Source organism: Jaculus jaculus, chromosome 15, assembly GCF_020740685.1.
Source record: "Jaculus jaculus isolate mJacJac1 chromosome 15, mJacJac1.mat.Y.cur, whole genome shotgun sequence".
NCBI lineage: Eukaryota > Metazoa > Chordata > Mammalia > Rodentia > Dipodidae > Jaculus > Jaculus jaculus.
The window spans coordinates 39,597,147-39,669,235 of NC_059116.1; the positions used below are offsets into that span (position 1 = coordinate 39,597,147).

Sequence of the window (72,089 nt, forward strand, 5' to 3'; positions counted from 1 at the left end):
GGCCAGGGGGTGATGTCCACCCTCTGCTCATGCCATCGATTTCCCCTGCCATCGTGAAGCTTCCCCTCGAGCCTGTAAGCCAAATAAACCTCTTTTTCCCAGAAGCTGCTCTTGGTTAGGTGATTTCTAACAGCAATGCGACCCAGACTGCAACAATATCCATGGGGATTGAGCAGCAGAGAGGGAGTGATGGTGTGGGAATCCATGTGAAGCTTAGTGTCTGTGTTGACATTGAGGGACTGACCAGACAGAGTTCAATTCACCATGAAGTTGGGAATTTCATGATTGGTAATGGAAACATGGGAAAATATGTGCAGTTGTTGAAATTCTCCACATGTGACTGGTAATTTTCAGGGCATGGTTGACATACTGATGGTGAGTTCTCTGGGTGACTGTACACTGGGCATATGCAAGCCACTGCCTGTGTTTGGCAGTTAACTATGTAGGACCCATGGTTCTGCCTGAGCTGTGACTCCCATAGACCCTTTTGATCCTTTCAATTCACATGTTTCTTGGACCCTCCTATGTAATCCTCTTACATCATTTCAACTGATCTTCAAACAAATCACTATTGGCACAGACCTGGGAAAATATTTTGTCAGATTAACTCCTCCCCGAGCAGGCGTCCGTGGACATGAGTGAGGTCATGGCACCTGAGGCAGAAGAGGATCTTCACAACATGTTTTTCAGCCTCTGTTTGTCACTCGAATGGGGACCTCAGATGCAGATGCCCAGGGCACAGCATCTCATATTCCTCCAGAGAGGAGAGAAAAGGCTGTGTGGAAAATCACATGGGACGTTGAGTGTCCCTTCCATTCAGACACAGAGATAAAACAGACACCCATGGACATGCACAAACACATGTCATGTATGATGAATATCTGCATGACAGCACAGACCCTACCTCTGCTCATGCTTATGTCTTGACAGACATGGAGAGGAGGTTCTCCCTCGTTTTTGTCTTCTTGCTGTCAAACATTCCACACATACGTGGCAATTTCTTTGGGAACAAGTGCTTTTGGAGAACAAATCCCAAGAAGCATATTTTTCAAGATACGACAAATGACTGTGTTTTTGATATTTATGCACAGAATGAACATGTACCAAAAGGATTTTTCATGAATCTTCTTAATGAAAGGTAAGTATTTTTGTAGTTGTTTCATTTTCTGTGTATTTTCATCATCTGTTGATGCATAAGTTGTATGTGGCTGATTGCCTAACACTGTAGGTCTTCTGTCATGTGTGCTCTGTGACCTATGGATCTGACATTGAGCACAGGTACAAGACCGCCACCACTGAGGGAGTTCATGCTCTGTAAGGTTATTGTCCATCACTGTGACACATGCACGACCACCAATTTGAATTTTATGAATTTCAGGTATTTGCTAAACATTCTACTTAATGAAAGAAGCTGGCAATTAGTCAATAGTGAATCTGTATCTGCCCTTCTGGTATAAATGGGATGTCAGTGAAGGCACTGAATGCTGTCGTCCTGGTCAAATCGTAAAGCAGCAGTGGCTTCCAGTGCTGGCCACTAACATTTGAAAGCACGGGTGTGTTTTTCACTACAGGTTACCTTTGCAATTATTGAATATGTCCAAATGTTACTTACATTTTTTGGTACAGAATTTTGTCTACTCCCCTATATTTTTAGGTATTCTTACCATATATTCCCCTCTTTTCCAGTAATTTTATAAAATTTATTTTCAAACTGTGACCAATGTGCACAGAATGATGCTGATGGTGCTGCAAAGTGTTTTGTGATGTCAGGGGTGCAGAATCTGACCTTTCAGTAGTGGACGTTCTTGCCTCCATTCTCTTGTCATTGGCATAAATATTCTCATTGCTGATAATTAATAGCATTGCTAATAACATTATGTGTAAGCTGGATATATCTGCTATAGACAATTCTGCTATTTCAAAAAAAGATTGTGCTCAGTACTGGATATATGATTGGCAATTGCAAATTGAGAGAAAAGGAGCAGGATTCAGATTCCCATGTCTGAAAATAATTAGTTAGATTTAACAGAGGCATAAGGAGAGGTTCTGGTGTAATGTGAATTTCTAGGGAAAGATGGTATGGGTGATCAAACAATCCTTTCTTGATTTAGTAGAATTTAGAACACAGGGATATCAAGTGATCAGATATCTACATTAGGTAGATTGTCAGAGAAATTCATAGCTAAATTTAATAATGGGAAATGAAAACAAAATTCTAAGTGAGGGTCCTAGAGGTAAAAGAAATCAGGGAAAGCTCTAGAATTTTTTTTTAATTTTTTTTTTGTTCATTTGTTATTTATTTATTTATTTGAGAGCAAGAGACATAGAGAGAAAGACAGATAGAGGGAGAGAGAGAGAATGGGCGCGCCAGGGCTTCCAGCCTCTGCAAACGAACTCCAGATGCGTGCGCCTCCTTGTGCATCTGGCTAACGTGGGACCTGGGGAACCGAGCCTCGAACTGGGCTCCTTAGGCTTCACAGGCAAGCGCTTAACCGCTAAGCCATCTCTCCAGCCCAGCTCTAGAATTTGAACAGAGTGCATATCTTGATTTTGAATACAGCAGAATAATTTCAGTTTGACCCAGCTGCCTTATAATGCTGGATGTTGGGTAGAGACATTTTCTGTGTTCATTAGCTGTGAGACTGGGGTACCTCCAAATCCTCTCCTGCTCGCACTTTCATTTGAGAGACCAACGTGCCTCAGTGACTGCTTCTCTCTAGTCATGTGCCCTGGGCATGTTGACTATGACTGAAAGAATATAATTACAATTATACTGGCTTTTCACATTCAGGTGACACAGCCACTCAGTACTGGACTCTAGGGGTCCCATGACTTGCTTCAATCACCCTAAATTCATAAGGAATAAGAGGAACACTAGGCCAAGGAAAGCATTTTCATGCATTAATTACATCTTTTGAGAATTCCTTGGAAAGTGCATTGCCAGTTATGCCTGTTTGCCTCTTGCCCATTTCTGTGGGTCACACAGCATCTCACATGCTCCATGTTCTTAGGAAGTGAACAAAACCCCTTTCCTGTTCTCCCTCCTGCTATTTCACTGCACTTCTAATTGTCAAGAATTCCAGAAGTATGTAGATATAATGATGGTGGAAGTATTATCCTGTTTTGATTTTATGGGATTTCAAACACGGTCCTGTAGGCATGTTCACTGATGACAGGAGGAGATCTCACAGGACCGTCTATGGATCTCCCTGTTCATAGCTTCTGATCTTGTGAAGTTATAGGGCTCTGCAGTGGTTGGATTCAGGTGCCCCCAACAAACATAGGTGTTCTGAATGTGACGTTACCAGATGATGGAGATTTGGGAATCAGCACCTCTTGGAGGCCGTGTGATGTTGGGGGCAGGCTGATGGGCATTGTAACCAGTTTCCCTTTGCCAGTGTTTGGCATACTCTCCTGTTCCTGTTGTCCACTTTATGTTAGCCAGGGTGTGATGTGTACCCTCTTCTCATCCCATTCTTTTCCCTGCCCTCATGGGACATCCCCTCAAATCTGAAAGCCAAAATAAGCCCTTTACTCCCAAAAGCTGCTCTTGGTCTGGTGATTTCTGCCTGCGATGCTATGTGACAGCAACAGGCCCTACTGTGCAGGTAGCTTCGTAGTGTACTAGGATGTAGCTACCCACACCCCCACCATGTGTGAGACAAAAGTGTTTGCTTTTACATAGGTGTCTAGACCATTTTTGCTTTCATTTTAATCAATGTATTGTTGCGGGACTTATTCATATGATTTAGGTCATAATGTAATGTTTCCTTTTAAAAAATGTTTTTCTTCATTTATTTGAGAGGGAAATAGAAAGAGGGGGAGGGAGAGAGACAGTGGGTGCACCAGTGATTGCAATCACTGTAAATGAATTCCAGATTCATGTGTCACCTTGTGCATCTGTCATACATGGCTCCTAAGAATCAAATCTGGATCATTTGGTTTTGTTCACAAGCACTTTACCTGCTAAGCCATCTCTCCAACCCCTCTCCTTTTTTTGTGAATGAGATTTTTATCAAATCAAAAGAAAAATAGCACATAAGTTGCTCAGGGGATAACATACTCTAGGCTCCATCTAGTCTAGATTTCAACAATCACTCAGGGCTAAGATGCATGATTATTTTTCCAGAATGTAATTCTAGACCTGTTATTAATGATTATGGTAATTCACACAGGATAGGTTACAACTGTGATGATAATTTGGGGCCCAATTTGCAATGTATTCATATATTAAAGTGCTCAATGAAAAATGAAAATTCAAACGGGTATGGATGCTTTAAATGTAAGATATTTAAGAAAAGCTTTCTCTCTGTTTCTTCATCTCTTAAGTAAGAACAGTGGTACTTATGGTTGTTACAAGGTTTAAATATGCTAACACACATAAAGGTCCTGGCTTCGAATATGCTCAGTACACTGTGGTTTACATTGTTCATCTCAAAGACATTAGGCCTCCTCCTGCTTAGACTATGTCATTTCAAATGCAGTAGAGCTCTGTTAGGTGACATCTGCCTTCATCATGTTCTATTGGATCAGTCAATTTGTAGTTCTTATTTGTACAGAGAACTCACTTATGTAATATGGTATATATGACTCTGTTCCTTGTGCTGTAGTAAATTTTCTCAATAATTTTTATCTCCTGATCTTATTTTGTAAAACAAAGAAGAAAACTTTTACCCAATGAGCAAATTCAGCAAAACTTGTCCATTCTCAAAGCATACTAATTTTAACATTTTCTTTTTTACCATTAATTTTAATTTTTTATTAGCTACATTCTTATTCAGTGTGTAAATAGCACATGTTGGTACCATCCTTACTCTCATGCCTATGCCCCCTCCAAAGGGACCCTCCTTTTTGGGCTGCCAGTTATCCCCATAGGGATTGTGGGTCATGCATTGTGGGGGTAGCCATCAATTATGGGGAAGAAGCAATGTCTCTGTGTACAATGTCCCAACTTGTGGATCTAACAATCTTTCTGCCCCCTCTTCCATGAATTTCCCTGGACCATGTTGGGTTTATTTTAGGTCTACTTCAGTGATGAGATCTTTGGAGCCTCTGTGTCTCTGGATCTCTGGTTTGGTAGGAGTTGATTGTTCTCTGTGTTTATCTCCTTCACCTTGTGCTGATACCAGGTTCACCAAGAAAGCAGCATTCTTGCTTATCTCTCCAAGTACTCTATGGTTTAAGTTGGGGCCCTGTTGAGGTGCTTTGGCTTGACTCTATCCTCAGGTTCTGCATCCATCATAGAAAGAGAAGCAGATTTTCCATGGACAGTTAAGTCAGCACTGGATAAATGGGATACACATTATTAGTTTAGGGAGCATTTAATAGGTGTAGACCCTCTTGTAGCCCAATATTGGTTGGAGCTTGATATTGGAGAACAAAGTTGTTATTTAGATATGATTCTGACTTGTTTTCCAGTTACAGTTAGGGTTTCAGTTGCACTTAGCAGATCTGTTAGCCAATCCAAGACGAGTTGGTTAACCACTATGGCTGTGTGCCACTATTGCACTGGGTGAGCATCACGTCAGGTAGTTTCTGCTGAGTAGACCTCGAGTCCTTGTTGTCAATTTTCCCCCAGTAGCTCAAGTAGCACCTTCTGGCACTAGATGAGCTAACTGTTTGGGGACTTCCAGCCCCTATCTTCTATCAATTTAATTTATTTTTTATTGACACCATCCATAACTGTAGAAAATAACCCATGGTAATTCCCTCCCTCTGCACACTTTCCCTTTTGAAACTCCACCCTCCATCATACACTTTTCCCTCTCAATCAGTCTCTCTTTTATTTTAATATCATAATGTTGTCCACCTGTTGTGATGGACTTCTGTAGGGAGTGTCAGGCACTGTGAGGTGATGGAGATCCAAACCATTTTGTATCTGGAGGAGTGCATTGTAAGGAGTCTTGCCCTTACTTTGGCTTTTACATTCTTTTGTCACCTCTTCTGAAATGGACCCTGAGCTTTGGAAGGTATGGTAGACACATTTCAGCCCTGAGCACTCCTCCATTACTTCTCAGCACCATGCTGCCTTCTGAGTCATTCCAAGGTCATTGCCATCTGTAAAGAGAATATTCTCTAAGTGAAAGTAGAATTAATATATGGGTAAGAAAATTAAGAGAAGTGATTACAAGGCAGTTTAGTGAACATATTTTGGATATATTTTGCCAGACACCACACCCCTAGGGCTCCTGACTACACCTGTTGTAGGTTTTCAGTGTCAGGGATGGACTTCCTCCCATGGAGCTGGCCTCCAGACCAATTAGAGAGTCGCTATTTTCTCCCATAACAGATGTGCCACTATTGAACTCGTTAGCTCCTTTGGCCTGGATCACCAAGTTTAAGGCTTTCAGTGTCCACTGTTGAGTATCTCCACTGATGATTTCTCTTTCTCACATTAAAATGCATGCAGTGGACTGGAGAGATGGCTTAGTGGTTAAGTGCTTGCCTGTGAAGCCTAAGGACCCTGGTTCGAGGCTTGGTTCCCCAGGTCCCATGTTAGCCAGATGCACAAGGGGGCGCACGTGTCTGGAGTTCGTTTGCAGAGGCTGGAAGCCCTGGCGCGCCCATTCTCTCTCTCTCCCTTTATCTGTCTTTCTCTTTGTGTCGGTCGTTCTCAAATAAATAAATAAATAAAAATTAAAAAAATATTTAAAATGCATGCAGCATAGGTTTTCTCCAGCTTTCTGTCAGCTTGTCTACATGAAGGAGGTTATCAGCTCAGTTCCAGCAGGGTTTCTTAGTGACCTTGCAGCCCAAGTATGTGGAGTCTTCAGCAATAGGGTCTTACCATCTATTCTTGGTGGTAAACCAAGAGACTAGGCAATGGCCTGTAATGTTTTGGGAGCATCAGAGACCTCCATGGCCAACAACTCACTGGAAGGTATCCTATCACTGGCACTGAAAATTTTCTAGTAACAATCTATGGCTTCTGAGTGTCCCATTATACAAAAATATAGGTTTCCATATGACTTATTTATAGCCTCTTAGATTTTGATCAGCCCTCCCTCCTCCCTTCCTTGACTCAATCTCTTTCCCTGACCTACCTTAGGCATTTTCACCCTCATTAGTCTGTTCTTCTGCTTGCATATATACTATAACATCCTATAAAGTCTCTCCTCCCCGTCTATTCCTTTTATATCCCCTCTTCAGCTTACTAACCTCTGTTACTGAGTTTTATTCCTGCTTACATAGGCTTTCATTCATTTGTAGCTAGGATTCACATATGAGACAGAACATGTAACAATTTGGCTTTCTGGGCCTGGGTTACCTCAAATAAGTTGACTTCACAAATATTTCATAAGTCTAACTAGCATGTCTACCATGTAACATAACTACCACTGCACTCCAACAAGCTTACATATACATGTTATTATTCTTGGTTCATACATGTACATGATTTTGGATAACTATGCTCCTCCCACTGCTCTGACCCATCTCACTTCTGACTTCTTTTACTTAGCTATTGCCCAGTCTTCAATCTTAGACTTTGATGACCCTGAAGGTCACCTACCTTTCATATCTATGATCCCTTAGCTACTGAATTTTAACTGTTTTTGTTTTAGATAAAATCTTGACAAAATGTCATCCCATAATACTAATATCCCATGACAAATGGATGTTCAATTTTATTAACATATGTATGTATTTTGATAAACTATTATCTCATATAAATATTAAGATATAGATAAATAGATAGAATATAGATAATAGGTTGATGGCTGGATAGATAGATAAATGTAACTTGTGTAAATTTAAAATATTGTCTAATATTCTAATAGTGTATTTATTTTCCCATGAAGATAATAAGCTGTAAGATACATCATGAATGTAAAGCCACTTCTCTCCTATGTTATCTTTTTGGAAAGGGAGAGAGATATTGAGACAAGAACACATCATGAACTCAAGCCACTGCAAATGAACTCCAGATTCATGTGCCACCTTCTGCATCTGGCTAATGTTGGTCCTGTGTAATTGATCCTGGGTCCTTTTGTTTTTCAGGCAAACTCTTTAACTGTTAAGCCATCCCTCCAGCTCTCAATCTTGTCTTTCATAGGATTTTGTCATTAAAACCCTCGTGGACTTTTTTACTGCTCCAAGTGCCTTCCTTGATTATATGTGTCACCTATTAAATACTATATTGTTTTATTTGCATTCATATACATTGTATGATCTTGGGGGCTCATTTGTAGGAAGAATTTGGAAGCATTTGAAACCTTAGTCTAAGAGATACCTTGCAGTGTTAAATGCAGTTTCATGAACAATTCTTGTCAAAGATGAAAGAACTGAATGCAGAGTGAGAACTATGGTGTATGAGGTTTGGCTTATAAGGGGAAGAAGGAAGTTTTAGATACTGGGTTAGAAGTAGTATGTATGTTGGGAGGCAGAGGAAGGAGGATTGTTGTGAGTTCGAGGCCACCCTGAGACTACATAACGAAATCCAGGTCAGCGTGGGTTAGAGTGAAACCCTACTTTGAAAAACCAAAACCAACCAAACAAAAAAAGCAGTATATATGAAATGCTTGCTGTGTTCTGATTGACTATGCCCTGAGAAGTTATGCAAGGTTGTGCTGCATAGAAATGGACTGGCATGAGTAGATGGATATGGCACTGAAAGAGACAAAAGCTTATGGCTAAAGAGAGAAGCTTAGTTCAGCTGAAAATGTTTGAGACATCATAACAATTGGCACTAGTCCAGCTGTTCTCCATTGGGACAGCAAGAAAAATGCTGGCTCTTTAAAAGCAAAAGGCCTGAATGCTGAAAGAGTGTCTTGCCCCTAAGTCTGGCTTTATTCTCTCTTGGATTAACAAAATTGGCAGCCGGCCTAGTACTTTGTTATGCAGTATTAACATTTGACAGAAATGATCTTTGGATTTGCAACCTGGTTTTGGGTGGGTTTTCTTGAGGGGTGGGGAATGGCCATGAGTAATGTGAGGAAGAACTACTGGAAGTGCCTGCATGGATGTCCAATTGATTAATGAGGATGAACCTTGGGCTGCACTAGAGACCCAATGGAGTTACCAGATCTATGAAATGGCTGCTAAAGAGAACTGCTGGTTTGGGATAAAGTTTTTCCCAGTGTGTGACCAGACCATTTGGAGGGGCAAAAGTGGAAACTCCAGGCAATTTTCACTGGTTAGTGTTGTTGGACATGGAGGTAGAGAATTTGTTTGCCTATTTCTTGTAGTTTTTTTTTCTTTTTTCTTTTATTTTATTGTGATTTTTAATTTTTTTTATTAGTTTTCTATTCAGCAAATACAGGCAGTTTGATAGCATTATTAGGCTCATCTGTGACCTACCCCCTCCCCAATGGCCCCTCCATGTTGATGAATATGGGTTGTGCATTGTGGAGATAGCCCACAGTTACTGGTATATAGTAATGTCTCTGCATATCATGACCCAGCATGAGGCTCTGACATTCTTTCTGCCCCCTCTTCTACAAAATTTCCCTGAACCATGTTGGGTTCATTTTTGGTCTGTTTCAGTGATGAGGTTTGGGGGGCCTCTGAGGCTTTGGCTCTCTGATTTGGTAGGAGGTGATTTTTGTCTGTGTTGGTCTCCTTCTTCCTTGGGCTGGTATCTGGTTCATCAGGAAAACAGCACCCTTGCTTGTTTTGGCAATTTTCCTTAGTTTCAGTTGGGGCCTTTTTGAGATATGATGGGGTGGCTCTCTCCTTAGGATCTGCATGTATCTGAAAAAGAGAAGCAGAATCTCCAATGGAGAGTAAGTTAGCACCAGGACAAATGAGATAACCCTTAATTTTTTAATAGAGAGTTTAATGGGTATAGACCCTCTTGTAGCCCATGATTGATGTTAGCTTGATATTGGAGGGTGGGTTTATGTTTGGATATGGTTCTGACTTGTTTCCCAGCTCCAGCTATGGGTCCCATTGTTGGACATGGAGGTACAGAATTTGTTTGCCTATTTCTTTTAAATCCTGTATTTGTTCAATCTTTCTTTACTTCCCTTTGCATAATGACATCATTTGCAATTTTAATGTTTACTCTGTGCCATTACTTTATTTTTATTTTACAGTTAACCATTAAAAGACCTTGCACTATTGGGATGTTTGTACAAAGTTAGGATTGATAAAACTATGGGGACTTTTAAAGTTCAACTGAATGCAATTCATTTTACATACATGGCTAACAATTTATGGGGGCCAGGCTGGAATGTGGTGATTTGAATTAGGTGTCCCCCATAAACCCATGTGTTCTGCAAGCTTGATCCCTGGCTGATGGAAATTTGGGGTGGAGTCTAACTGAAAGAGGAATATTACTGGGGGTGGGCCTTGATGGTTTGCTAGCACTGGCTTACCTGTGTAATTCTGGCATACTTTCTTGTTGCTGTTATCCTCCTGATGCTGGCCAGGAAGTGATGTATGGCCTTTGAACAGACCACAATATTTCCTGTAATGACAGAGTTTCCCCTCTAGTTGGAATGCCAAAATAAACCTTTTCCTGCCACAAGCTCATTTTGGTTGTGTGTTTTGTGTCAGCAATGTGAAGTTAGCTGCAGCATTTTGCATAGCATAATAATTTCTAAATCCACACATTTTAGTGTGAATTTTGTTATTGTGTTCTTCATGCTGGATGAGCTGACCTTCTTTCTGTGCATCTGCCCCTCACTCCACATCTGCTTGCCTGTGCGTGAGCATTTACTACTATTCTGTAATGCGGCTGTTAGGCAAAATTTTGACAGGAATTGGATATCAAGTGACTCTATACTGGGTTGACTTAGATGCCTTCGGGCATGTGCTCAGGAAGGTAGATATGGATACTGTAGGAGTTTATAGTACATTGTGCATAACCATTTTATACAACATTTATCACCATCAGAAAAATTTTGGTGGATCATTAATGATACTGATATTGATAAAGGCTTACATTCCCTGCAAAATGTCACGGTTTCCTCCTGGGTCCTCACCCGAGTATCATGTATTTTGCTTGTATGTGTAATAGTTACTTTATTGGTTTAGATGGAGTTCAGTGGTCATTTGTTAAATATGGTCCTGATGATTAAGTGTTACAGACATTTGCTTTATTACATTTACTTTATTATGTACCTCTTCTCCTATTCAGACTGACTGGTCAATGTATCCATTTATTGTTTGGTTCACTCATACACTTGTGTTTTATTGATGCATTTTAATACATTCTATGTATGAATTCTACTCCTTCAATTGCTGTAAATTGTTCTTAGTAAGACCATTTGTGTGCTTTGTTTCCTGTGCTGTGTGAAAGGTTGTATTTTTCATGCAATCTCATTTATGAAACCTTGCTAGTTTCCTGGAATTCTTAAAATAGTTTCCCATATGTTCCAAGCCTACACCTATATGTTGAAGTAATTCCCATGATTTTACCCTAGTAAGAATCACTTGCCTCATGTCAAGGTGCTTTATTCTTTTTGAGTTAATATTTGTAAGAAATGTGGTCTGGAGGTATTACTCCATTCCTCACCATGTGAATATTCCTTTTCCCTAGATTCATTAGAACTAAAACTTTTCTCCAATATATACTGTGGTGACCTATGTCCAATTTGAGTGGATGTAAGAGCCTGGTTCATATTGTGACATTTCCATTAAATCACATTGTGTCCTTGTCTAATTTTGTGAGACTGCAACATTTTTCTTAGCATGGTTCTGTAGTATATTGTAAAATCTGATACCATGAAACCTCCTGTATTGTGCTTCCTTCTCCTGACATCTAAGTATTTGTGGACATTCTATGAAAACAGATGAATTTTACCATTTTTATTTCTAGTTCCATTATAAATATCATGACCCACTTTGACCATTTTGAAAATTTTATGGGAGAATTTAAGATAATCATTGATCTCTTTAAGAACCAGATTTGCTAGTTTGTTCCTAAAATATTTTACATGCTGTTTTTCAATATTTTTTTAGTTTTGGGTCTGTGAAAAAAACTATCTCAGACTCAGTCACATGTTACTTGCTCCTGTCTTCAATGGTTACAAGGTCACACTCTTCCTTTTGTTTATACTTCAGCACATCCACTCCACAGGTATTTTCTTCCAGATCAGATATAGAAATGGTTTGCATATATTTCTGCCATTGCATCTCTAGGCTTCGTTTGTTACATCTTTAACCAATACAGTGATGTGATTTTTAAAGGAAATCAGTTATATGAACAATTATTAGTTACACCTAGCTATTTCATTTGTATATTTAATGGGACTTCTATATGCAATTAAAGAAATTATGTTTTACGTTCTTGCTCATCCGATGAATTTTCAGATAAGAATTACAGTACCTAAGCAATATGAATCTCTCTCGTGGTAGCTTCAATAATACTTTATTATATTTTTTATAATACTTGTTTGGTGAATGAACATTGTAGCTTCTTTGATATAATTTGTGAACATTAAATTAGGGCTGTAGTTTAACTGTGTCATATTCTAAGAGCCTGTGGTGAGCGATTGGATAGTATGTTTGTCACATGCTAGAATCTTGTGAGGTATGCAAGTGATGCATTGGGGGAAATTTCACATACATTGTGGAATCTCAATGTTTCCATCATTTTCTTCTTTCCATCCCTATAGTGCCATGAGTGTTTTGTTACACTACTTCCCTTTCTTCTACATTCACAAAAGCACTAGATATCAAAACCTCAAATGGTGGATTGAAATCTCCCAGTCTCTGAGGCCAACAAAACCTTTCCTCTTTTTAAGCTGAAGTATTTTTAAGCTCAAGTATTGTGTTTTAGTAGACAAATTCATAAATTCATGAAATTTTAGGTGTTCACATTGACATATATCATATTCATATGTTTGCTTCAGAAAAACAACAAATGAATTTTAACAATTTCTATGTCTAAATTTAATCTTTCCTGAATAGCAGAGAAATGCTGATTATTGATGGCTTTGCTTTCCACTTATTTTTGCTTTATATTTCTAACATTAAAAAAATATTTTTTGTTTATTTTTTACTTATTTGAGAGTGACACAGAGAGAGAGAAAGAGGCAGATAGAGAGAGAGAATGGGCGCGCCAGGACCTCCAGCCACTGCAAACCAAACTTCAAACTTGTGCACCCCCTGGTGCATCTGGCTAATGTGGGTCCTGGAGAATCGAGCCTCGAACCGGGGTCCTCAGGCTTCACATGCAAGCACTTAACCTCTAAGCCATCTCTCCAGCCCTATTTCTAACTTTTTTGTGGAATGACACTTTAGAGTTTTGATTAAATTTTCATTATTATTTGTGTATGTGTGATTGTATATTTGCTCATGCTAATGCTTTATGTGCTCTAGTTGCCTTCCTTCAGCTTCCAGAATATTCTCTGGTCTCTGTCTCATATTTTGCATCAGCCTCAGGGTGGTCAAACTGCCACAGCTTCTGACTTACTACATAGGATCTGTGGATCAGAGCAATGTACCCGAGCTTCAGCAGTGAGTGCTTTATTCACTGAGCTATCTCTGTGGACCCTCAAATAACTTTTTATATTTGGAACTTTTTTTAGTTTAACAAATGTTACTTGAGATATGTGTGTATTGAGTACACAAAGGTGATACTTCTTCACCGATATACCCACTGGTAACTTGCCCATGCTCCTATATTAACCCACATGTGTGCTCATGCAAGCAACTCTAGTAAAACTCGAGTGTCACATACACAAATACACACAAAGACATGGAAATAGAAGAGTGGTTAGTTTTAATGTAAAAAAGGGTCAGTTGAAGGGAGAAAGAGAATGTAAAGAGAGGTGATTATGTCCAAGTATCTGTGACTGGGGAGTTGGCTCAGTGAGTGATGGTGCTTTCTTGCAAAGTCTGCCAGCCCGAGTTGAATTCCCCTGTACCCATTTAAAGTCATGTGCACAAAGAAGCACATGCACGTGGAATTTGTAGTAGCCAGAGGACCTGGCACCATCATTGTCTCTCTGTCTCTCTCTGTGTGTGTGTGTGTGTGTGTGTTGCTGTCACTCTTTCACTCCATTTGGGACTTCTGTCATTGCAACAAAATAAATAATATTTATAAAAATTATATGTACTCTACATATTACTAATGAAAAACTACAAGTAAGCAGTGGTCTACGGTTGTTCTTAACAAACTATCACTATGACATGATTGGTGATGTATTTTTATATAAAATAAGGTGGACTATCAATCATAATTCAAACTTTTCTGATGTGTATAGTCAACTTCCTATACCTTCAATAGAAATACAGGACATTTTTACTATAAATATTCCATACATAAATGTGCCATCAGTCATGGAAATAATTGTATTCATTCATATGCTTCTTTTTGCCTAATATCTACATTAGGTGACACGTTTATTTTTATAGTATTGTGAAGCATTGAGACCCTGTGTATATACGTGTGTTGAATATGATGGTACATATCCACGACTTCTCCTTCTTACCCTGCATCTCTTCTCTGTTTCTGTTGTACTGTGACCCTGGCTTTATGGAACTTCTACTGCTATCTGATAATATAGCATTAATATCCCACTTTCAGTATTCAGGAAGAAACTTGAAAACCTGTGCTTTTGTGTCTGGCTCATTGATTTAGCCTTTGAAGTCCTGACTCAATCTTCCTGCATATGACAGGAATTTATTACCATTCATTTCTAAAGAGAAAATGTTAAGTATATGCATTATATTTTAGTTAAAATTTCATGTGAACATAGGTGCAAATGCATACTGCTTTACCTAGCTATGATCATTCCAGTGCTTTTGATGTGTGCTGACTTTATTTACTGTATGTTTATACCCAGTAGTGACACAGTTGCCTCAAATAATTTTCTTTTTACTTTAGTTGTAGTCACAATGTAGGTACTGACAGTGACATATACCAATTGCACAAAAAAGTATAATATTTTAGTTTTTCCTCATGTTCTCACTAGTGTTTATTGATTTCATTTGGACATTGCACTCATATTCCCTTCAGAGAAATAGATTCTTAATTCTGCTTTGCTTTGCATTTTCATGACTACCCAACACTTTACTCTTTTTTTATTTTTATTTACATATTTGAGAGACAGAGAAAGACAATGAGAAAGAGGCAGAGAAAAAGAGAGATGGTGGATAGAGAATGGGTGTGCCAGGACCTCCACCACTGCAAGAAAACTCCAGACACATAGGTACTGGGAAATAGAGACAGAATCTTTGGCTTTGCAGGCAGATGCCTTTACCACTAAGTCATATGTACAGCTCCTTGATTATTTTTATTAGCATATTATTGTATTTCTCTTGAAATGTGTCTGCTCCTTTGATTATCCATTTATTGATTTCATTGTCTCCTTCATGGCAAATAGTTGATACTTGTTTTATCTCCAGCTTTCTCCATTGCAAGATAGTTAAGAAGAAGAAGAAGAAAAAAAAAAAGCTTTCCCCATCCTCTGTCTCTTTACTATATTCAATGTTTATATTGCTATGCAGGAGTTTCTACTTCAAGTATTCACATGTCAATTTTGCTTTAAATTCATATCCAGCAATATTGGACAGGCCAGTATGTAATATGTTCTCAATGATTTTCCCTGGTAGCTACATAAATTCAAGGATTTCTTTAGCCTTTCAAATACACATGATTGATTTCTGTTTGGTTCAGGAGATATATATCTCTTTTCAGTCTTGTTCAAGTGGTCATCCAGTCTTCAAAGATCTATTTCTGGAAGAGACTGTCTCTACTTGAAAGAATGCTTTGACAAGTGCTTGAATATTTCAACATTTGTATACAACTTCTATGTTATATTTGTTGTTATATAAGAAATAATAACTTTGGGCTGGAGAGATGGCATAGCGGTTAAGCGCTTGCCTGTGAAGCCTATGGACCCCGGTTCGAGGCTCGGTTCCCCAGGTCCCACATTAGCCAGATGCACAAGGGGGCGCTCGCGTCTGGATTTCATTTGCAGTGGCTGGAAGCCCTGGTGCACCCATTCTCTTTCTCACTCTCTATCTGCCTCTTTCTCTTTCTGTCATTCTCAAATAATCAAATAAATAAATAAAAATCAAAAAAAAAGAAATAATAACTTGTCCTTTAATTATCTTCATATAAGTGAAAGTATATACATTTATTTTAGTGGAAGATTTAGAATGTAAAAATAATCACACCTCATATTTTGCCTAGTAAATAGACTCAAGAATATATCTAGTTGTATATTAACCTACTTGCTATGTAATAAACTTAAAATATTTATACTGATGTATTTTAATTCTAGTTCCCATTCAAAATAAATGTTATGTGGATATAGGAGATTGAATTCTTTTTTTCATGAATGCAAGGCCAGCACCTTACAAACTGGGCTATTTACATGTCCCAAAATCTATTTCATATTTTATAAAATTATAATAGTATGAACTGTCCAGGAAATTTTATTACATATCTTTTGACTGAATTAATTTTCTTTACTTTTTCCTACACAAATGCATCAATGCTATACTACTGCATAAGAATAATATGCAAAGGTGGTTAAGGAAGAGAATTATGGGCATGCTTTCCTAGACATTCCAATCCCAAACAGAATTTTAGAGCCTTCTAGTTCACTAATGTGCCTATCAGAGTAAAGTGTTGTCCACCTCATTCTGTTCCCTCCACTTACATACTTTATACATATATGAATGGAGTTTCAGAGCCTGATGACTGCCCTTTTCCTTTTTAATGCAAGTGCAATATAGTGTATTTTAAATGAAAGTTCTTCCATGAACTATAATTTTAATCATACATTGAGTATGAACAAAGGAAGAATTGCCATGAAAAATGTAATTGGATGCCATCAGTTAGAAAACTGGACTATCCAGTTGCTGATGGCTAAGAGTAAAGCTAACCAATAAGTATTTGCTATTGTCATATGCAAGTAACCACAAGTAAATTTGTGTTTCACTGATTGACCAAGAGGAATAGGAAATCATATTTAATTTTATGTCAACTGCAATGCTTTCAGGAAAAAAATAATGTCCCATAAGCAAGAAAAATATCCATACCCAAAGCCCCAGATGTTCCGTAGATTAATACATCGAAAGTACAAACCTCTATATAAAGCATAGTAAAACATAAGACACCATGCCATTGTTTGATGACAAACATAATGACTTTTGTTTTATTTAGCCTGTGCAGACAGAAGAAGACAGCTCAGGGGTTTTCTGGCTTCTCATTCTATCTTAATTGGTGAGATCCAGACCAATTTGAGTCTCTGTTTCCATAAAGGTGGATGGCATATGAGTTTGAGTTTGACCTTTGTCCTCCATTTGCCTGGAAATCTATGTGCATCCACACAGATACAAACACACATGAACACATCACACATACACACACACACACACACACACACACACACACACACACACACACCTGCACAACAAAAAAGGCTGACAGATATAGGGACTCTAAGAAACTGATATTTAATCTGAAAGAATCAAAAATCCATAGTACACATGTACACTATTGGAAATCTAGATGATAACAATCATATACTTTTGAGTGCATGACAGACTTAACAAATGAAAGAATAGAATAATTGATAAGAGTAAAAGTGGTTCAGGTTTGAAATCCTGACAATGGAACAATAAATTCTCACTTTTTGAGATAATGTATAAAACCCAGATAAATGTGCTCTGGTATACTGGAAGTAGAGTACAGTATTAATGGAAATGTGTAGAAAAATGCAAAGATCCATGCCTCAATTAACACATTAATGATGAAAACACATCAGATTACAAAACTCCAAGTTACCAGAAGAGATGTGGGTCATAAATTACTTATGAACAACTTAAAGACACATTATTAAAACCCATTCAAACAAATGTAAGCTCAATATGTTGATGTAATGTTAACTAACAAGGGATAAGTATTAGCAAGGATTCATTAATGAAATATCACATGCATGTAAATTGTAATGCCAAATACTTGCAGTCCATTATTTCATGCCTAAGATAGCAGGAATAAAATGAAGGAAAAGGAGGATGAAGAGGGAAAATAACTGTTACTTCAATTGCCATTCACTTCAACAACCTTACAAGAGACAAGTGTTGGCAATATTGACACATATGCTGACAAGAGGAAAACAGAATGCAATATATAAAGAAACAGAGAAAAAACTTTCATGTCAAATAATACTTAAGACACTAAAAATAAAAAAAAAACAAAGAAAGAATACTAAGAGCTACAAGAGAAAACCAGATCATCACTAACAAAGGTAACCCATCTCAGTACATCAGATTCTGCAAATGGAAACTAAAAGCCAGAAGAGTTTGGCATTGACTATTTCAAGTTTTCAAAGACCATTGATGTCAATCCAAAATATTATAGAAGACAAAATATCTTTCCATGGCAAATGCTGGCTTTATAAGTTTTTGAGAGCTAAACCATCCCTACAGAGAAAACTGCAATGAATACTTCATACTACAGAGAACAAATACACAAAATCCTACAGGAGAGAAAAAAAAAATCAATGATCAAAATTGCAGCAGACATGAAGCATATGAAGACAGGAAACTCAAAATTCAAAAAGCCCTCAATTTAACTGGGATTAACTCATACCTCTCAAATATAAGTCTGATCATTATTGGACTCAGCTCCCCAATCAAAAGACGCAAGTTAACAGGTTGAATCAGAAAACTGAATTCATGTATTTGCTATGTACAATAAATTCACATTTATGATTAAAGATAGACACTAACTTAAGGAGAAAAAAATCAAAAAAGATTCCAACAAAATGAAAATAGGAAACAATTAGGTCCAGCTATTCTACAATCTGACAATATAGACTTTAAACAAGAGAAGTAAAATTGACAATTTTTACTTATTAAGGGAAACATACAAGAGATTTTTACCATCATAAATTTTTTTTAATATATTTTTTTTATAATTTTTTTTAATTTATTTATTTGAGAGTGACAGACACAGAGAGAAAGACAGATAGAGGGAGAGAGAGAGAATGGGCGCGCCAGGGCTTCCAGCCTCTGCAAACGAACTCCAGACGCGTGCGCCCCCTTGTGCATCTGGCTAACGTGGGACCTGGGGAACCGAGCCTCGAACCGGGATCCTTAGGCTTCACAGGCAAGCGCTTAACCGCTAAGCCATCTCTCCAGCCCCCATCATAAACTTTTATGTGCCAAACACAACTGCATCAGAATTTTAGAGCAAAATTTATTTGATATTAAACAAATAAATATAAACACAACAATAATATGTCATCTTAATGCCACAACATATTCAAGAGACAAAGCATTTAGCCAAAAACATAGAGAAACAATGGAGATAAAGAACACCATAGATCAAATAGTTTTTATAGGCATTTATAGAATATTCCATCAAACTTGATAGCATACACATTCTTCTTAGCAGCTCATGGAAATTTCTCTAAAGGAGATCTGACATTATGGCATAAATCATGCCTCTACAAGTTCAGGAAAATTGACTTAACACCCTATATTATATCTGACTGAAATCAATGAAACTAGAAATCAACAAGTGAAACACAGTATGAAACAATGATATTTTAAAAAATCAATGATTTAAAAAATCAGTGACTTAAAAAACAATGATTTTAAAATATCCTGAACAAAATGACAATGAATCATGACGTACAAAAACTTTTGGACTATAATGAAGACAGTCTGAAGAGGAAAACTGATACTTCTAAATACCAATGTTATAAAATAGAGAAATCGAGGGCTGGAGAGATGGCTTAGCGGTTAAGCGCTTGCCTGTGAAGCCTAAGGACCCCGGTTCGAGGCTTGGTTCCCCAGGTCCCACGTTAGCCAGATGCACAAGGGGGCGCACGCATCTGGAGTTCGTTTGCAGAGGCTGGAGCCCCTGGCGCACCCATTCTCTCTCTCTATCTCTATCTCTATCTCACTATCTGTCTTTCTCTCTGTGTCTGTTGCTCTCAAATAAATAAAAAAATTACAAAAAAATAGAGAAATTGAAAATAAATAATTTAACCATTCACATGAATACTTTTGAAAATTATGAACAATTCCAACCCAAAATACTAGACAAAAAGAAATACCCATGATAAACACAGAAACCTTTGAACTCATTTTTTGAACTGAAAAATTGTTGATACTAGTAGATGTTTCTTTAAAATTTAAACAAGATTAATAAACTAATGGCCAAATTTATCAAAATAAAAATAGAGAACATTATGAGAACGATATTACAAAAAATACTAGTGAAATAGGGAGAATTGTTAAAACATACTTCAAAAACATGTATTCCAAAAAAATAGAAAGATATGGAAAATAGGTAAATTTCTTGATTCATATCACCTACCTAATCACAGTTTGGAAGAGACAAAATGCATGAATGTAGGTATAACATGTAACGAGATTGAAAAAGTAATTAAAACCCTCTCAAGAAAAAAAGTTCAGGCCTGATGTATTCTCCACTGAATTCTACCACATCCTCATTGAAGAATTAAAACCACTTCTTCTCAGATTATTTACCACAATTAGAAAGGAAGGAAGGGCTGAAAAGTTAGCTTAGTGTTTAAGTGCTTGCCTGTGAAGTCTAAGAACCCTGGTTCAAGGCTCAATTCCCCATTGCCCATGAAGTCAGATACACAAAGGTGGCACATGCACCTGGAGTTGTTTGCAGTGGCTGGAGGTTCTGATGTGCCCATTCTCTCCCTCTCTCTCTCTTTCTCATTCTCTCCCTGTCTCTCTGAAGTAAATAAAATTAAAATTTAAAAAAGGATGGAATATCCCTTTACTACTTTATGAAGCCAAAATTATACTAATAACCCAAAACAGACAGAAACACAAGAAAAGAAAATTATCCCTCATGAACTTAGATGTAAAAATTTTGAATAAAATTCTTGAAAATTAAATCCACTAACATATCAAATGTATCATCCACTTGATCAAGTAGGTTTCATCCAAAGGATTCAGTAATTGTTAAACATATAGATAAATATAAGAAATCACATAAATATAGTTAAGAGCAGAAATCATATGACTATTTCAATAGATGCAAACAAAGCCTTCAGCAAAATACAGAGAGCCAATAAATATCTAAGAAGGGTATTCAACACCTTTAGCCATCAAAAAAGTGAGAATAAAACTACTCTGATCTTTTACCTCATTCCAGTCAGAATAACAATTATAAAAACAAAAAAACACAAATAACAAAGTACTGGCAAAGGTGTCAGAGAAGTACTCTCATTCACTGTTGATAAGCATGCAAACTTGTACAATTATAGAAATCAAGGTGGAAACACCTCAAAATTCTGCAAATAGGGCTGGAGAAATGGCTTAACAGTTAAGTGTATGCCTGTGAAGACTAAGGATCCTGGTTCAAGGATCAATTTCCAAGGACCCATGTAAGCCAGATGCACAAAGTAGCAAATGCATCTGGAGTTTGTTTTCAGTGGCTGGAGGCCCTAGTGCTCCCATCTCTCCCTCCCTCCCCCTCCCTCTTTCTCTCTATGTCTGTCTGTCACTGTCAAATAAGTACATAAAAATAAACAAAAAATGTCTGAAAATATATCCACCATTTGGTCCAGGGATACCACTCCTGAGTAAATACCCTAAAGACTGTGCTCTTCACCACAGCGATACTTGCTGAGCAATATATTTTGCTGCTCTTTTCATAATCACTAAGAATTGGAATCTTCACAGATACCTACCTGTAGGGGTCCAGCCCTGGTTTGAAGGAGGGTCCGAGAAAACAGGTGTGAAAGTGAGTGTCACAATCGCGACGTGAAGTCAAATTCTGCTACAAGCTGACAGGCCAATGCTAAAGGCAGCTTAGTTTCTTGGTCTCTTTTTCTCTACTTCTCTTTTTCTCTGCTTTTCCCTTATTTTCTCTCTCTCTTTTTTTTTTCTTTCTCTTTTTCTCTGCTGCCATAGCTCTTAGTTTCAGTCTCCTATTTTGTGATAATGTCATGCAAGAGCAAACTTCAAGAAAGGTACAGTTCCACCGAATTCATAGAAACTTTTTGCTATTTCTTTACGTCAAACAATCCCATAAATTATTTACCACAAGTATAGTCATCAGGCCCATATAATGATTAACTATTTTCACACTTCCCACATGTATGTGTGGTCAAGCACTTGCAATTTCCCGAGGTCCTACTTTCAATTACTATATTAAAGGTGAGAGACAGAACAACCACAAAATGGAGGTTCCCACCATTGAACCAATAAACCTATTTATCCCTCAAACATTTTCCTTTTCATTTCTCTCCAATACTTAGATTTTGTCCTCCCAATTGAACTCTTTCTGACCTTGGTTGTTTTTCCTGTAAGGAGTTTTGGTAAAGAGTCATAGTTTGCTGCAATTTCCACCATTCAGAAAAATTAGTCATAGAACAATTTTAACATTGCTCCAGGAGGCTCACTGTTTCCTCCTCAGTGTACTGCACTTCATGCCTGATGTTCTTTAGGGCCTTAGGGAAGACAATTATTTCTGACCCATCTTCTTCTTTTTCCAATTCTGAGCTTCTCTCAGATACTTAGACAAATACCTCACTAACATCAATTTTTGTGTGATTATTATTTTTATTTTTATTTTTTTGTAATTTTTATTAGCATTTTCCATGATTATAAAAAAATATCCCATCGTAATTCCCTCCCTCCCACCCCCACACTTTCCCCTTTGAAATAACATTCTCCATGATATTACCTCCCCATCACAATCATTGTACTTACATATATACAATATCAACCTATTAAGTACCCTCCTCCCTTCCTTTCTCTTCCCTTTATGTCTCCTTTTTAACTTACTGGCCTCTGCTACTAAGTATTTTCATTCTCGCGCAGAAGCCCAGTAATCTGTAGCTAGGATCCACATATGAGAGAGAACATGTGGTGCTTGGCTTTCTGGGCCTGTTTTACCTCACTTAGTATAAGCCTTTCCAAATCCATCCATTTTTCTGCAAATTTAATAACTTCATTTTTCTTCACCGCTGAGTAGAACTCCATTGTATAAATGTGCCACATCTTCATTATCCACTCATCAGTTGAGGGAAATCTAGGCTGGTTCCATTTCCCAGCTATTATAAATTGAGCAGCAATAAACATGGTTGAGCACATACTTCTAAGGAAATGAGATGGGTCCTTTGGATATATGCCTAGGAGTGCTACAGCTGAGTCATATTGTAGATCAATCTGTAGCTGTTTTAGGAACCTCCACACTGATTTTCACAATGGCTGCACCAGATTGCATTCCCACCAGCAGTGTAGAAGGGTTCCTCTTTTTCCACATCCCCGCCAAAATTTATGATCATTTCTTTTCATGATGGTGGCCAATCTGAGAGGAGTGAGATGGAATCTCAATGTAGTTTTAATCTGATATCCCTGATGACTAGTGATGTAGAACACTTTTTTAGATGCTTATATGCCATTCATATTTCTTCCTTTGAGAATGCTCGATTTAGCTCCATAGCCCATTTTTTGATTGGCTTGTTTGATTCCTTAATATTTAACTTTTTGGGTACTTTGTGTATCCTAGATATTAATCCTCTGTCAGATATATAGCTGACGAAGATTTTTTCCCACTCTGTAGGTTGCCTCTTTGCTTTTTTCACTGTGTCCTTTGCAGTGCAAAATCTTTGTAATTTCATAAGGTCCCAGTGATTAATCTGTGGTTTTATTGCTTGAGCAATTGGGGTTGTATTCAGAAAGTCTTTGCCAAGAACAATATGTTGAAGGGTTTCCCCTACTTTTTCCTCTAGCAGTTTCAGAGTTTAAGGTCCGATGCTAAGGTGTTTAATCCATTTGGACTAAATTCTTGTGCATGGCGAGAGAGAAGAATCTATTTTCATCCTTCTGCAGATATATATCCAGTTTTCCCAACACCATTTGCTGAAGAGGCTGCCTTTTCTCCAAAAAGTATTTTTGGCTTTTTTTTTTTTTTATCGAATATCAGGTAGCTATAGCTACTTGGGCTTACATCTGGGTCCTCTATTCTGTTCCACTGATCTACATGTCTGTTTTTGTGCCAGTACAATGCTGTTTTTGTTACTATGGCTCTGTAGTATAGGTTAAAATCAGGTATGGTGATACCACCAGCCTCTTTTTTGTTGCTCAGTATTATCTTAGATATTTGAGGTTTTTTGTGATTCCAAATGAATTTTTGGATTGTTTTTTCTATTTCCATGAAGAATGTTTTTGGAATTTTGATAGGGATTGCATTAAATGTGTAGATTGCATTTGGTAAGCTTGCCATTTTCACAATATTTATTCTTCCAATCCAGGAACAAGGGATGTTTCTCCACTTTCTAGTGTCTTCTGCAATTTCTCGCTTGAGTGTTTTAAAGTTCTCATTGTAGAGATTCTTTACTTCCTTGGTTAGGTTTATTCCAAGGTACTTTATTTTTTTTTGATACAATTGTGAATGGGAGTGATTCTCTGATATCATCCTCTGTGTGTTTGTTGTTAGCATATATGAAGGCTACTGATTTCTGGGTATTTATTTTGTATCCTGCTACATGGCTGTAGGTTTTAATCAGATCTAACAGTTTGCTAGTAGATTTTTTAGGGTCCTTTATGTATAGAATCATGCCATCTGCAAATAAAGATAAGTTGATTTCTTCCTTTCCAATTTGTATCTGTTTTATGTGTCTCTTGCCTTATTGCTATGGCTAAGACTTCCAAAACTATATTAAATAAACGTGGGGACAGTGGACACCCTTGTCTTGTTCCTGATTTTAGTGGAAAAGCTCCCAGTTTTTCCCCATTTAGTAATATGTTGGCTGTAGGCTTGTCATAAGTAGCCTTTATTATATTGAGATATGTTCCTTCTATTCCCAGTCTCTGTAGGACTTTCATCATGGAGGGATGTTGAATTTTGTCAAATGCTTTCTCTGTGTCCAATGAGATGATCATGTGATTGTTGTCCTTCAATCCATTTAAACATTATATTACATTTATAGATTTGCATATATTGAACCATCCCTGCATCTCTGGGATAAAGCCTACTTGGTCAGGGTGCATGATCTTTTTGATATAGTCTTGTATTCTATTTGCCAATATTTTGTTGAGACTTTTTGCATCTATGTTCATGAGGGAGATTGGTCTGTAATTTTCTTTTTTTGTTCTATCTTTGCCTGGTTTTGGTATCAGGGTGATGCTGGCCTCATAGAAGGAGTTTGGTAGAATTGCTTCCTTTTCTATTTCCTCAAAAAGCTTAAGAAGCAATGGTGTTAGCTCTTCCTTAAAGATCTGGTAAAATTCAGCAGTGAATCCATCTGGGCCTGGGTTTTTTTTTAGTTGGGAGATAATTGATAAATGTTTGGATCTCCCAGTTTGTTATAGGTCTATTTAAGTGATTAATCTCATTTTGATTTAATTTAGATAGGTCATATAAATCAAGGAAAGCATCCATTTCTTTCAGATTTTCATACTTTGTGGAGTATATGCTTTTATAATATGTCCCTATGATTTTTTAAATTTCTCTGGAATCTGTTGTGATGTTACCTTTTTCATCTCTGGTTTTATTAATTTGTGTCTCTTCTGTCTTTCTTTTGTTCAGATTTGCTAAGGGTTTATCAATCTTTTTATCCTTTCAAAGAACAAACTCTTTGTTTCATTAATTCTTTGGATTTTTTGTTTGTTGTTTGTTTCTATTTCATTAATTTCTGCCCTAACCTTTATTATTTATTCCCCCCTACTGATTTTTGGTTTGCCTTGTTCTTCTTTTTCCAAGGCTTTAAGGTGAAGCATTAGGTCGTTTACTTGCAACCTTTCTACTTTCTTAATATAGGCGCTTAAGGCAATAAATTTACCTCTTAGAACTGCCTTCATTGTGTCCCAGAGATTTTGATATGTTGTATTCTCATTATCATTTAACTCTATAATTTTTTTGATTTCCTTCTTGATTTTTTCATTGACCCATTCATCATTTAGTAGTTTATTGTTTAGTTTCTATGATTTTGTGTATGCTCTATAGCCTTTCTTGCTACTTATTTGTAGTTAAATTCCATTGTGGTCAGATAGAATGCAAGGAATTATTTCAATTTTCCTGAATTTGTTAAGATTTGCTTTGTGTCCTAATATATGGTCTATTTTAGAGAATGTTCCATGTGCTGCTGAAAAGAATGTATATTCTGCAGCCTTTGGATGAAATGTCCTGTATATATCTGTTAGGTCAATTCCTTCTATGACCTCATTTAGTCCAGTTACCTCTCTGTTTATTTTTTCCCTTGATGAACTGTCAATTGATGAGTGAGGAGTGTTAAAGTCACCCACCACCACTGTGTTTGGTGTTATCTGTGACCTTAGTTCTAATAGCGTTTGTTTGATGAATTTGGGAGCCCCCATGTTAGTGCATATATAATTTTAGGATTGTAATGTCCTCCTGTTGGAGTGTGCCCTTAATCAATGTAAAGTGATCTTCCTTATCTTTCTTGACTAATGTTGGACTGAAGTCTACCTTGTCAGATATTAGGATAGCAACCACTGCTTGTTTTCTAGGCCCATTTGCTAGAAACACCATCTTCCAACCTTTCACCCTAAGATAATGTCTATCCTTTGTAGAAAGGGGAGTTTCTTGGAGACAACTAATTGTAGGATCCTGCTTTTTCACCCAGTCTGCAAACCTATGTCTTTTTCTTGGGGCATTGAGGCTGTGAATATTAAGAGATATTATTGAAAGGTGTTTACTTCAGTTTGCATTTTTTTTTTTTTTGTGGTACCAGTTCTATCTGTGCTCTCATGTATTAACTAGTATTTGACTATTGCTTGTTTTTTCTAGGTTCCTTATATGTGTGCTTTTCCTTTTCTTCAGCATGAGGGATTCTATCTAGAATTTTCTGTAGAGCTGGTTTTGTCTTCAAATACTCCTTTAACCTGCTTTTGTCATGGAATGTCCTTATTTCTCCATCTATTTGCATGGATAACTTTGCAGGATAAAGTAACCTTGGTTGACAGTTGTTATCTTTCAGAACTTGGAATATATCACTCCAAGCCTTCTGGCTTTAAAAGTTTGTGTTGAATAATCTGCTGTAATCCTGATGGGCTTGCTTTTGTAGGTAACTTAATTTTCTCTCTAACTGCTTTCAATATTTTTTCTTTGGTGTGTGTGTTTGGAAGTTTGATTATAATATGGCGAGGAGAGGTTCTTTCCATGTTTTGTCTGGCTGGGGTTCTAAAGTTTTCCTGTATCTGCATTGTCACGTCTTTCCCAATTTGGGGGAAATTTTCTTCTATGATTTTGTTGAAAATGCTTACTATGCCTTTGGAGTGGAATTCTTCTCCTTCTACTATGCCCTGAATTCTTATATTTTATCTTTTTATAGTGCCCTAAATATCTTGAAATGCCCACTCATACTTTTCTGTAAGTTTGTCTTTCTCTTTGTTGGACTGTATTAGATCTGCATTTTGGTCTTCTAGCTTAGATATTCTGTCTGCTCTTTCATTCATTCTGCTGCTGAGATTTTCTACAGAGTTTTTTATTTCATTAACTGTGTTCTTCATTGCTAGTAATTCTGACTGGTTTTTCTTTATTATTTCTATTTCCTTATTTATGTCTTGTATTGCCTTCTTTATTTCATTAAACTGGTGGCCTGCATCTTCTTTGATTCCTTTGATTTCCTCTTTAAGTTCTTATTTGACTCCTTTGATTTGTTCTCTGACTTCTTTGAACATATTTACAATCATTCTTTTGAAATATTTCTTAGGCATTTCCTCTAACTCATTCTCACTGGAGGTCATTTCTGATGCATTAATACTTTCAGGAGGATTTATATCGTCTTGCTTTTTAGTGTTTCTTGTGTTATAATGTATATATTTTTGCATCTTGGATTAAATTAATGATTGGATTTTCTAGCTAGCTAGGTATTCTTAGCTGTATCAATTGATTTGATGTCATCTATTTTCAGGGTAGGAGCTTAAAGTGTTAGGTGTGGCTCTTAAGACTCTCAGAGTATCTACAGAGGTGCTCCTAGGGGTTGGGTTTCCCTGCTATGGCAATATTCAATTAGGCTAAGTGGAATAAAATACAGGTAGATTCAAAAAGTTAACTAAACACTCTACCAACTCAATCAAAAACAGTCCCAAGTATGTATACCAGAGTAGTTATTATAACAACCAGATCCTCTACCAACAAAGAGGTTAAGATTTCTGGTCTGTTGAGGGATCCAAGTCAGCTTGTGACCAAGTGAGACCCTTCCCTGGTGCAATCCCAGTTACCTTGGATGAATTTATTTTCAGTCAAGTTGCTGCCTGGGACTTCGGGCTGCTGTTCTGATTTCTGGAGCTGGGCACTGGCTTTTCCTGTGGGGCAAACTGAGCCTGGCAACTATGGCCCTGCAGATCAGCACCTCCGCTGCTGGAACTGCTGCTGCTAAAGCTGATTCTGCTGGGTCTGTCATCAGCTGAAGCTGCTGCTGCTGGGCCCACTGCTGCTGCTGCCTCTGCTGCTGCTGCTCCTGTAGCTGCCACTTCTGGAGCCATTGCTGCTGCTGAAGCTGCTGATGCTGGGTCCACTGCCGCTGCTGCTTGTGAAGCTGCTGCTTCTGGGTCTGCTGCATGCTGCTGCTACTGGGTCTGCTGCTGCTGGGGCCGCTGTTACCGGTGCCGGAGGTGCCGATGTTGCTGCCGGACTCTGCTCCTGATTGGGTCCCGCTTTCGGCTCAAGTTGGTGTGGCTGGGTCCCGGGATGCTGCTCTATTCACTGGAGCTGGGTTCAGGCAGTGGGGCAGGGGAGGGAGCCGCAGCCGCTCTGGTTCTCTCACTGTTCCACGTGTTCTTCTACCTCATGGTCTGATCCTCTGTTGCTCACTGCCGCTCTCCCTTCATGTTTCCTGAGTTGCAGAGAGCACCGGTGTGAGTGGAAAATCCCCACACCTGGATTTTCCTGCAGCTGGAGCCGAGTCTGGTGGCTTTCTGGTGCACTGCTGCTGCAGTTGGCGGTGCTGCTGGGGCCGCTTTTGCTGGCCTGTGCGGGTTCTGGATGCTCTGGATCTCTTCTACTTCTCCACTGTTGCTTCAATTTCCTATACACCTCACTTTTTGGTAAACGTGTGTATTTTGCTGAGTTTTTGGGGTTTTTTAACCCCAGGCTGCTTTGACATGGTACTTATGCTGCCATCTTAACTGGAAGTCTAACATCAATTTTTGATGAAACAGTAAACTTAGATGGTGGTGCACCAAGTGAAAGACAGAAAAAAGACAAACATTATACAGAAAACCATAGATATATGTAGCGCAGACAGCCAAAGATGTTTCTATAGAGGGGCCACATTGGAATCCAAGGAAGAGACAGCTGGGCTGGAATTGTGTCATGCAGCTCTTCAGCGCTCAATTCCTCATGATCCTGAACTGGCATGCTTGCCATCTCCAGCAACTATCGGCTGATGAATGGAAAATGAAAATGTATTACTTAACACAATGGAATGCTACCCAGCAGTAAGGAAAAATTCAATAGTGAAAATTGCATGAAAATGTATGAACAAAATCATACTAAGCAAGGTTACAGGCTGAGAAAGAAAACCACACATTCTCTCCTAAGATGGAACAAATTGAGTTGTGTATAAGTTGTAATAAGCATAAGAATTATTGGCAGGGAATTAGAGTGAGACTAGGAGAACAGGGAAGGAGGGAAGGATGAATGGAGGGGATAGTAGACAGAGAAGTGGAACAACAGAATCCAGGGGGCTAACACCTTCAGAAACATTTGGGTAATGGATGTTTGGAAGGTGGAAATATACAAAACTAACACTGTAAGCACATACCAAGAATAGACAGCATGAACTCACATCTTTCTACCTCAGCAGGAAGAAGCAGCAAGAGTAACTTAGCATGTAATGTCTAGGAGGTGGACTATAAAAGCCAGACCTTCCAAGAGTGACACACCTCCTCCAGCAAAGCTCCAACTACCAATGGTTTCACTAGGTAGGGATTGAGTCAAAGACTTATCATAAACACATGGAGTACAGAGAACATTTCACATTCACACCACCACAACAATGAGAATAAACTTATTTACAATTGTTCTGCTCTTATAAGTTTTCAAATACTAGATTCTAAAGATGTCATGTCCCTCCATCCTCATAACAGAAGGAACACGATCAACAAGAGAAGTTCAGGGAGAATGTAATTTGGTACATAATGTTCAGTGGGCTTGATATGAAGCTTATGAATGACACCTCATGCTGCGGACTGACTCTCGGGGAGATCAGGACCGAGGGAGAACAAGGGCGAAGGCTCAAGGAGAACTCGGGATTTGGCGAGGAAATGACAGACAGACACACTCTAGGTTGAATGTGCTGCTGCAATTTACTGAAGGTTTCATGAAGGTTTTATACAGATTGAACAAGTGATCTTAAGAATTATTAATCTAAACAATCTTAAGTATTGTTCTACTCTAAGCATACGTGTAGTGTTTATCAGGCAGGAAATGTACCCATTTTCTGAGAAGCATGTCTCGCACCATTGACCACAACATTATACGAACAGAAACTAGGGTAAAAGGTGTAAGGTGAATAACAGGTTACTTATTTCTTATACCCCAAGGACTGTATAAACACCAAGGCTTAAGCTTCCTTGCTAAGCGTTCCCATAAATGGAAGAGAATGCCATAGCCTCCTTTTTCCTTCATAATTCATTCATCTATTATCGCATTTATCATATCCTCCCTCATAGGGGAGTGGAACTAAGTAGATTCTAGCTCTAGGAGTCCACCATCTGTCCTTGATCAAGTACTGAACATATCCCCCAGGAAGTTTCCTGGTGGGAATGCCTAAGTTTTGTAACTCCTTTTCTGCAGAACTGTCATGCTTCTTATGAACACTACCGATCAACATTTCTACTTTCATATTCTCAGGCTCAGTATCGTTCTCAAACATCATAAGCTGTTTTTACTTTACACCATCTAAAAACTGTTCTAGAGTTAATTTTTTATTCCTAGTAGAGTTATACATTCCCTCCATTGCCCTAATCATAGGAGGGGCACATTCAATGCTTAGATTGTTTCTTGTACTCTGATTGCGTGCATGATTACTAATAAGTGTTGAATTAGCTGTTCTTAGACAAACGGCTAGAAGAAAGCAGGAAAGAAACAGAGTGCAGAAAACAGCACATTGGCGCCAGCAATCGGGTCTTTGTGACTTCTTGGGCAGCAGGAACCATTACAGTAACTGACTGCCAAGGGGTCACCGGGGGCATCCCTCCGAGGAGTGCTGGCCCTCTGTCCTCAGCTCTCTTCCAGTGCAGAAGCATCTCTGCTTGCTACACAGGCGAGGTCGCCATGGACGTAGCAACCTCATCCATGATGATGATTGTGCTCCCCTTTCAGATTGCCAATCAGAAGGTTCCAGCATGTGCTTGCATTGATTTTTGCCTTGGAAGATATTAACCATAACTCCCAGCTACTACAAAATATGTCATTGCAATTGCATTCCATTTCTAAGATTTGTCAGAGTTTTTCAGTATTTAGTATTGAAAATGAATTTGCAAATCTCACAAAGGATTCTCCGAACTATATGTGTGAACAGAAAGCATGTCAGATAGCACTTACAGGACCCTCATGGGCAGGATCTGCCAGACTAGGACCACTCCTGCAACTCTATGTGAGGCCACAGGTGAGTCTGAGTCTATAGAGGGAATTGAAACTCAGTCTCATAGTGGCATTTTCTAGTAACTGGTCAAGGATTATGCCTATGTTAATCATGATTTTAACTGAACTGGTAAACACTCAGATTTAGTGGATTATTATCCTTTACTTGCTTGATATAGAAAAGAAGAACAAGGTAAGAGAAAATGAGATTCACTAGAAGACTCACTACTCAGCAATTTCCTATCAGGTTCTGGGAAATAAGATATTACTGTGGTAATAGCATGAACAAGATTTTCTTCCATTTTCTACTGGTTAAAAGGTCAGTCAGAAGTTACCTTGTGCCTGACAAAATCCTTCTCATTTTGTAGATTCCAATGTTCTGTTTTCTTTAGATTTCCTATGGACCATTTCATCCTACACTAAGTGACCAGGAGAAGTTTCCTTATCTTTATCAGGTGGCTCCTGAGGATACAAACCGGCCCCTTGCCATGGTCTCCTTGATGCTTCATTTCAGCTGGACATGGGTGGAGCTGTTCATCTCAGATGATGACCAAGGCTTTCAATTTCTCTCTAACCTGAGAGTAGAAATGCAAAGACATGGCATATGTTTAGCATATGTGAATATGATCCCTGTAAACACAAGATATATTATTGACAGCTCTTATAAATTTGCGTTATCCAATCTTCACATCATCAGCAAATGCTGTTGTCATTTATGGTAACATTAACTCTATTCTGGAAATGAGCTTTAGAAAATGGGAATGTTTAGGCACACGGAGAATCTGGGTCACCACCTCACAGTGGGATCTCCTCCCATGTGAGGGAGATTTCGTCTCTTATCCATTCCGTTGGTCTTTCACTTTTGTACACCACCATGGTGAGATTTCTAGTTTAAAACCTTTTATCCAGACAATGAACTTTTCCAAATATACAGAAAACATTAATTCTGTAAGATCAAGGTGGATGGGTTTTAATTGTTCTCTCTCCAAATCATACTATGAAACACTGAACAACTATTTTTCCAACCCTTCACTGGAGTGGTTTTCAAGGCACAGCTTTGACATGGACATGGATGAAGAATTTTACAACATCTACAATGCTGTGTATGCTGTGGCCCATGCCCTCCATGAAATGATTCTTCAACAAGTAGATTCTCAGAGGATAGGAAATGAGTTTATGAAATATGTTTCATGCCCTCAGGTAAAGTGTCTTAAAATCACTTTCTTAAATCACTTAAAAATTACTTTCAACAAATGTAACATCCTCAATGTTGTCAAAACATGCTCATGCCTGTTTGTCTAGGATTCTTTGTTTCAATTGCAAGGCTTTCTGTACTTTGTCATGTCGAAGCAAGTAAACTCTCTGTGTGTATACATCATGAAGAAGACTATGAGCAAGGCTTGCTAACAGACAACTATAATCTCAACACTAGGGAAGCTCAGACAGAAAGATTACTGTGGGCTTGAGGCAAGGCTAGGCTACAAAGGATGAGCTCCAGTTTATACTTGGTTAGTGAGAAACACTGCCCCAAAATTAAAAATGAATAAAGTTACTGAAAACCAAGGAAACTTTTAGTCAACTTCAATGATTTAAGAGAAAGGTGAGCTTAATATAATGCTTAAATTAGGTGGTGTTGACCTGGAATTCACTATTTTGTCTCAGAGTGGCAACAACACATTGTGAGCCTCCTTCCTCTGCCTTCCAAATCATGGGATTAAAGGCATACACTACCAGGGCTGACAACTTTTTCTTTACTTGAAATATAAACACAGACTTTACAATATAAAGTATAAATGAAGAGCTCATAAAACCATGCTCCTGAAGTAACAAGAACAAAAAGTTGTTTGGGTGGGGGGCGTTGTTTGTTTATTCAAAGCAGGGTCTCACTCCAGACCAGACTGACCTGGAATTTACTCTGTAACCCTAGGCTGGCCTGGGTCTCACGGTCATCCTCCTAACTCCACCTCCAAAATGAGGTGTTACAGGTCCAGAAAAGTCCTTGAACCCCACACCCTGGGTGCATGTCTACTTTTAACCAAAGTGTTGAATAAAATAAGACTGAGAAGAATAATTACTAAATTATTATATTTATTTAAAGAAGTACAGAAACAACAAAAGGAAAATGACTACACTCAGATACCTTGAGAGCCCACATGATGGTCCTGAAAAAAACACAGAAAGGAAAGCTGGGCGTGGTGGAGCACGCCTTTAATCCCAGCACTCGGGAGGCAGAGGTAGGAGGATCGCCATGAGTTCAAGGCCACCCTGAGACTCCATAGTGAATTCCAGGTCAGCCTGGGCTAGAGTGAAACCCTACCTCGAAAAACCAAAAAAAAAAAAAAAAAAAAAACACAGAAAGAAATGAAAGGAAAGTACAAAGAGCTCTTGCCATGTAGAGAGCGGGAGGGGTAAAGAGTCCATGTGGAAAGTAGGTGTTAGGGGGACCTGCCTCAGCTCAGCCCAGCCAGGCCAAACCAAGGAGAAATTCAACATAAATAATGAATGGATCACCAAGAAAAAGAGGTTTGTCCCCTCACATACATCTGTTTAAGACATTAAAGTGGTAGGCCCTAACTTCTGGCTAATGTGAGCCAGAGAGACAGTAAGTTGTCTGGGCTAGGGGCTGTCTCTGGAAGAGGCAAGTCATGACACCAAATTCTGGGGGCTGAACTTCAGGAACTACAATGATAGGACTAGATTTAAATCCCAGAAGAGACTCCCTCCCAGTAGGGGTCCAGGATTTGTTTGGAAAAACAGACCTAAGGAACAGTATGAGAAATCAGATCATGTTTTGATCTCTACCAAAGTAGAAACTAGAAGGATAGGCCCAAAGACATTCCTGCTCCTTACTTTCAGGCACCCAGTTACCCTAGCTGCCTAACAAAGCTACCTGACTCTCTCTCACTGGGACGAAATGCCTGCTCCCAAAAATTGTCTTCAGGAATCAGGGAGAGAGTTTCCATAGTTGGAATAAAGTAGTTCCTCCAAAAGTAAACATGTTCCCAATCTCCTTTTCATGTCTGAAGCTCTAAAAGTGACCAGAGATGATATAGATATTGATACTGATATTTATCACAATGTATAGTCTACCTATTATTTCTTTAGCAACTGTTTTGTCATTTTTTGTAAGACCAACTATTATCATTTTCTATTTTTCTATGATTTTCAAGGTAGGGTTTCACTCCATCCCCAGCTGACTTAGAATTTATGCTGTAATCTCAGGATGGCCTTGAACTCACAGTCATCCTCCTACTTCAGCTTCCTGAGTGCTGGGATTGAAAACATGTATTGCCACACCCAGCTAAGAAAGTAATATTAGAAAAACCATAATGCTATTTTTAAATGATCTGTGTAAAGTCACGTATTTTACCAGTTTGTTTTCAGCAGTGAATGTGCATAGTAAGGAAGAACTATAAAATAAAGGGCATTCCCTACATCATGCATTCAGTCATGGCATGTGGGCCTTTCCAATCATGGAATGATGTGTATTTTTTAGGTACATGCTTTTCTGAAGAATGTTCTCTTTATTAACCCTCTTGGAGGTGAGGTGAATATGAACCCCAAAGGACAAGTAAGTGATGAGTATGATGTTCTCAACATTTGGAATTTCCCCCATGGAATTGATTTGAAGGTGAAAATAGGAGAGTTTTCCCCACATTTTCCACATGGTCAGCAGTTGTATTTACCTGAAGACATGCCAGAGTGGGCCACAGGAAGTAGACAGGTGAGTTGTCCTGTGCTGGTGCTTTACACTAGATATTAATGATCACGTTCTTGTGGAATATGTGTTTCCTCATCATATATTGATTACTAGATATACTTTATAAATTTTTAAATATTTGACAAAAACTGTAATTTCCATGTATTTGTTTCAGTATGATTATATAAAGCAAAAATTACTATGATCATCAAGCACTAAAAATAAATTTTTCATGGTCCAATCAGGTAAAATTGTCTGGTTTGAGAGGAGTATCTTAGATTTCTTTCCCTGACACATGTCTGAATTCCTCAGATCCTGCCTTCACTGTGCAGTGTGCCGTGCCGTCCTGGGTTCAAGAAATCCCATAAGGAGGGACAAGCAGCCTGCTGCTTCTATTGCTATCGGTGCCCAAAAAATGAGATTTCCAATGAGACAGGTAACTGCATGCAAGAAAGAAAAAAGTGCCTCAGATTGATTATCTTCTATAACACACAGGAGGATTTCAAGGGTCCTGGAAAGAAACTCAAGGGAAAAATATCAGCCAGGCCTGGTGGCACATGGCTATAATCCCAGCACTTGGGAGCAGAGGTAGGAGGATCTCTGTGTGTTGGAGGCCACCCTGAGATTACATAGTGAATTCCAGGTCAGTCTGAGCTACAATAAAACCATACTTCCAAAAACCAAATGAAAAAAGAAAAGAAAAGAAAAGAAACTCTTCTGTCTTACTAATCACTGAATTTATGTATCAATATTGCCCCTTAAAATATACACACCCTATTACTCAACTCATTGTTGTAAAAAAAATTCCTATATACTTCTGTGAGAAAGTCTATGTAAGATTTCCCTTAAGTATGCATTATTTTACACTTGAGATTTGTACAGAAATAATGTGAAATGTACAATCCCTGGATTTGCTACAGAGTGAGAAGTTCTTTTGTTTAATTTTTAGTTTTAGAAATTCTGCAGAAAACAGAACTTTTACCATGGTTTAATCTAAAAGTGAGAAAAAGGAATGGGAGAAGGTAGAATTGTCTGACATACTGCTGTGTGTATTTCAGAATCCTTTCTTAAAGTAGGATCTGTACATTTCTTGAAAATTTTGAATTTCCTTTTCCAATGAGCATTTTGCAGTGAACTTCTCTTATATATAGCAAAAAATGTGTAAGAGTACAAAAGTATGTGAGATTAATGTAAAACTACAGTATTGCTCTGGCACAGAACATTAAAATCTTTGAAAGAAAAAAACAAAAATGAAGCCAGGCGTGGTGGCGCACGCCTTTAATCCCAGCACTCGGGAGGCAGAGGTAGGAGGATTGCCATGAGTTCAAGGCCACCCTGAGATGACAGAGTTAATTCCAGGTCAGCCTGGACCAGAGTGAGACCCTACCTCGAAAAACCAAAAAAAAAAAAAACAAAAAAAAAACAAAAATGGAAGGTCTCCATTTTAAATGTCATTCATATATACCTTGTGGATGAGACCTATATACTTTTACATACTGTTAAAAGGATAAATTATTGAATTACTAAAAAAATACATACTTTATTATTTCAATCCATTGTTTTTCAATTTTTTTTTATTATTTCAATCATTGTTGTTGTTGTTGTGTGTGTATCAAAGTTTTATTAGGTAAAAGAAAGAAGAAAGCTTCATCCCAGAATTCAAGATCTCAAGATGCAGCTTCGATCTGTTAGGAGTGTCAGCTTTTATTGGAAATAACCACATGATGCTTATAGTTTAAAAACAAACAAAAAGGATCGTGAGTTAAATCACAAAATCACATTCTGTTAAACAAGGGAAAACTATTACAAGAAGTCACAAGGTTACATACATCACATAGGAGGAACTTAGGAAAGAAACAGTCTAGGCTTTGTAATCACAAAGATATTTAGAAACAAAGAGATATAGGGAGGTCATGGTGCACCGCACAGAGAGATAATCCCATTCCTTAACTAACAGTAAACACCTGCACTGCACAGAGGGGTCATCCCATTCCTTTCACATTCCATTCTCCATTTCCCCCTCTGATATGACACTAACTTAAATCCTTGATTTGTGAAGAACAGTGTCTAGGATATTTTCATCTAGGGGGTGTATTGTGTCCACAATACCATGAGTTTAACAGAATTTATTCTATTCTTTACATATCTACTTAGAGCATTAATAATGCAGGGTCCTATGATAAGGCCTAAGAGCAGTAGTATCAGGGGGCCAGCAATAGAAGAGATAAGGGAAGTTAGCCATGGAGACCAACGAAACAGACTGAAACCAATTACTAGTGTCTTGTCTCTGAAGTTCTTTTTCTTTGATACTTTTCTCTAACTAAAGCCATTGTATTTTGGATTTATTCCTAACTGATTGGTACAAAATCAATAAGTTTTATCTAAAGTCACACATAAGCCCACTTGTTTCATAAAATCAAGTCTGATCCTCTTCTATTTTGTCCCCTCTACTTTCACAGCCATTGGAGTGGTTAGGATGACATTGTGGGGGCCCTTCCAATGTCCCCATATGGTGTCTCTTGATCTAAACTCTGTCACCAAGCTGAAAGGAATGGGGGAAAACAGAGTGAATCTGAAATGCAGCCTTGATTGCTGGAACAATGGACTCCTGGACTCTCTAAGATTTGGAAAGAAAGAAGCATTTCTTTAGTAAAGTTAGTTATCTGTTCAAGACCCATATGGGGCAGGATTTGGGGGAAGGAGTTCCATACATAATTTGAAATGGAGTAATTCATTTTACATAAGAGGTACACCTAGCCCTCCACAGGGTAAAGGGAAGGAGTACCATCCATCCTTCATCAGTCTCTGGGATTAATTCTTTCTACCTGTCTGGAACTTTGGGGATGATAGGCACAATGTAATTTCCAATTAATCTCCAATGTCTTGGTCAATTCCCTAGTGATTGGACACAAAGGCAGGCCCTCTATCTGATCAAATCTGGAGGCACAACCCATAGCAGGGAATTATCTCCTAACAATTCCCTAGTCACACTTTGACTATGTCTCAGATATGGTCAGAAAAGCTTCCACCATCCTGAAAATGTATCATTATAAACAAGTAAACATTTATATCCACACTGATCTGGCTTTACCTCAGTGAAATCAACTTTCCATTATCTACCTGGCTATGTCCCCTGATCTCTGGCCTCCATTGGTGGTACCTTACCAGAGGAGGCATTTGTCTGTTGGCAGGCCTGACAGTGGGTGGTGATGACGTAGATGAATGAGTCTAGACCAGTTCTTGAGCTCCAGATAAAGTAATCACCCCTCTCTCAAGAATAAGGAGGAGAACAATAGAAAAGACCACCCAGTGCTGAACTCTAGTCTCCAAATTCCCACTCACACAGGTCCATGCACACCCAGAAAGAAACATGTAAAACACAAAGGTCTTTGTACATGCGTTTGTATGCACACACAGAGACACACACCACAAATGCACACACATGCACACACTGAAAAGAAATAAAGGTATCTTCATCATTGTGCATGTTCAATATAAAAAGATATTCTTCAAGTTTATGTAAAGAAAAATGTATTTAAAATTAAATATTAACATATATCATAACAAAACTTTATCTTGCAGCTAGGAGTACCCTCTTTTTCCTTTTCTCACTACATGTCATCTATTCCTTGGTAATTTGTTTACTGATGTTTCTCATCCTACTTTCTCAATAGGTCTTGAATAAATTACTAAGGCAAAAGATTATGGAGGTAAAATTCAATAAAATTTTCATAAATGCTATCCATGTCCTCTCAAAATTAATTTGCAAAACCCTCCTCCAAGGTGATGGTGTACAGTTTTGGTGATACTTATACACTGGTGTCCACTTTTAATCAAAAGTTACTATCGCTTAAAAAGATAATGGTGGAAGATTTGAATTTCCCCACGGTGAATAGCCAACACAGAGCTCCACCTAGAGTCAGACAGTGGAATGTACTAGCTTCCACACTAAGTTGGAATGCACAGTTTGAATAATTACATATATTACATTTACAATTTATGAATTACCCTGTTTAAGTTTTTTCAAGTTTTCTCTGAGGCAAGAGTTCACTCTAACCCAGACTGACATGGAACTCACACTGTAACTGAAGGCTGGTCTCGAGCTCTCAGTGGTCTCTCAACCTCTGCATTCCAAGTGAGTGATATAAGGTGTGAGGCACCACACCAAGAAATTAAGACTTTTATTAAGACCCTGAATGGGTTGACACAAGGAGTATTAAGATAAATAAACTATTTTGTATATGTGATATAAGTTAAAGTAATAATGCTTCCTAGGTGTCCTTCTCCATGCATGCCATATCAATTAATTTTGAGTCATGTCTTCAGGATAATCCACTTGCTGTCAATGCTAACACAGAAGGAACATGCTGGACACACCCATGTGAGACATCAGTAACACATGAAAATTGGAGCTGTACTGATGAGTCTTTGCTCTCTACCTCAGACATGGAGCAGTGTGTGAAGTGTCCAGGTGACCAGTATGCCAATGTACAGCAAACCCACTGCCTGCCGAAATCTGTGAACTACTTGTCTTATGAAGACCCCTTGGGGATGACTCTTGCCTGCCTGGCACTAGGCTTCTCTGTACTCACAGTTCTTGTTCTTGGGGTGTTTTGGAAGCACCAAGACACTCCCATTGTGAAGGCCAATAACCGCACCCTCAGCTACATCCTGCTCATCTCCCTCAACTGCTGTTTTCTCTGCTCCTTGCTCTTCATTGGACGTCCCAACACTGTTACCTGCATCCTGCAGCAGATCACATTTGGAGTTCTCTTCACTGTGGCTGTCTCCACTGTCTTGGCCAAAACAGTTACTGTGGTCCTGGCCTTCAAGGTCACCACTCCAGGAAGAAGGATGAGGGGGCTGCTGGTATCAGGAGCACCTAACTTCATCATTCCCACCTGCACTCTGGTCCAAATTACTCTCTGTGCAGTGTGGCTTGGTACGTCTCCTCCCTTTATTGACACCGATACACAATCTAAATATGAACATATCATCATCATCTGCAACAAGGGCTCAGTCACTGCCTTCTACTGTGTCCTGGGATACCTGGGCTCTCTGGCCATAGTGAGCTTCACTGTGGCTTTCTTGGCCAGGAATCTGCCTGACACCTTCAATGAAGCCAAGTTCCTGACCTTCAGCATGCTGGTGTTCTGCAGTGTGTGGGTCACCTTCCTCCCTGTCTACCAAAGCAGCCAAGGGAAATTCATGGTGGCTGTAGAAGTCTTTTCAATCCTGGCCTCCAGTGCTGGGCTATTGGGCTGCATTTTTGTACCCAAGTGCTACATTATTTTGCTACAACCAGATAGAAATTCTCTTCACAAGGTCACATGTAAAATCAATTCTTGAGCATATATCTTTCCTTAAAATTTAAACTAAGGTTACTATAGAGACTGAAAACATCATATCATTATTTTTTAATCCCAATTCGTTTTTTGCACCCCCACCCAAGTGAGTTTCATTTGTTCTCAATGATAGTTATGTATCATATGAGTGGTTTAACATGAATTACTTAGACAAGTCAAATCTTGTATCAGAATGACAATGATTGATAAGGAGTTTTAGAAGAAAATTACACATAGAGACATGACCTATCTATGAACCTGAAGTTGGGCTCAGTCTCACTGGTTACCCATAGGATGATGAGTATAATGATACTTATTGAGGAAGAATATTTTATGAGATTATATGAGGATTCAAATTGTACAAATCTTGTCATGGTCTTGTACTTTACTTAAACAGAATGTACATCAATGAAATATTGAAACCATAGAGAAAGTAATTCCTTATTACATTGATCTCATCGCTTACAATTGCTCTTTAATTGGCTGACCATCATAAATAACACGTGCAGCTATGACACTGTCATGAAGTAAATCCTTAACATGGGATAGTAATGGTGGTGGTGGTAGTGGTGGTGGTGGTGGTGTGTGTGTGTGTGTGTGTGGAAATTATATATATTTGCCAGTATTAGTGGCAATGGTTTAAGGTCTCTTGTCTCCAAGAGTCCTTGGGAGGAGAGAGTGTTGAGGATCAGTCATTAAGAAGTGTGCCTTACTGGGTTGTAGTAACCATCCTTCTCTCAGTCTTCACTCCCATCTCACCTGGAAGTTTGCACTCGCATGCATTCCCACTGTTATGATAACCTTCATTATGAGTTCAGCATACACAGCACCATGCAACAGACTGAGAAATGCTGTTAGGACACTTTGACTCCCAAAAAGCTTAATTGCTAAAGTAATGCAAAGTGGATTTCAAATATAAGAATGATGCATGTTTTCAGGGGTTTTGGAGGGTCCCACAACTTTATGAACACAAATTTGAGAACCTGTTCTATTTTTAGAAAAGAATTGATAAAAATAAAGTCAAGCCAGATAAATTAAGAATTATTAAGTTTATTTAAGGAGAAATCACAAATTTGGGCTATTTAAGGGATATTGGCATCTAAGAAGAAGGCTAGAGCAGCGTCATTAATACGTGAGAACTAGGAAACACACTCTCATGTGGAAAACACTGTATAGTTTATAATTTAATAAAAATTGGGGTTTGTAGGGAAAGACTAATATACAGACACAAACCTGTGGAGGGTAGTTCATAAAGCCCTTTTAAGAGAGACTGAGGCTTTCAAGAAAAGACCGGAGTGGAGGCACAGCACATGGAGAATAGAATGTAGAAGCTTGTGCAGGGAGACATAGGAGAAACAAACATTGTATCCACCTTATGTTTCCCCATGGAAGACAATTAAGAGGGAAAATAGTGGGAAACTAAGAAAGAATAACAGAGTGAAAATACCAAAGGAGAGACCAAGAAATTTAGATAAGACATCTTAATGTAGAAATAGAATTGGACCCATGATTGTCCCAAGTTTAGAGACACAGGTAACAGGCCTAGAGTTAGTGGAAGCATCTACATGGTAGGTCTGGAGTTTAATGGAAATAGACACATGGTAGATTTAGAAAATAGAACATGATACACATAATTAAAGTGACAAATTACCCCACAGTAAAAAGTAGAAACAAGTAAATAAAAACATTCCTCCAAGCCAAGAAACAGTATTACATTCTCCAGGTTGGGTGGGGGTAGATGCCAGGCTCCCATTTATTCCACTGGCCTGAGCAAGGAGAGGCAAGCAGAGAGAGAATCCAGAGAGAGTGACAGGAAGAAGACTGAAGCCTTTATACTATAGAAAATGTATTCCTTGTCAGATTCAGGTATGCAAGGAGAAGACCCAGTTGTTTTGTAGATTTGGAGGGAAGACCCCAGGACCAGCCTACCTGGAATATCTATCTAAATAGCATACTATACTGTGGTCAGCAGGCGGGACACTGTAAATCAATCCAATTATACACAAGTTTCTTTTATGCTAAGAGTTCTATTCTTGTGCTAGAGCAAATTGGCATGTGGGGTGGCATCTCCTAGTTCTCTCTGGCCCCCAATTTCTACTCCTTGCAGTTTAGCCAAGCCACAGCTGGAACCACTGGGGAACTGGAAAGATAGCAAGAGTGCTGTGTCCATGCTGTACCTGATAATCAGTGCCGTGGTATAGGAGACAGACTCTAAGGATACTCAACACCTACCAAGCAGAGATCCAGAGGCTTTTAAGAACTCATCGCTGAAGTAGACTTAAAACTCAGCTGCTATGGCTCAGGGAATTTAATGGAAGACGGGGTGGAAAGACTGTAAGAGCCATAGGTTGAGACATCATGCTCAGAGGCATTCCCCCCAAAATTAACTGACTATTGATTCCACAGTGCATAAACCACAACCCCATGGGGAATACCTGTAAACCCATGGAGGAGCGTCACCAAAAGAATGGGTGTAGGGACAAAGCAAAAGAGGGTACCAATACATGATGTATCCATATGAAACATGTTAATAATAATAAAACAATTAGCTAAATCACCTGCCACTGATGATGTTATTTTGAGAAAAGATGTACCATCTCTGTGGAGTGTCATGAGAGTTAATGTGTAGACAATGGTCCAAGGTGATGGAACTGATGTCAGTACTAGCCTTGGAGAAATATTACAACCTGGTTTGAAATATAAGAATTGAGGTAAAATCAAAAAGGTGAATCATCCTGTCAATTTCTTCTCACCTTAATATGGTTTCACCATTTCTGCAGGGACTCATTGGCCTTTCAGTATGATGGCATATGCACCATTGCCAAGCCTGTACTGGCTTTACGAAGCTGCATGAATAAATTAAATATTTTGAGACAATGTCAGTGATAGTGGTGCAAAGATTGCTCACTGTAACATTAATTGGCCTAGTACTCATGGGACACTGGTTTAATACCTAGTATCACCAAATTAAAAAAAAAATAGAGATTCAACATCATATCTAGATGATTTAGGCAATGTGTTAGTCTGAATTCATGTCCCTCAATAGACTCAGATGTTTTATTGAAGCTTGTAACTTAGATTTCAATCCACACGGCTAGCAGAGGTGCACTGTGGGTGGCTCCTGCAGTCCAGCCCTAAGGCGTTACTGGGAGCAGACCTGAATTCCTGTCTACGGTATGCACAATGAGTTCTACTTTGGTTCCCTGGAGTTTACCTGATGATTTTGCTCTTGTTTTGGGTGGTATTGGTGTTGGTTTTTCTCTTTTACCATTAAGGAACATTCCCTGGATCTTTCACCCTGAAATAAATCACTTCTTCCCATCAACTAAGTCTGGTTTGGAGATTCATCCACCAGTGTGGAGCTGAGTAAAAAATACAGTAATGATATTATATGAGAGTGCCTCCTTGCTCGGGTGAAACTCAGGATATGCTTTAAATTATGAAGAGAGGAGCATAGAAGAAAAGAGAAAAAAGTAATTCATATTTTCTATACTTTGAAGAAAATGAATTTCAAATCATGCAAAACCAGTATTAACCATCTGATCCATCATTTTTAAAAAAAATTAGTTTTGTACTCAATGAATACAGTCAAGTTGGTACCATTGTTAGGCTCATCCATATCCTACCATGTCTCATTAGCCCCTCCTTGTTGTGGTATACGGGTCTTGCATTGTGGGGTCACCCCACAGTTAGGACAGGAGAAATGTCTCTGTATATCATGACCCAATGAGTGATTCTGACAATCTTTCCACCCCCTTTTCCTCAAAATGTCTCTGAACCATGTTGGTTTCATTTTTATTCGTTTCAGTGATGAGTTGTTTGAGGCCCCTGAATCTCTGGCTAAGTGATTTGGTAAGAGTTGATTTTTCTCTGTGTCGATCTCCTTCACCCTTGTGCTGGTGCCCAGTTCACCAAGAAACCAGCACCCTTGCTTGTTATGCCAATTATTCTTAGTTTCAGCTGGGGCCCTTTGGAGGTATGATGTGGTAGTTCTCACCTTAGGATCTGTGTCTGTCTGAAAAAGAGAAGCAGATTCTCCAACAGACAGTAAAGTTAGCACCAGACAAATGGGATAATGCTTATTTTTTTTATAGAGAATTTAATAGATGTGGGCCCCCTTATAACCAATGATTTGTGGTAGTTTGATAATGGAGAATGTGTTCACATTTGGAAATTGTTCTGACTTGTTTCCCAGCTGCAGCTATGGATCCCATTCCACTGAGGGGGATCAGTTAGCCAAATCAAGAGCAGTTGGTTTCCCACCATGGCTAAGTGCCACTATTGCACTTGTGTGAGCATCACAACAGGTTATTTGCTACTAAGTAGGGTAGACCTTGAGTTCCTTGGACAGATATTGGTCATTTCCCCCCATTTGGCCATGGAGCACCTTCTGGCACTAGATGCGCTGACTCTCTGGGGACTGACTTTCTTCCATCTTCCCACCATTTTACCTGTCAACCTCTTATGCTGTCTTCAGCAGTAGGGTCTTACCACTAACCTTTGGTGGGTCATCAAGTACCCTGACAGAAATCTGTCTTTCTTTTAGGAAACCTTGTAGGTCTCTCTGATCAAAAGTTTGTTGCAGATGATAGCCTCATGCTGGTACTAGGAGTTACAGGTCAGTGCCCACTAAGAAAAGGAAGAAAAAGATAACTAATATAAATGAGTTAGAGAGAAGAGAGAGAAAGAGAGAGAGGCTGTAGAATATTAAGTTCTGTCTTCATCATACCCTCTCCAGTGTCTTGTGGCTCAGGTGTTCCCTCTAAGTGCCTGGTGAAAGTTCAACCATTTGGTCTACTTTTTAGGATGTCGAATTTTATAGTACCATTGCTGTTTGGGTCTAGATTTGTGTCTCCCACCCCCTCCCTTGCCCTTGCCTCCCTCCCTGCACACCCTATTGTCTAGTCCTCAAAATGTTTGCTGTATATGTTAGCATCTTGGGTAGATTCTGGTTTGGTGCTGTAGATGAGTGAGACTATAAGGCACTTATCTTTCTGTGATTGGGTAAGTTCACTGAAAATGATCTGTTACAGTTTCAACCATTTGCCCTTAAATTTCATTGTGTCATTTTTTCTTACTGCTGTGTAAAATTCCATTGTGTAGATATACCACATCTTAGTTATCAATTCAGGTAGTGATGGACATCTTGATTGATTCCAGCTCTTATCTATTACAATTTGAGCTGCTATAAACGTGATTGAGCAAATCGCTCTGGACTTTGGTTTAAAGATTTTAGGGTAAATGCCCAGTAAGGGAATAACTGGGTCTGTAGGTAACTCCATAGTCAGCCTTTTCAGGAGTCTCCACATTGCTTTCCAAAGTGGTTGTACCATTTTACATTCCCACCAACAGTGGATGATGGTTGCGAATTCTCCACATCCTTGCCAGCATTTATTTTCTATTTATTTTTGATATTACTGGGGTAAGGTGGAATCTCATAGTTGTTTTAATTTCCATTGCCCTGATAATTAGAGATGATAAACATTTTCTTAAGTGTGTGTTTGCCATTTTTATTTCTTTCTCTGAGACCTGCCTGTCCAGCTCTTTGTCCCATTTTGTGAGTGGACTGTTTGACTTTTTATTGATTAGATTTCTGAGCTCTTTGTAGATTCTAGAGATTAGGCTTTTGTCAGTTGGATGATCAGCAAATATTTTCTCCCATTCTGTGGGTAATCTATTGGCCTTGCTTATTGTATGCTTGTCTGTAAAGAAACTCTTCAGCTCTATGTGATCCCATTGTTTGAGTGACTCTTTAAGATCGTGAGCTACTGGGATTTTGTTCAGGAAATTTTTACCATTCCTATATTATGGAAAGTTGTTCCTATATTTTCTTCCAGTAGTGGCTGAGTTTCTGGTCTTATATTGAGGTCTTTGATCTATTTGGACTTCAGTGTAGTGTAGTGCATGGAGAAATATGTGGATCAAGTTTCAATTTCCTGCATGTGGTTATCCAGTTTGTCCAGCACCATTTGTTGAAGATGCTGTCTTTTTTCCAGCCTATATTGTTAGTGCCTTTGTCAAATATTAAGTAGATATGTTGCTTGACCCAAACTCTAGGTCCTCAAGTCTATTCTACTGGTCTACACTCCCATTTTTATGCCAGTACCATGCTGTTTTTATCACTATGGCTTTGTAATATAGCTTTAGATGAGGTATGGTGATGCCTCCAGAGGTATTTCTTTTGCTGAGTATATCCTTTGATATCAGAGGCCTTCTGCCTTTCCATGTGAAATTCGAGAATATTTTTTTCTATCTCTGTGAAGAACGCTGTTGGGATTTTAATTGGAATCGCATTAAATCTGTATATTGCCTTTTGTAGCATTGCCATCTTCACACTGTTACTTCTGCCTATCCAGGAGCATGGGAGGTCTTTCCATTTTCTCAAGTCCTCCTCAATTTCTTTTTTGAATGTTTTTATGTTGTCATTGTGTAGATCTTTCCCTTCCTTGGTTAACATTATTACAAGCTATTTTTGTTGTTGTTGCTATTGTAAATGGGTCCATGTCCCTTATTTCTTTCTCTGTATCTTTGTGATGTGCATATAGAAAGGCTACTCATTTTTGTGCATTGATTTTGTATCCTGCTACTTCACTATAGGAGTTAATCACCTTCTGGAGTTTTGGGATGGAGTCGCTTTGGTCATTTACTTATACATTGATGTCATCAGCGAACAGAGCTAACTTAACTTCTTCCTTTCCAAATTGTATCCTTTTTTTTTTTTCTTTCTGCTGTCTTATTGCTTGAGCTAGGATTTCCTGTTCTATATTGAAGAACAGAGGTGAAAGAGGACAACCCTGTCTTGTTCCTGATCTCAATGGGAATTTCTCCAGTCTCTCTCATTAAGTATTATGTGGGCCTTAGGAACTTTGTATATTGCCTTTATTATGTTACGATATGAACCAACCATGCCAATTCTCTCCACTGTTTTGGTCATGAAGTGATGTTGCATTTTGTCAAAAGGCTTTTCTGCATCTATCGAAATTATTATGTCATTTTTGTGTTTAACATTGTTTATGTGGTGTACTGCATTGACAGATTTCCGTATATTGAACCACCCATGTGTTGCTGGGATAAATCTCACATGATCAAGGTAGATATTGCTTTTGATGTGTTGTTGGATTAGGTTTGTGATGACTTTGTTCAGTATCTTTGCACGTAAGTTCATAGGCGAAATAGTCTGGTAGTTTTCTTTTCTTGTGGTATCTCTCCCTGGCTTTGAAATTAGGGTGATACTAACTTCATAGAAAGATTTGGGTAACTTTCCTTGTTCTCCAATTGTATGGCACATGTTGAGGAAGATTGGTTTGAGTTCTTCCATAAAGGTTTGATAGAATTCAGCTGATAAACCATCTGGTCCTGGACTCTTCCTTTTGGGGAATTGTTTTTTATTACTTTTTCAATCTCAATGAATATGATCGGTTTGTTTTGGAGGTTAATCTACTCTGACTTTAGCTTTAATAGATGGTATGTGTCCAGGAATTTATTCATCTCCTCCACATTACCCAGTTTTTTGGAGTAGAGGTTTTTGAAATAAGTCCTGATGATTCTCCCAATTTCACTTATGCCTGTTGTGATCTCCCTTTTTTCATTTGAATATTGTTAATTTAAGCGTCTCTCCCTCTTTCCTTTTTTGCTTGATCAAGTTGACCAGAGGTTTGTCAATCTTGTTTATGTTTTCAAAGAACCTGCTCTTTGTTTGGTCCATTTTCTTAGTTTCCAATGCATTAATTTCTGCTCTGATCTTAATTATTTCTTTCCTTCTGGAGCCTTTTGGGTTGGATTGTTCATGCTTTTCCAATGCCTTATGCAGATTGTTAGGTTATTAATTTGGGTTCTCTCTGTCTTTTTAATGAAGGCATTGAGTGCTATGAATTTTCCCCTGAGGACCACATTCATTGTGTCCCATAAGTTTTGGTACCGTGTGTTCTCATTGTCATTCATTTCTAGAAACTTTGCCATTTCATTTTTTATTTTGTCCACTATCCATTTATTATTTAAAAGTGTGATATTCAGTTTCCACACACTGATGGTATTCTTGATGGATTGTTTGTTGTTAATTTCTAGCAATATAGCATTGTGAAGTGCTATCATACGGGGAATTATGTCCTTCTTCCTAAATATATGGACACAGACCTTGGGATCCAGTATATGATCTATTTTACAGAATGTTCCATGGGCTGCAAAGGATGTGTAGTCTGTGGATTTGGAATGGAATGTTCTGTAGATGTCTGTTAGGTCTATGTGATCTATGGTTTTGTTGAGCTCTCTTACTTCCCTGTTGAGTTCTGTTGGGATGATCTGTCTCTTACTGATAATGCTGTATTGAAGTCCCCAACTATTATGGTGTTTGTGGTTATTTCTGTTGTATTGTCTAGTAGGTTTTGGTTTATGAACTTTGGTGCCCCTGTGTTTTTGCATACAGATTTATGATGGTATTTCCCTTGATTACTAGGAAGTGGCCTTCTTTGTCTTTTTTGATTATTTTGGTTCGAATTGTGCTTTACCTGAATTAATATAGCTATGCCTACTTGTTTCTTATTTGTGTTTACTTGGAATATTGTTCTCCACCATTTTACCCTGAGGAGGTGTCTGTCTTTAGTGGTGAGATGGGTTTCTTGAAGACAACAGATTGATGAGGCTAATTATCTGATCCATCCTGTTAGCTTGTGCCTCTTGATGGATGAATTAAGGCCATTAATATTTAGGGTAATGATCATAAGGTGTTATTTGATCCCTGCCATATTGTGTTGCTGTATGTGGTTTGGTGGTTTCATTGACTTTGATTTTTTTTTTCGCCTTCCCTGAATTTGGTTATTGTGATCTGCTTCTTTTTTTTTTTTTTAATTTAATTTATTAGTTTTCTTTTCAGTAAATACAGGCAGTTTGGTAGCATTATTTAGGCTCATCTGTGATCTAACCCCTCCCATTAGACCCTCCTTGTTAATGAAAATGGGTCATGCATTGGGGAGTTAGCCCCCAGTTATTGGTATGATAAATGTCTCTGCAAATCATGACCCAACATGTGACTCTGACATTCTTTCCACCCCCTCTTCCACAAAATTTCCCTAAGCCATGTTGGGTTCATTTTTGGTCTGCTTCAGTGCTGAGGTGTTGGGGGCCTCTGAGGCTCTGGCTCTCTGCTTTGGTAGGAGTTGATTTTTCTCTGCGTTGGTCTCCTTCCCCTTTGTGCTGGTATCGGTTCACAGGAAAACATCACCCTTGCTTATTTCGCCAGTTGTCCTTAGTTTCAGTTAGGCCCCTTTTGAGGTATGTTGGGGCAGCTCTCTTCTTAGGATCTGCATCTATCTGGAAAAGAAAAGCAGATTTTCCAGTGGGGAGTAAGTTAGCACCCGGAAAATTGAGATAACACTTACTTTTTTGATAGACAGTATGATAGGTGTAGGCCCTGTTATTCCCCGTGATTGATGGTAGCTTGATATTGTAGAGTGGGCTTGTGTTTGGGTATGGTTCTGACTTGTTTCCCAGCTCCAGCTATGGGTCTGGTACCACTGAGTGGATCATTTAGCCAAATCAAGAGCAATTGGTTCCTCACCATGGCTGTGTACCACTATTGCACTTGTGTAGGCATCACATCCAGTTATTTGTTGATAATTAGGTTAAACAATGTGTTACTTGGACAGATCTTGGTCGTTTCCCCCCAGTCGCTTATGTAGCACCTTCTAGCACTAGACATGCTGACTGTCTGGGGACTGACTCTCTCCTGGCTTCCAGCCATGTCATTCCATTTTACGTGTCAGCTGCGTATATAGAGTCTTCAGCAATAGGGTCTTACCACTGGCCTTTGGTGGGTCATCAAGTACTCTGAAAGAAGTCTGTCATTGTTTTGGGAAACCTTGTAGGTTTCTCTGATCAAAAGCTCATTGTGGATGGTAGGCCCAAGCTAGAAGTGGGGGTTACAGGTCAGTGTCCACTAAGAAATTGAGGAAAAACATAACTAATATACAAGAGTTAGAGAGGAGAGAGATAGAGGGGAGAGGGGGAGAGGGAGGGAGAGAAGATGTAGGAGATTTAGGTCAGTCTTGATCCTACCCTCTCCAGTGTCTTGTGGTTCAGGTGTTTCCTGTAAGGGTCTAGTGAAGGTTCAGCCATTTGGTCTGTCTTTTAGGAAGAAGAATTTTATGGTACCATTGCCGTTTGGGTCCGGATTACTGTTTTCCACCCTTCGATTCCCTCCCCGCCCTCCCATCCACCTTATTGTCTAGTCCATGAGGAGCTTGCTGGGTATGTAAGGCATCTTGGGCAGATTCAGGTTAGGTGTTGCAGATGAGTGAGACTATGTGTCGATTTTTTTTTCTGTGATTGAGTAAGTTCGCTGAGAATGATCTGTTCCAGGTTCAACCATTTTTCCTCAAATTTCTTTATGTCATTTTTTCTTACTGCTGTATAGAATTCCATTGTATAGATATACCACATCTTTGTTATCCATTCTTCTAATGATGGACATCTGGGTTGATTCCAGCTTTTAGCTATTACGAATTGAGCTGCTACAAACATGATTGAGGAAAAATCTCTGGCTTTTGGTTTGAAGGTTTTAGGGTAGATGCCCAGTAATGGTATAACTGGGTCTGTTGGTATTTCTATAGTCAGCTTTATCAGGAGTCTCCATATTGCTTTCAAAAGTGGTTGTACCATCCTGCATTCCCACCAACAGTGAATGAGTGTCCCTGGTTCTCCACATCCTCACCAACATCTATTTTCATTTGACTTTTTGATGTTGGCTATCCTTATTGGGGTAAGGTGGAATCTCATAGTTGTTTTAATTTGCATTTCTCTGATGATTAGGGATGATGAACATTTTCTTAAGTGTGTGTTTGCCATTTGTATCTCTTCCACTGTGAATTGCCTTATCTCTAGAATTTACAAAGAACTCAAAAGTCTAAACAATAAGAAGACAAATACCAGACTCACAAAATGGGGCACAGAGTGATCTGCTTCTTGTAGGCATTTGAGTTTGGTTATTTGTTTCTTCTCTGTGGAGAATTTCCTGAAATACTCTTTGTAGGTTTGGTTTTGTGTTCATATAATTGTAAAGCTGAGTTTTGTCATGAAAAGTTTTTCTTTCATCATCTATTATGAGGGATACTTTTGCTGGGTAGAGTAGTTTGGGTGAAAGCCATAGGTTCTTAGACTTTGCAGTGTTCCATTCCAGGCCCTTCTGGCTATCAGGGTTTCCACTGGGAAGTCTGATGTAATTTTGATAGGGTTACCTTTAAAAGTGATGTGCTATTTTTCCCTAGCTGCTATTAGGATTTACTCTTTGGTGTCAATGTTCAGAGTTAATGACAATATGTCTTGGAGAGTTTCTCTTTTAGTCCAATCTGTTTGGAGTTCTCTTAGCTTCTTGTGTCTTGATGGGCCTTTCTTTTGAGAGAGTGGGGATGTTTTCTTCGATTATTTTACTAAATAAGTTCTCCATTCCTTTGGTCTGAATTTCTTCTCCTTCTGGTATTCCAACTTTCTGGATATTAGGACGCTTAAGGGTATCCCTTAATACCCTCATGTTCTGTTCACAGAAACTTTTGAACTTATTGAAACTTTTGAACTCTGGAACTGTTTCTTCCATCTTGACATCCAGATCAGAGTTTCCATGTTCCACATTGTTGACTCTATTTGTGAGAGGGTCTAGAGTTTTGAACTTGTTCAATTAGGTTTACATTTTCTACTACTTTTCTATGTATAGTTTCCATCCCTCTGTTAAGCTCCCTTAGAAAATCATTTTCTGATTTTCTTGATGCATCATGGAATTCATCCTTGCATTTCTTTATGTCTTCACTTAGCATCTCCAGCTGATTTTTAAGGTCCTCCTTCTTTTCACTATCCTTCATATCTCTTACTGTCTTTGAATACCTTCTATTTTCTTATCTATTAGGTCTACTCTAGTGATGGCAGCACCCACATGATAATCATTCCTTTGTTGCTTTTCTGCAAATTCTACCAGTAGTTTTGTCAGGGTTGCATTGCTCATAGCTGCATTTTGGTGTTCTGATCTTAATGACTCTTCTATGCTTTGATTAAAGATGTTCATTATAGGACTAGATGATATAACTGGATTTTCTTGCATTTGATTTTTCATGTTATTTCTTTTGCACAGTGGTCTGCCCATCACAGTGTATGAGCATAGAGAGTAGGACTATGGTCTGGGAATGTGCTGCCTCTTGGGGGAGCTGCCCTGGACTACCTGGCAGGCAAGCAGATGGGCTGAGTGGTCTTGAGCTAATGCTTGAGCAGGTAGATCAGCCTGAGCTCCAGCACAGAATGAATCTGAAGCGGCCTGAGGCAGATGCCAAGGAGTCTGAGCTCTCACTTGGCACAATGCCAAAGCAGCCTGAGCTCCTGTGGGGGAGGGGTGCCAAAGCTTCCTGAGCTCTCACTTGGCAATATGCCAAAGCTGCCTGTGCTCACAGTCAGGGGGATGCTGAAACATCAAGCGCCAAAGACGCCTAAACTCATGTGTGGTGGTACAGTGGGACCCAGAAGCAGTCTGAGCTCGCCTGCATCAGGACACTGGCTGGTGGTCAGCTGACATGGCAGACAGGGAGGGGTTTGCACCTGAGATGGTTCATGCAGACAGGTAGACTGAGTCTCAGCTCGCGTGGATATGTGGAATGGGCCTGCACTCTGCATGAATGGCCTTTCTTTCCCAGGGATGTATGGTGCAGTTAGGTGGTTGCCATCTTAGCTGAAAGTCCCCATCTGATCCATCTTTACATGTGCACATCCTTATCATTTACCCACTTTGAGGCCATCACACCACCCATCTCCTGAGATCACTCATTTGCCCAAGTGAAACTCTGCACTCTCCAGAGAAACTACAATCACTGATCATTCTTCTACAATAGGGTACTCAATTGTACCAATGGTACATGTGATATCACTGTGGGGTTTGTTAATGTTATATTAGTGACTTGTGATGGCACAGTGGGGAATGGTCATATCAACATGTGGCATTGTGTTTTACAGTGTTAGGTGTCACAGTGGGATTTGTGATGTTAGTCAGTTGGGAATTATAATGTCACAGTAAGCTTTTATGTTGACATAGAGGAATATTGTGGTATTACATAAAAGCCTGTTGCAGTAACAGCAGTGTGTGGTGTGGAATATTGGGGCATTCATGTGATGAGTCAGTAGGGAATTGTGATTTCACTGGGAGTATTATGATGCCACAGTGGGGAAATATCATAAAACATTTGACTATTGTGATGCAACACTGGGTATTCTCTTGTCACAGTAGGCTATTTGAAGGGACATTGGGAAGTCAAATATAACAATGTGGCATCATAATGTAAAAATGAGCTATTATGATTTAGTTCTGCACTGTGACATCACAGTGGGTTTCATTAAATCATATTCTAGTACTGAGATATTATAGTGAGAGACTATGGCATCATATTTGGATATTGAGATGTCATACTGGAGTTTTCTAATGCCACAATGGGTCAGTATGTTGGCATATCAGGGCAATGTTATATGAAAATGTTACTTCATGGTACTAAAGGGAATATGTTAATGTCACAATAGGGTATGGTGATGTTGTAGTATGGTACTGTGATATCAGAGTTTTATATGATGGTGTCACTGTGATGTACTTTGATGTCACCATGTCTCACATAAGTGTGTCCAAATGATAGAAAACTGATCTTTCTGGGTTGTTGTTGATTGCAAGACAAGTGGATTATCCTGAATACATTACTCAAAATTAATTGATCCAACATGTATGGTGGACTCCTGGAAATATTATCATTTTCTCTTATCTCACATTTATCAAATAGTTTAATTATCCCAATACTCCTAAATCAATGCATTCAGAGTCATAATAAAAGTCTTAACTGCTTGATGTGGTGGCCCACACCTTAAATCACTCACTTGGATAGCAAAGCTTCGTATATCTCTGAGAACGTGAGGCTATCCTGGTGTTAAAGAGTGATTTCCATGTCTGTTTGGGCTATTTTGTCACAATAAAACATAGGAAATAGCTTAAGCTGGATAATTTATAAATTCCAAATGTAATATATGGAATTATGCAGACTGTGCATTCCAAGGCAAGTGTGAAAGCTGGTGCATTCTACTCTCTGACTCTAGGTGGAGCTCTGTTACATATTTACAGTAGGGACATTCAAATCTTCCACTTTTATCTCATTAACTGGTAGTAATTCTCTAAATGAAAATGGACACCAGGATATAATTATCCCCGAAAGCTGTACACCATTGTCTTGGTGCAGGATTTTGCAAATTAATTTTGAGAGGACATGGATAGCATTTCGGCACTTTATTAAATTCTACCTCCATAATTCTTTGTTTTGGTAATTTATTCAAGACCTTATTGAGAAAGTAGGATGAGAAAAATCAGTTACTGAATTCTCAAGGAATAAAGAGGATATGTGGTGAAAGAGGAAGTAATTACTCTTACCTGTAGGATGTAGTTTTTCCCATGCCATATGTTAATATTTAATTTTAAATACATTTGTTCATAAGATAAATTTGTAGAATATCTTTTCATATAGAATATGTACAATGATGAAGACACCTTTATTTCTTTTGTGTGTGTGCATGTGTATATGTGGTACATGTGTGTATGCATGTACAAACACATGTATGTGTGTTTTACATATTTTTTGTGTGTGAATGGACCTGTGTGTGTATAGGAATTTGGACACTGGAGTCCAGAACTGGGTGGCTTTGTCAATTGCTTATTCTTACATGAGGAACATTACTTTATCTGGAGCTCAACACTTGGACTAGACTAGATAGACACCAAATTCTAGACTCCCACTCTTTTCACCTCTGCAGATTTGCCACCACTCTTGTCTTTTTGTTGGTTCTGGAGATCTGAACTCAGGCTTTCATGTTTGGGTGGCAAATATTTTACCATCTATGCCATCAACTATTTCCAAAGATAGCTGTGACTCCACTTATTTCAATGTTCTTTATGCTTCTTAATCATGCTAATTAAATTTATAGACATATGTAAACATTTAGAAAGTATCCCATAATTTTGTATAGCATATACATATATATATATATATACACACACACATATATATATATATGTATATATATGTATATATACACACATACATATATTCTATACATTTATATATATTATACATATATACTATACATTCTCAGTTTGTTTTTCACATAAAAGATGCCTATTGAGTAGAAACTAAAAAAAAAAAAATCGGTAAGGTAGTATTTAGCCACTGCTAAGTTATATAACTAGTCATTCCATTTGGATTGTACATTTAACATGATAGTATCATTTGAATAACTGAAATTTTATGAGTTCCTTTATAATAGAACACCATATTAATTCTTTTTTTTCTGCCTTTATCCACTGGTATTAAATATTGTTCATATGTGCCTTATTACCATTTTTGACAGTGAATCTACATCAATGCCAGCTTCATCATAAAATCCTATGGAAGAGGTTTTTTTTTTTTAATTTAGTTTAATTTTTATTTATTTATTTGAGAGAGGGAAAGAGAGAGAAATAGAGAGAGAGAATGGGTGTGCCAGGGCTTCCAGCCACTGCAAATGAACTCCAGATGCATGAGTCTCCTTGTGCATCTGGCTTACATGGGTACTGGGAAATCGAACTGAGGTCCTTTGGCTTTTCAGGCAAGCACCATTACTGCAAAGCTTTCTTTCCAGCCCCTCTATAGAAGAGTTTTAAAACATGCTCTGGCTATGCAGCCTGTTTGAGAAAAAACAGCCACTAAGTATGTTAACCAGTAATGGATACTGTAAGCTTTATGCTTGGCTGTGTAGACAACATATACCAACTGCTGCAAAAATGTCATGTTTGTTGTGTGGGGATCAAATTCTCTCTGAATAGATTTGAGGCTAGCCTTGTGGGAGATAATTCATGTCTGACACTGAAAACTTAATGAAAGTTCTCTAACTGTGGAGGTCATAAGCCATGGGGTAGGGGCTACTCAAGTTGTCAGGTTAAATGGATATGTGTTTATGCTCATATATTAATGCTACTTCCACTTTAGTTGGTGAAGCTTCCCGTTTTAGGTTGTGATGATCACTACAGACACTCAAAACTCATCAAAGTGCTGAGCAGAGACAGGGAAGTGTCCAACACTAAGTAAGACATTTATATCGCACCCTCCAAGGTCAGGGTCCAGATAAGGTGGTGGGAAGGAAACAATAGCCCAAGGAAGGGGAGGACTGCTTTCAATATATTGTCTTTCAGAAACAACATGGCCATGGTATTTATTACCACACAGTGGCTGACACTACATACACAAGATATACACAAGAGATGCCCAAAGGATGAATAAATGATGACATTAAAATAGAAGACAGCCTAGCTGGGTAGGAAAGGGATTCACTGGCAGGAAGATTTAGGAAGAGAAACGAAAGCATGGTGTGAAGGGATTTGGATTTTGTAAAGTTGTATTTATGTATAAAGGTTTCTAATAAAAAGCTTAAAACATGTTATAGAATGAAAAGAATTTAGTTAAAACTTTTTGCTCATTCTAATTATATTAATAATTATTTCCACCTGTAACTCCCCTAGCACATAAGATCAGTTTCCAAAATCCTCTCCCATCATAAGCCTGTATGATTCAAACGCTGGCCTCAGCTCATGTTGTGTGCATATTCACAACAGTCTCTGATTGGTCCATCTTCAGTTTCCATCTCTGTTCTTTTTCTCCTCCCCTTAGGGAACTAAAAGACAATGGGAAGTATACCTACACGTGGTCCTACTCTGCTGTGTGCTTGCCAGTGCAAATATACACTGTCTGCACATCTACTGTTTGCTAGAACAGCTCAATAGCTACAATAATACAAAGTGGATTTCAAATATGAGGATGATGCATGTTTCCAGGGGTTCTGGAGGGTTCCACACGTTTGTGAATCCAAATTTTAGGTCCTGTTAGATTTTTTTCCACCACAAGTCCACTTTAACTTGAAGTGAACAAACATTTATGATCTTAACTTGTATTGGTGTTTCCAAAAGCATCATCCATACTATTTACAGCTATTCTGTGAAAGCAAAAATAAATATATCTAAATCAGACATAGAAAGTCAACCAACGGAATCCATCTGCTGCTTCAATAGTGTTCTCTTTTGAAGAAAGAAGTGACAAAAATGAACTCTGTCAGGATAAATTATGAATTATTAAGTTTATTTAGGGAGAAATCACTAATTATGGGGATTATATATAATCATACAGGAAATAGTAAACATGCTGTCATGTGGAAAACACTGCGTAGTTTATCATTTAAAAAAACTTGAGTGTTTTTTTTTGAACAAGACAGGCATAGAGCCACAAACACATGGAGGGGAGTTCACAAAGCCAATGTGAGAGAAATGAGGCTTCCAAGAAAATATTGGAGTAGAGGCACAAGCACATGGAGAAGACACTGTAGGAGCTTGCGTAGGGAGACTTAGAAGAAACACACATAGTATCCACTTTATGTTTCTCCATGAAAGAAATTCAAGAGGGAAAATAGTGTGAGTTTAAGGAAGAAAAAAGTGAAAATATCAAAGGAGAGACCAAGAAATTTAGATGAGAAATAGTAAGGGAGAAAGAGAGCTGTACCCATTTTTATCCTATGTTTAGAGACACAGGTAACAGGCCTGGAGTTAGTGAAAGCATCTACAGGGTAGGTCTGGGGTGTAGTGGAAATAGACACATGGTAGATTTAGAGACCAGAGGAAAATCATACACATACTTAAAGTGAGAAATGGCCACACACTAAGAGTAGAGGCAAGCAAAAAATAGTTCCTCCAGACCAAGAAACAGAATTGTATTCTCCAGGATGGGTGAGGGGAGAGGCCAGCCACACATTTACACCTCTGGCCCAAGCAAGTAGAGGCAGGCAGAGGGGGAATCCAGAGAGAGTGACAGGAAGAAGACCACAGCCTTTATAGTACAGAGATGTATTCTTTTGTCAGATTCAGGTATGCAGGTGGAAGACCCTATTGGTTTGTTGATTTGGAGTGAGGACCCAAGAGCAAGCCCACCTGGATGTTCTCTCTATGTGGCATGCTATATTGTGGGAAGTAGGGGAGGGCACTACAGATCAGTCCAATCTGACACAATTTCCTTTCCTGCAAAGAGTTCTATTGTGTGCCAGAGAAAAGGGGCATGTGGAATGATATCTCTTTGAGTCTCTCTGGCCTTCAATTTCTAGATGAAACTACCTCAAAAAAATGAAATTTTCTGATTCTCCTCCAAGAGGATAGAATTAGGTATGAAAATTAGCAGAGATTTTGGAACCCAGAGCGTTCAACATGATATAAACTAGTTCACTGACTTGGCGCTGATGATGTTATTTTGGGACAAGATGTTCCATCTGTGGAGTTTCATGAGACTTCATGTGTAGACAATGGCCCATGGGAAAGAACCTGGTATGGTTATTAGCCTTGGAGAAACGTTACAGTCTGGGCTTTAAACATCAGAATCAAGGTAAAATTAAATAGCTGAGTCACCACTTCAACTCATTCTCACCTTAATATTGCTTCATCATTCCTATAGGGTCTCACTGGCCTTTCAGTGTGACATTGTCAATTCTGTACTGGCTTTAGGAAAGTACATGTTAAAATTAAATATTTGAGTCAATGTCAATGACAGTGTTGCAAAGATAGCACAGTGTAGTGTATTAGTTGGCCTAGCATTCATGGGACAGTAGTTTAATCCCCAGTATCAAAAAAAAAAAAAAAAGATTCAAGAATATATCCTAGATGGTTTAGTCAGTGTGGTAGTTTGAATTTATATCCCTCAGTAGGCTCAAATGTTTTATTAAAGCTTGTTCCTTCAATTTCAAGCCATCAGACTGGGAGTGGTGTCACTATGGTTGGCACCTGGGGTCCAGCCCTAAGGTGTTACAGGGAGCAGATCCGAATTCCTGTCTAAGGTATGCACAATGAGTTCTACTTTGGTTATCTGTAGTTTAGGTGCTGATTGGTGGTACTGGTGATGGTTGTTCTCCCTTTACCCCTGGATCTGTCAGCCTGAAATAAATCACTTCCTGCCATCAATGGTGTCTAGTTATGGAGGTTCATCCACCAGTGTGGAGCCGAGTACACAAGACGGTAATGACATCATGTGAGTGTTCCTCCTTGTTTGAGTGAAACTCGGGATATATATACCTTAAATGATGAAGAGAGGAACATAAAAAAAGAGAAAAAAGTAATTCATATTTTCTATACTTTGGAGAAAATGATTTTTCAAAAACAATGGAATTTTATCTGAATTTCAAATAATGAAAAACCATATAAAACCCAGTATTAACCATCTGAACCATCTTTACATGTGCACTTCCTTGTCAGTTACCCACTGTGAGGGCAACACACCACCCATCTCCTGAGATCATTCATCTGCCCAACTGAAACTCTGCACTCACCAGAGCAACTATAATCACTGATCATTCTTCTGCAATAGGGTACTCAATTGTCCCAATGGTACCTTGTGATATCACTGTTGGTGATGTTGGTAATGTTACAATAGTGATTTGTGATGGCACAGTGAAGAATGGACATATCATCATGGGACACTGTGGTGTACAGTGTTAGATATGGCAGTGGTATTTGTAATTTCAGTGAGGTGGGAATTTTCATGTCAGAGTTGGCTTTTGTCTTGACATAGAGGAACATTGTGGTATTGCATCAAGACCTGTTGCAGTAACAGCAGGGTCTCCTATGGAACACTGGGGCATTCATATGATGTGACACTAAGAAATTGTGATTTCAATGGGAGAGTTATGATGTCATAGTAAGGAAATGCATATTAAAATTGGGGATTGTGATGCAACACTTGGAATTTCGTTATTTTGAAGGGGCATGGGCATGTTGAATGTAACAATCTGGCATCCTAATGTAAATGTGAGCTATTATGATGTTACAGTTCTGTACTGTTATGACACAGTGGGTTTTATTAAGTCATATTAGGGTACTGAGATAACATAGTGAGGGACCATGATGTCATAGGTGCATATTTTGATATCATATTGGGACTCTCTGATGCAATAACACATCATTATAATGTCATATTGAGGTAATTATATGTCAAAATGTTAATTCTTTGTGCTTAAAGGAATATATTGATGCCACAGTATGGTATGGTGATGTCATATTGGAGCACTGTGATATCAGGTTTCCATATGATGTCACTATTATGCCCTTTAAGGTGGGAGTAGGTTTTTGTGATGACTGACACCACAGTTGGGCATATTGATGCCACTAGGCATACTAGTGTTGTTTCAGGTAGTGTTGGGGAAGGACCTGATTCGCTGTTTCCTCCCAAGGGGTTGAATAGGAGGGTGGGTGTCAACAGCCAGGAAAAAAACCACTGAGCTGGGAGTCTTGTCAAAGCAAGAACTTACTTTATTGTTACTGGCAGGGGTTTATATAATGTTGAGAACGAAGGCAGGGATTTTAGGATGGGGTAAGATGTAAGGGCCAATAGTATACCATGACCTCTGAGATGATTGTTTCTAACTTTAATTTCCTCTGTGGAAGTAGCACGCCAGAGGCCACTTGGCACCCTGATGTGTTCTAAGCATGTACAGGCGGGAACTCTAACTTCCTGTGTGTAAGTAGTAGGCCAGAGGCCATGTGGCCCCCTGTTGAGTCATAGCTGGCCGTAGGCAATTCCCCAAATTTCAGCTAGGCTCAGGAAGTTATACTAGGCCTCACGTTGGGCCTCTCAAGGCCCAATGTCTCCGCCTTTTGTTTTTGTAAGAGTATTAGTCATCATGGCCCCTGTCTTAGGTTGTCCCCCTCTGGGATCTTACCCGTCATTGGGTACCATGTGTTTAGCTTGCTGAGAACCCACTCCATGGCCTGTCTTAGGTTGTCTCAGTTAGTCTGAGGTCTTACCCATCATCAGTCACATGGAGGGCAGAGGAGGTGATAGTGGGTTATATGAGGAACTTCATTTCTGAGTTGTCAGTCTGTGGTAATGTATCTCAACCTGATGGATTTTTATTGTCTCTAGCTGTTGGTGGATGAATTGTGTAATTTTGTTACTTACACAAGGCCCAACAGTGAGGATAAGTATAAGGAGAAGGAGGGGCCCAGTAGAGGGAAAAGGTAGGGTAAGGAGCCATGTAAGCCCATGCATAGTGGGTTGTCTTGTAGGTCCCGCTGTCTCCTCTTTAGGTTCTCTTGAAGCCTTTTGAACTTGTCTTGAATGATTCCCAATCTATTACCATACAAACAGTATCTTTTTTGTAAAAATAAGTATATGTCTCCCTTTTTGGCCATTAATAGGTCTAGTCCCCTCCTGTTTTGTAGGACTACCTCAGCCAGGGAATCTAGTTGTTGTTGGAGTCCAGGATAGCATTGGACATGGTTTTTATGTCATTGATTAACTGGAGAGAGAGCTTTTTTGTGGAAATGGACTGTCATACCTATCCCAGCTGCCCTGGTGCCCTTGCCTGTGGTTATTCTCAACCCAAATTGGCAACTGTAGTTTATTATTGGTAATTACTGTAAGCAGTCAGGGAGGCCCAGATCAGAGGCAAAGCCAGCAATCCTCTGCAAGTGAGGGAATTATTTGGTTTAGCAGGGTGGAGACCATTTAAGGAACAGTCCTCAGGGGTGGGACATTCCCTGGAGGGGTGATTATCCGTGTCCCCCTGTTGGGGTAAATATTTTTGGACCCTTGTGGGTATCCAAATGGATCTTTTTTATCTTGAGGGAAGACACATTTAAACCCTCTCCCTGATGTGAGGAGTGGGTCTGGTCCTCTCTAGGCCCCAGTCAATGGGTCTCACTATTTGATCTTGATTGAGTTGTATGGGACAGAAGATAACCAATGTTTTTGAAATGGAGAATTTTTTTTTTTATTTTTAGAAAAGTTTAAAAAATTTAAGGTGAATAATGTTTTTTTAGTTGGTCATGAGGGTGTAGTGATTCCTCCTTTTGTCTTTGTAATTGTGATTTAAGTGTTTGGCTATATCTTTTAACGATAGCATGTCCTCGAGTGTTATATGAAATGTCTGTGGCATGTGTAATTTGTCACATCTGGAGGAAACTTGTAAAGTTTTGACTTATAAAGTAGGGGCCATTACCTGTTTTTACTTGATTGGGCAGCCCAAGAGTGGCAAAACATTGAAGTATATGACTAGTGACATGTTTAGATTTCTCCCTGGCATGGGTACATGCCCAACAGGCATGGGAAAAAGTATTAACTGATAAAAAGATATATTTCAGTTTTTTTAAAGGGAGAATAATGAGTAACATCAATTTGCCAAAGACGGTTGCGAGAAGGCCCCGAGGGTTACTCCCAGAAGTTTGGGGGGGGTGGTGGGAAGCTCGAGGAAGGGTTGGTAAGACTTGTATGTCTTAATAATCTTTAATATTTTTATTTGTTATTTTGGGAAATCTTTGTTTAAGTCCTTTCTAGTAGGTGTGGCTTAGGGAATGAAATTGGATAGCCTTTGAGACAGTGTGACAGTGAGTCATAGAGGCCAATTGATCAGCCAAGCTGCTTTCTTTTCACAGGAAACCTGGTAAGTTTTGATGGCCTTGAAGATGTTGTATGAAGTTAGGGTAGACATTTTGTTTGAGTAGGGCATGAGTCTGGATTATTAAGGGGAATATAGGGCTCAAATTAAGTCTAATGTGAGCTTTAATAAGATTGGGTAGTAGGATTACTACATAGAGACTGTTAGAAAATAAGTTGAACAGCTCCTGAATAGTATGTAGAGCTAGAACAACTGTAAAAAGCTCTTTGTACTGTGTTAATCCCTCTATTTTCTGAGAGATTGACTTGATGAGCTTAGGTTTGACCCCAATTTAAAGGGGGGGATATACAACCAGGGAAGCCCCCAGGCGTCCACCATCTGTAAAAGCAATGAGGAAGTTAGGGTTGGGTTGAGGTAGGATAAGCCTGGGGGGTCTCCACTCTAACCTAGATAAAGAGCTTATCCACTTATGAGGGCCGTAATTGTAGTCGATGTTACCCAGGAACTCTTTAAGTGTCATGGTGACCCTTATATTATTTCTTTGGAGCCAAGTGAAATCAGTTATCTTATATGGGGTAATAATGGAGTGAGGTTTAATACCAAAGAATTTAATGGCAGTTTTCCTTTATTTAGTGATTTAATCAGCTACTTGGTTACTTAAAGAAGAGACCCTACGGGCCCCACCAATCGAGAGGTGAATCTACTGAATTGGCTCACCCTTTTGGGCCAATGGGGTAGTGCTCAGGATCTCCCCAGGGAAAAGGTAGAGGGAGATCAGGGTTGAATCGTTTGAGATTACTGTCATCTGTGGCCTCCTGGACTCTATGGAGGACTTGTCTCTGCCCAGGTGTTAGGGTTACTTGGGACGAAAGATTAAAACCCCTTAGTAGGTCGAAAAAGGGGGAAAATTCCTCAATGGTTATAGGAATCCAGGGCCTCTTCCAGTTAATTTGTCCCAAGAGCTTCTGGAGTTGAGGCAAGTTGTATGAATTCTGAATATAAAGTTGTGGTTTAACAGGTGAAACTGTATCTAGGGTAAGGATCGAGCCCAATATCTTAAAGGGAGGCAGTTTAAACATTTTTTAGGAGCTACTTTAAAGCTGTGAGTATGAATGATAGTTAGACATTGGTGGGTAAGGTCCTGCAGTGAGGACGAATCTAGGCACCCAAGAATAATATCCATATAAATATCAAACAGGGTATTGGGGAAATTGATAAGAGAAAAGAAAATGGATGACAGGTAATTTTGACAAATGGATAGGCTATTAGTCATGCCCTGAGTTAAGACAGTCCACTCAAATCTCCTATCTGGACCACTAAACTTAACAGCAGGTACAGAGAATATAAACTTTTTTATGTCTCGTGGATGGAGAGGGATATAGAAGAAGCAATCTTTAATATCAATGACACTAATATGGTGTACATTGGGAATAGTTGGGAACCATGGTAGGCCCCTCTGGGGGGTTTTGAAGGAGATTATGTGTTTATTGATCTTCCTTAAATCATGTAAAAATCTCCAGGACCAATTATGCTTTTTTATGACAAATACAGGAGAGTTCCAGGGATTAGTGGAGGGACAGACATGTCTGGCCTCCAACTGTTCATTAATAAGTATGTGGGGTTTGTGTAACATAGAAGAAGGAAGTGGTTACTGTTTAACCCATATAGGATCCCCTGGTGTCCACTGGATTTTAAATGGGGGGGGGGGCTGGGCAGTGGCGCTTAAAATTAGGGGTGTTTATTGGAGTACATTTGTCTGAGTTGCTCAAAGTAAGGGTCATCTCTATAATTGGGATGACATTCCCTCCCTTTTTCAAACTGTTGCTGGTATAATTTTTATCTAACAAATCATTATAAAAGGCCTTATGATCAGTAGTGATGAAGGCCTCAGCATCTCCAAGGAAGTCTTGTCCCAGTAAGTTAGTAGTGAGCCCAGTCACCACGAGAGTATGGACTTCTCTCCTATCCCCAAATGGGTTAGTCCAAGGGAGCCATGTGGCAGTCTCCCAGGAGGTGGATTGACCTCCAACTCCCAGTAGGGGAGGGCTGGGCACAAGCTGCCAGGAGGGGTGCACTTCCTCCTTTCTCAGCTGTCAATGAGAAATTTGAATGTTTTATTTTTATTTTTTTTATAAATTAGTTTTGTATTCAGCATAAGTTTGGTACCATTATTAGGCTCATCAGTGACCTACCCCCTCCACATTGGCCCTTCCTTCTTGAGGTTTATGGGTCATGAATTGTGGAGTTAGCCCACACTTATGGGTAGGATAAATGTCTTTACATGTCTTGACCCAACCTGTGGCTCTGACATTCTTTCTTCCCTCTCTTCCGCCAAATTTCCCTGAGCTGTGTTGGGTTCATTTTTGGTCTGCTTCAGTGATGAGGTGTTTGGGGCCTCTGAGACTCTGGCTCTCTGATTTGGTAGGAGTTGATTTTTCACTGTGTTCGTCTCATGCCCCATTGTGCTGGTATCTGGTTCATCAGGAGAACAGCACCCTTGCTTGTTTTGCCAGTTTTAACTAGTTTCAACCAGGATTCTTTTGTGGTATGAAGGAGTGGACGAGCAGATTCTCCAATAGAGGTTAAGTTAGCACCAAGACAAGTGAGATATCCCTTACTTTTTTTTTTTTTTTTTTTTTTTTCCGAGGTAGGGTCTCACTCTGGCTCAGGCTGACCTGGAATTCACCATAGAGTCTCAGGGTGGCCTCAAACTCTCGGTGATCCTCCTACCTCTGCCTCCCGAGTGCTGGGATTAAAGGCGTGCTCCACCACGCCCGGCAACCCTTACTTTTTAAATAGAGAATTTAATAAGTGTAGGCCCTCTTGTAGCCCATGATTAATATTAGCTTGATATTGGAGAGTGGGTGTATGTTTGGATATGGTTCTGACATGTTTCCCAGCTCCAACTATGGGTCCCATACCACTGAAGGGATCAGTTAGCCAACTCAAGAGCAGTTGGTTCCTCACCATGGCTGTGTGCCACTATTGCATTTGTGTGGGCATCACAACAGGTTATCTGCTGCTAAGTAGGTTAGATCATGAGTTGCTTGGACAGATATTGGTCATTTTCCCCCAGTTGCCCATGTAGCACCTTCTGACACTAGACATTCTGACTGTCTGGTGACTGACTCTCTTCTAGCTTCCAGCCACGCCATTCCATTTTATGCGTCAACTGCATATGGTGCCTTCAGCAGTAGGGTCTTATCACTAACCTTCGGTGGGTCATCAAGTACTCTGACAGAAATCAGTCTGTCTTTTAGGCAACCTTGTAGGGCTCTCTGATCAAAACCTCATTGTGGATCATAGCCCCATGCTGTTACTGTGAGTTAAAGGTCAGTGCAGACCAAGAAAATGAGGAAAAAGATACCTAATATACAAAACTTAGAGGAAAGACAGAGAGAGGGAGTAGGAGGGAGGGAAGATGTAGAAGATTAAGGTTAGCCTTGATCATACCCTCTCCAGTGTCTTGTGGTTCAGGTATTCCCTTTAAGGGCCTGGTGAAGGTTCAGCCATTTGGTCTGTCTTTTAGGAAGTAGAATTCTATGGTACCATAGCCATTTGGGTCTAGATTTGTGTTTCCCACCCCTTCAATACCCTCCCCATCCATCCTAGTGTCTAGTCCACAAGATGCTTGCTGGGTATGTAACGTATCTTGGGTAGATTCAGGTTAGGTGCTATAGATGAGTGAGAATATGTGGTGATTTTTTTTTTTTTTCTGTGATTGGGTAAGTTCACTGAGAATTATCTGTTCCAGGTTGGACTATTATTCCTCAAATTTCACTGTGTCATTTTTTTTTTCTTACTGCTGTATAGAATTCCATTGTATAGATATACCACATCTTAGTTATCCATTTTTCTAGTGATGGAAGTCTGGGTTGATTCCAGCTCTTAGCTATTACGAATTGAGCTGCTGCAAACATGGATGAGGAAATCTCTCTGGCCTGTGGTTTGAAGGTTTTAGGGTAGATGCCCAGTAAGGGAATAACTGGGTCTGTTCATATCTCTATAGTCAGCTTTCTCAGGAGTCTCCATATTGCTATCCAAAGTGGTTGTACCATCCTACATTCCCACCAACAGTGGATGAGTGTACCTACTTCTCCGCATCCTTGCCAGCATTTATTTTCATTTGTTTTTTTCTTGTTTGCTCTCCTTATTGGGTTAAGGTGGAATCTCACAGTTGTTTTAATTTGCATTTCTCTGATGATCAGGCATGATGAACTTTATCTTAAGTATGTGTTTGCTATTTGTATTACTTCCTCTGTGAACTGCTGTTCAGCTCCTTGCCACATTTTGTGAGTATGGTGTTTGAGTTCTTACTGTTTAGATTTTTGAGTTCTTTGTAGATTCTAGAGATTAGGCCTCTATTAGTTGGATAACCTGCAAATATTTTCTCCCATTCTGTGGGTAATCTATTGGCTTTGCTTATTGCATGTTTGTCTGTAAGGAAACCCTTCACCTTCATGTGATCCCATTGGTTAAGTGGTGTTTAAGTTCATGAGCTACTTGGGTTTTGATCAGGAAGTCTTTTACCATTCCTATATTATGGAAAGTACTTCATAAATTATCCTCCAGGAGTATTCGAGTTTCTGGTCTTACGTTGAAGTGTTTGGTCCATTTGAATTTCAGTGTACTGCATGGTGAAATGTGTGGATCATGTTTCAGTTTCCTGCATATGGTTATCCAGTTTGTTGATGATGCTGTCTTTTTTCCAGCCTATATTGTTCAGGCCTTTGTTAAATATCAAGTACCTATAGTTGCTTGACCCAAAGAGCGGGTCCGCAAGTCCATTCCATTGGTCTATACTCTTACTTTTATGCAAGTATCATGTTGTTTTTATTACTAGGGCTTTGTAATATAGTTTTAGATCAGGTATGGTGATGTGTCCAGAAGTATTCTTTCGCCAAGTATATGTTTGGATATGCAAGGCCTTCTTCCTTTCCATAAGAAATTTGAGATCATTTCTTCTATCTGTGTGAAGTACTCATAGGGATTTTAATTGGAATTGAATTAAATCTGTACATTGCCTTTGGTAGGTTTGCCATCTTCACAATGTTAATTCTGCCTATCCAGGAGCACGGGAGTCTTTCCATTTTCTCAAGTCCTCCTCAATTCCTTTTTTGAGTGTTTTTATGTTTTCATTTTAGAGATCTTTCACTTTCTTGGTTAATGTTATTCCAAGATATTTTATTTCATTTTATTTTTTTTTGTTGTTGTTGCTATTGAAAATGGGTCTATGTCCCTTATTTCTTTCTCTGTATCTTTGTCATTTGCATATACAAATGCTACTGTTTTTTGTGCATTCATTTTGTTCTGCTACTTTGCTATAGGAGTTAATCACCTTCAAGAGTTTTCGGATGGAGTTTCTTGGGTCCCTTACATATACAAACATGTCATCAGCAAATAGAGCTAACTTACTTCTTCCTTTCCAAATTGTATCCCTTTTATTTTCTTCTCCTGTCTTAGTGCTTGAGTTAGGACTTCCAGTCTTATATTGAAAAGCAGACGTGAGAGAGGACAACCCTGTTGTTGTTGCTATTCCTGATCTTTATGGGAATTCCTCCAGTCTCTCTGCATTAAGTATTATTTGGGCCTTTGGAGCTTTGTATATTGCCTTTATTATATTAAGATATGAACCCACCATGCCAGTTCTCTCCAATGTTTTGATCATGAAGTGATGTTGTATCTTGCCAAACACCTTTTCTGCATCTATCAAAATGATCATGTGGTTTTTATGATTAACCTTGTTTATGTGGTGTATTACATTGAAAGATTTCAGTATGTTGAACCACCCCTGTGTTCGTGGGATAAATCTCACTTAGTCAAGGTGGATAATGCTTTTGATTTGTTGTTTGATTTGTTTTTGAATCAGATTGCAAGAATTTTGTTCAGGAACTTTGCATCTAAGTTCATTAGGGAAATAGGCTGGTAGTTTTCTTTTCTTGGGGTATCTCTGCCTGGTTTTGGATTAAGGATGATAGTAGCTTCATAAATGGATTTGGGTAACTTTTCCTGTTCTCCAATTTTGTGGCACAGTTTGAGGAAGATTGGTTTGAGTTCTTCCATGAAGGTTTGATAGAATTCAGCTGAGAAGCCATCTGGACCTGGACTCTTCTTTGGGGGGAGGTTTTTTTTTTTTATTTCTTTTTCATTCTCCATGATTGTGATGGGTTCATTGAGGTGATTAATCTGTTCTGAGTGTAGCTTTCGTAGATGTTATGCATCCAGGAATTTATCCATCTCCTCCACATTATCCAGGTTTTGGAGTAGAGGTTTTTGAAAGAAGTCCTGATGATTCTCCCAATTTCACTTATGTCTGTTGTGATCTCTCCTCTTTCAATTTGATTTTCCTTAATTTTATGCTTCTCCTTTTGGGGGGCTGTGGAGAAGAATGTGTAGTCTCTGGATTTGTGATGGAAAATTCTGTAGATGTCTGTTAGGTCTAAGGGGTCAATGGTTATGTTGAGCTCTCTTACTTCCCTGTTGAGCTTCTGTTTGGATGATATGTCTGTTACTTATCATGGTGTATTGAAGTTCACAGGTATGATGGTGTTGGTGGTTATTTCTGTTTTATTGTCAAGGAGGTTTTGTTTTATGAACAGTTATGTCCCTGTGTTTGGTGCAAACGGATTTATGATTGTAATATCCTCTTTATGGCTCATTCCCTTAATAAGTAGAAAGTGGCCTTCTTTGTCTTTTTTGATTGTTTTTGGCTTGAAGTGTATTTTATCCAATATTAATATAGCTACGCCGACTTGTTTCTTATTCCCATTTGCTTGGAATATTGTTTTCCACCCTTTCACCCTGAGGACGTGTGTGTCTTTAGTTGTGAGGTGGGTTTCTTGAAGGCAACAGATTGAGGGGTCTAATTTTTTGATCGATCCTGATACCTTGTGTCTCTTGATGGGTGAATTAAGGCCATTAATATTTAGGATAATGACTGTGAGATTTGATTTTATCCCTGCCATATTGTGATGGTAGATGTGTGTCGGTGTTTTCATGAACATTGAATTTTTTTCTGCCTACTCTGAGTTTGGTTATTGTGACATGCTTCTTGTAGGCATTTGAGTTTGAATATTTGTTTCTTCTCTGTGGAGAATTTCCTGAAATACTCTCGGCAGGTTTGGTTTTGTGTTCATTTAATTGTAAAGCTGAGTTTTGTCATGAAAACTTTTTCTTTCACCATCTAGTATGTGGGAAACATTTGCTGGGTAGAGTAGTTTGGGTTGGAATCCATAGGTTCTTAGACTTTGCTGTGTTTCCTTCCAGGCCCTTCTAGCTTTCAGGGTTTCCATTGAGAAGTCTAAAGTAATTGTGATGGGTTACCTTTCAAAGTGGTATGCTGTTTTTCCCTAGCTTCTTTTAGGATTTTCTCTTTGCTGACAATTTGTAGAGTCTTAATGACAATATGTCTTGGAGAGTTTCTCCTTTGGTTCAGTCTGTTTGGAGTTTTGTTGGTTTCTTTTATCTGGATGGGCCTTTCTTTTAAGAGACTGGGGAAGTTTTTTTTTCAATTATTTTGTTAAATAAATTCTCCATGACTTTGGTCTGAATTTCTTCTCCTTCTGCTATTCTGAGGATCCTGATATTAGGATGTTTAAGTGTATCCCACAATTCCCTCATGTTCTGTTCATAGGAATTTTTGAACTTACTGAAATTTTTGAACTCTCAAATTGTTTCTTCCATCTTGTCTTCCAGATCAGAGTTTCTATACTCCACTTGGCTGACTCTTTTCGTGAGAACTTCTAGAGAGTTTTGGACTTGTTCAATTAAGTTTGCATTTTCTTCTACTTTCTATGTATAATTTCCATCGTTCTGGCAAGCTCCCTTTTCACATCATTTTCTGATTTCTTGATGATTCTTGGAATTCATCTTTGCATTTCTTTATGTCTTCCTTTTGCATGGCCAGCTGTTTTTTTTTTTTCTTTTTCTTTTTTTTAATTTGATTTATTAGTTTTCTTTTCATCAAATACAGGCAGTTTGGTACCATTGTTTAGGCTCATCTATGATCTACCCCCTCCCATTAGACCCTCCTTGTTGATGTAAATGGGTCGTGCATTGTGGAGTTAGTCCCCAGTTATTGGTATGCTAAATGTCTCTGCAAATCATGACCCAACATGTGACTCTGACATTCTTTCCGCCCCCTCTTCCGAAAAATTTCCCTGAACCATGTTGGGTTCATTTTTGGTCTGCTTCAGTGCTGAGGTGTTGGGGGCATCTGAGGCTCTGGCTCTCTGATTTGGTAGGAGTTGATTTTTCTCTGCATTGGTCTCCTTCCCCTTTGTGCTGGTATCCGGTTCACAGGAAAGCATCACCCTTGCTTGTTTGACCAACTATCCTTAGTTTCAGTTGGGCCCCTTTTGAGGTATGTTGGGGCAGCTCTCTCCATAGGATCTGCATCTATCTGAAAAAGAGAAGCAGATTCTCCAACGGAGAGTAAGTTAGCACCCAGAAAATTGAAATAGCACTTACTTTTTTGATAGACAGATTGTTTTGATAGGTATAGGCCCTCTTGTTCCCCATGATTATTGATAGCATTATATTGTAGAGTGGGCTTGTGTTTGGGTATGATCCACTCAGTGGTACTAGACCCATAGCGGGAGCTAGGAAACAAGTCAAACCATACCCAGCTGATTTTTAAGGTCTTCTTTTTTTTTTTTTTTAAACTCTCCTTCAAACTCTTAACTCTCTTTGAACTCCTTCCAATTTCTTATCTATTAATTCTAGTTTTATGATGGCAGCATCTACATAATTATTGGTCCTTTACTGCTTTCCTACAAGTTCTACCAGTAGGTTGGTCAGGGGTGCATTGCTCATAGCTTCAATTTGATGTTCTGATCCTAATGACACTTCTATGTTTTGGTTAGATGTATTCATTGTAGGACTGGGTGATCTAACTGGATTTACCTGCATTTGATTTTTCACCTTATTTCTTTTGCACTGTGGTCTGCCCATGACAGTGTATGGGCATGTAGGTGGGTGGATCAGGCAGGGCTCAAGCACAATGGGAATTTGTGGCCATCTGGCACAGTTGCCAAGCAGACTGTGCTTTAGCTCTCACTTGCCAAAGCCACCATTCTACTGCCTGGCAGGGGCACCAAAATTGACTGAATTCTCAAGCAGTAATGTGGCAAAG

General features: G+C 38.9%; 1 protein-coding gene across 1 annotated transcript; it reads left to right on the forward strand.

The window, feature by feature from the left end:
• The first annotated feature begins 932 nt into the window (after window positions 1-932).
• On the forward strand, window positions 933-40,508 carry LOC123455056 (vomeronasal type-2 receptor 116-like). The gene is given in 7 exon segments (XM_045134742.1): window positions 933-1,138; window positions 31,199-31,484; window positions 31,852-32,097; window positions 32,099-32,659; window positions 34,956-35,183; window positions 35,472-35,595; window positions 39,604-40,508. Coding segments are annotated over 7 exon segments (2,556 nt in total).
• Window positions 40,509-72,089: the final 31,581 nt, after the last annotated feature.